General features: G+C 36.7%; 3 protein-coding genes, 1 long non-coding RNA gene and 1 pseudogene across 8 annotated transcripts; 1 reads left to right on the top strand and 4 right to left on the bottom strand.

Annotated features, from left to right (window-relative positions):
- Positions 1-1,377: 1,377 nt before the first annotated feature.
- On the bottom strand, positions 1,378-2,295 carry LOC147475571 (putative LRR receptor-like serine/threonine-protein kinase At3g47570 pseudogene; annotated as a pseudogene).
- Positions 2,296-22,831: 20,536 nt separating this feature from the next.
- Positions 22,832-32,576, bottom strand: LOC147475569 (putative galacturonosyltransferase 10). The gene is given in 4 exon segments (XM_086584822.1): positions 22,832-23,296; positions 23,299-24,556; positions 29,410-29,563; positions 30,786-32,576. Coding segments are annotated over 3 exon segments (1,446 nt in total). The 5' UTR covers positions 29,422-29,563; positions 30,786-32,576; the 3' UTR covers positions 22,832-23,120.
- LOC147475570 (uncharacterized) lies at positions 25,310-26,357 on the bottom strand. Its single transcript, XR_015209385.1, has 3 exons — positions 25,890-26,357; positions 25,724-25,791; positions 25,310-25,569 (listed from the first exon to the last, which is right to left on the bottom strand). It is a non-coding gene; the product is annotated as an uncharacterized LOC147475570 (long non-coding RNA).
- A 2,001-nt stretch (positions 32,577-34,577) lies between the features above and the next one.
- On the top strand, positions 34,578-60,179 carry LOC147475567 (uncharacterized). Its single transcript, XM_086584823.1, has 9 exons — positions 34,578-35,317; positions 35,479-35,550; positions 35,640-35,729; positions 36,168-36,210; positions 38,343-38,449; positions 42,935-43,030; positions 57,739-57,929; positions 58,026-58,095; positions 58,681-60,179. Exons 1-9 carry the CDS (start codon positions 35,183-35,185, stop codon positions 58,804-58,806), a joined length of 930 nt encoding a protein of 309 aa, XP_086440949.1. The 5' UTR covers positions 34,578-35,182; the 3' UTR covers positions 58,807-60,179.
- Positions 51,731-55,653, bottom strand: LOC147475568 (uncharacterized). Of its 5 annotated transcripts, none has more exons than XM_086584826.1 (4): positions 55,424-55,653; positions 52,665-52,874; positions 52,378-52,581; positions 51,731-52,229 (listed from the first exon to the last, which is right to left on the bottom strand). In XM_086584826.1, exons 1-4 carry the CDS (start codon positions 55,436-55,438, stop codon positions 51,918-51,920), a joined length of 741 nt encoding a protein of 246 aa, XP_086440952.1. In that variant the 5' UTR covers positions 55,439-55,653; the 3' UTR covers positions 51,731-51,917. The 5 variants fall into 5 exon arrangements, with proteins under 5 accessions (XP_086440952.1, XP_086440954.1, XP_086440951.1 ...); XM_086584828.1 differs by having other exon boundaries at positions 52,665-55,087; positions 55,424-55,632; XM_086584825.1 differs by having other exon boundaries at positions 52,333-52,581; positions 55,424-55,632.
- Positions 60,180-72,089: the final 11,910 nt, after the last annotated feature.

Genomic DNA, 72,089 nt, shown 5'->3' with positions numbered 1-72,089 from the left:
TGATTAGATTATACAGATAGTTTTTTTGTATGAAAAAGCCAAAAAAAAAAAAAAAAAAAAAATGTACACTTGAACGAGTGTTTGGAGTATGTGAGAGTTTAGGACTACTAATGAGATAATTTAGTTATGTAAATGTATTGCTCTCTATGTGGAATGTGAAAGAGAACTATAAAGTTGAACATGCGGAATTTTGTCATATTTTTGTGTCTATTGATATTTTTGTATATCTACTTATCTACTGATATGTTCAATGGCAATGACAGTTCATTTTTGTGTTTCTAATTATCATCTTCCCTTTACTTTTTCAAGCTTTTTAGTCTTCATTTAACTTTATGTTCTTTTCAAAGCAAGTTAGAAGTTTGCAACTACTCTTCAACATCTAATATCTCCTCTTTCACCAAATTGCAAGCATCACAGCCCTTACCTTATCTTTTGTTTTATGGCTGGGATTGCATCACACAATCATTAGGTGAGGTTCTTTGGTTAGCTATGAATAAATAATAGGAAAATAAAAGACCATTGATCGATGTAAGACCATGTTAAGTTCTTAGTGATGTCCACGTTTTAAAAGTTATAACTCATGTAATTTCCGTTCACTGAGAAACTTTGAATACAATGGTTTGCTAACATTGTTAAATAACAAGTGAAAACTTTCTTACTCTTAAAATTGTTCTTCAATTACATTCATTTTTCTCCATTGTTATGTTAACAAGTTTGGGATTAATTTGAAAGGAATCGAACTTATAATCTTCAGTTAATTATATTTGTAACTTCATAATGTTACTGTTTCGGCAAAAACTAACACTAGGAACTATATACTGTTAATTTTCAGGGAACTAAAACTAACCCATTATATATACTAGCCAATTAGCCCGCCTGCGGCCGGGCCTGCTACATCGATAGTTCAGTTTTTATTTTTATCAAACTATTAACAACTGCAATATAGGCATACAGGCAGTACCCAACATTACCTGCCATTAGCTGCATTACCTACCATTGGTAGAGTATTGACTGACCTTCCTCCATTGAAATATAATTAACGCATGAGTTGTATAAAAAATTAATAGCGGGCTGCCATATGAAATTAATTTTCCTTTGTACTAATTCTTTTGAGGAGTAAGTATAATGATTCTTTCAAGGAATAATAAGTATAAACAAATTGATCAGTATATGTATATTCTTATTTGCTATAAATTTCTGATGTATATATGAATTTCTAAGGATTCATCGTGATTTTGTTAAGTGTGAGGTTGTGGGGCAGAGTTTTATGCTTCATCAGATTAGGAAGTTGGTCGGGCTTGCAGTTGCTATCATGAGGGATTGCGCACCGGAGTCTTTGATTGAAACAGCTCTGCAGAAGTAAGTACTTTTCGGTTTCTATATTTCTCCGTGATCTTGAATTCCAACAATAACTTCTTTATGCATATGCAATTTCTTGAGAACCTCACTGATGCTCATTCTGTTGACAGCTGAATGTGATGAGCATGCAACACCAATTTCTAGTACGGAAGTCAGGCACTCTCTCATTCCATCTGTCATGCATATCTGCTCTTCAACACCATTATCACCATTTGGAATCTCTTGAAGAACAAAACATGTATCTAAAATGTCCATCAATCCCACACTTAAGTTTACTTTACAAAAGTTGTGAAGGTTTAGGCTATCGTCAAACATTGCATCAGTTGGTCTCTTTCCTGTAAACGTCTCCAACAACATTACTCCATAGCTGTACACATCTCTTTGTGTAGAGACCTCTGCACCCATTACATACTTTACACAACATTCATTGCTTTCTTAAGTACGATCATAGATTTCAAAAAATTCACAACAACTAATTAAAATAGTTAAACCCATACCTAGAGGGATATACCCAAGAGTTCCTCTTACGCCCATTGAACTTGTTTCGCTTTCAACAAAAATGCTAGTGTTCCCGTGAAAAAACTTTGCTAGTTCAAAGTCAGCAACATAGGCGACTATGTCATCATTGAGAAGGACGTTGCTTGGTTTCAGATCACAGTGAACAATTGGCGTTGGACAATAACTATGAAGATAATCCAATGTAGAAGCAACATCAACCGCTATATTTAACCTTTGGATAAGGTTCAAGTTTCTCGAAGGCCTTCGTGATCTATCTGATGAGCTTCGATGCAACCAACTTTCTAAGCTTCCATTTGTTATGAATTCAAAAACTAAAGCCTTAAAGTCATTACCTTCGAAATCAATACTGGCGCAAACAGTCTTGATTTTCAATAAATTCTGATGTCGAACCTTTCTCAAGACTTCACACTCGGCCATGAAACTCTTGGATGCACCTCTTTCCATGAGGTTGAGCACCTTCAATGCTATAATACTTTCATCTCTATTAAGAACACCTTTATATACATATCCAAAATTTCCCGTACCAATCAAGTTTTGTGGAGAAAAACCATTTTCGTTGGAGACTACTTTTCCAAAAGAGTTTTGAAGAAAGATTTACTCGACGCTTTTGCTTCAAGCAAAATGCAAGAAACAGGAATGATATACTTAACAGAGGGAGAAGAACACCAAGTATCACCTTTAAAGCAAGAGACATTTCCTTTTTCTTTGACATTTGGATAGGGCATTTCGGCAAATGAAGTTCGGTAACACCCCCGCATAAGTTACTGTTTCCACCAATTGAATATGCACTCACATTTTCAAAGATTCCTCTTATTGGTACGTCACCCTCAAAGTTATTGAATGATAGATTTAAACTTTCCAGAGCACCAAGGTTTTCAAGAAGTTTAGGAATTTTTCCTGACAGGTTATTTCGTGAAAGATCGATATCTTCAATATCTTTCAAACCGCCAAAAGAAGAGGGGACGACTCCTTGAATGAAATTACCTTGTAAATAAATATCGAAAAACAAAATGAAATTCAGTAACTCAACTATGCCTTTGGCTCATTATTATCAGAACTCACGAAAAGCATCGCTAATGGGCATTTTACAATACAGATTAGGCAACATTACCCCTATGGTCTTTCCAATGAAACAGCCTTTTAAGATGACAACTTGAACAACCCATACATTCCTATCAAGGGTAAAAAATCTGTCTTCAATCCACATAGAGTGTAAAAGATTGGCATGAGCAACACCGAAATAAAGCAAATTAACTTCTCTTCTAATGCGGATCCTAAAGGTGGTCCATATGGTATAGCCAAACCGAATATAAATGGTGCCATTACATAACCTTGCCCAAAGGATCCGACTAACAAATGTAAACGCTTAGCAACAAAGATAATAAAACTACATAGGTAAATTTCCTTGACCGGTTTTCCTTCCGAGTCTTTTTGATGACCCATAATCTTTCTTTGGTCGGACCAAAACACAAAGAATGGCTAGCAAGAAAGCACCTGATGTTATGGATCCTAAGGTATTTGCAAATGCTTTTTCTCCTTTGAACATGAAACTAATCTTAAAAATTACAATAGAAACCACTAAACAGATATCAGATATTAAAGATGAAGAGGAGGCTAGATGACCAAGCTCCGAATTGAGAATCTTGAGGTCACTGAGGAAGCAAGTAATAACAGGAAGGCAGACATAGACTCTGTACCAACTACAATGCTAAGCACTCTTGATATGTTAGTGTCAACATTCACACAGATTCTTAGGACAATAGTCGCTAAAACACCAAATGTAAAAGGAATTATGTATCCTAAGATACCTATTGCTATGGCTCTCCTTCCATTGCAAAATAATGTTATGATCCATTTTACTCCAATAAGAAATTGGAAAATTGTGAAGCCAAACAATCCAAAAGTTTCAAGTACAACTTTTCCTCCTGTCTGGGAATACTATTCTCGTGAACTCCTTACTCCGACCGAGGAATGAAGGACCGAAAGATCGACCACCCCGAAAACATCGACGAAATAATAATGTCAAGAGCACGTTATATCGTAGACTTAAGTATACTTTTCCTTTTGTTTTCATAGTGACGCAAGAGTATGTGCATGTGTTTTTACTATTTGGCCTCTATATGCCTTTTGACTCGATTGATTTGTTTATTTCTAGTACACGGACTCCGCAGGGTGAGATTGTTAAAGATCTCTACCATCGGAGCTAATTAACATTGATATTTACTATCATCCATGTTTTAGTTTCCCAAAATGATCATATATATTCTCTCCTTTTTGTAATTCAAAACTATCCTTTTAACTATTTTATCAGGACAGGATAGAACTGCAATACTCAAATATGTTAATCAAGCCATTTTAAGGGCCTCCACATCGTGATCCTAGATTACTCTGAATTATAATATTAGCAGCTTTGATGAACCTAAGGTTAAGGTATCAAAAGAATGTGTTCCTTATCTTGCAAACAATATGAGTCGGCCATGTCTATGTCCAGGCCAGGCAGTTGAAAATAATATAGTTTAAAGTGGACAAACATAAATAGTTGAACTGGTTTCCTTATAGTCCATGATTCTACCTTTAGAATGTTTACCCAGTTATGGCAATCAGCGTTATGGAGAATCCAAAAATTATAATACAAATCCAATGTTTATCGATCGGGAACAAATCCTTATACCTGCAGCTATTCACGGTGGATCGATCCACATTTTAATGAGACTACGACCAATTCAACAACGAAGAGGCTTAAATATATGCAGGAAAATAAGAACTAATTAAGAAGACTCAAAGAAACTGTTTAGCATTTTGTCCTACCTCTCGCTTCTAAGATCGCTTCGATATCCGATCCTTTTGCATCATCTATCAAGAATAAAGATAAAAGAACTAACAAAGACAAAACATATGTCATTCAATTAATATTTAATTAAACAATGATTATAAAAATTAGACAACATAAGAAGCAAATCTGAAATATACCCCGATGAATAAGCAAAGGAACATACCCCTCATATCGCTCAACGAAGAAATGTCATATAGCGGAGGCCAATCCTCCTTCTCGGCAACAAATGAGCAAAGATCTTTAAAATGTTTCAAGGCATGACTCACATCAAACATCCATGGGAATATCATCTGTAGTAGTAAACCAAGATGTCAATAAGATGAATCCAAGAAATACAAGAAACACCTAATAGTATGTCTTTGAGGCGCAGAAATTATACAAAAAGAAAATAAAAAAGAGAACATGATTCCTTTGGGTAAACAGAAAAACTACTTTTTATGTGAAGATTATGATTTCTACCTAATAGTATGTCCAGCTGCTTCTATTAGCTCCCATGTAAAATGCATATAATAGTTTTATTAATGGAGATAATCTAATGTGACAGAGCCTCTTAAAAGTATCACCAAATGACCACATGCTTCTATTCTAGGGGAATACTCATGAGACACAATCGCCCTGGAATACTCATTATTTTCAGAGAGATTTTGAGAGATGGTTTGGAATTTGGAAGTGAGAAAGGGTGAGCGGTTTGTTTAATAAGTTGGGTGAAATGTTTTTGGATTTTGAGTAGCCCAAACAAATGCAGCACTGGTTGGGGAGAAACAGTGCTAGTTCCATTAATGAGCTTTTGCTTAATATTTCATGGTAATGGCGGTGAATAAGAAGAAGTGGTAGGTGTTTTTTTTTTTTTTTTTTTTTTTTTTTGTCTAGTGAAGAGTTTTGTTTGGGTTACGAACAATTGAAATCTGCAAAAGGTTGAGGCTGGGGCTGACACGATTAACAACATTTACAACTGTGCGCCACCATCGAAAGTACACAAACTCCCCTACCTCTTTGCCTTGCGTGAGTTTGACACACACCATCCATTATATCAAAGACTGAGGATACCTCCGGAACATGAGATCTCGGTTTGGATTTGGGTATCCCGAGTAACAATTATTAATTGCATAGATGCTTTTAGCTTTAAAGAAATTGTTTTGATATGAAAATGCTTTTGATGAGGCAGACCTTACCCAAGGAACTGACTTCGCGATTCAACCCTCGTGATAAAACATAAAATTGATAGTTTACCTACGAAATGAATGATGAACTCAAAACGTAAGTAAACTAAAACTATCTTACGTGCCTATATTTATCAAAGTTTCTACTCTCAATCCTATAAGATATAGTGGAGTAGGAAATTCGTTCCACTCTTAGTCCTTCCAAGATGTCGTGTTCTCTACGATAAGTAAACTTAACTCTAAAGTCTAATGAGAGATTTACGAAATGGCAACTAGACTACGATGCAACTACCCACAAGATGCAATTAGTCGACTATTTAAACACTATGGGAATGCTACGTTGATTCTATGATAATGAGTTAGAGGGGGATTGATTCCACCTTAACTCGACTTAATCCTACTAACGACGAATCGTCGTTATCCGAATTGAACTGCTTCGCAGAACAATCTGGTTACTCCTAATCCCTAATTACACATAACATTTCTACCAATTCATAACTAGCATGTGAACAATTACACCCATTCTCATGGTGAACTAATCGTTTCTAGAGTGGAAAGGAAATTACGACGACTCTCTACGATAATCGAATCAAGCCTTCATCAAGGCTTCAGCCCCTCTAATGGAGGTTTAGCCGAGAATCATTACGCAATCATTTCCGATTAAATTAAAACTAAACATACTATAAAGAATTGAATTTTACTAATCTAAATTAAACAATACTTAAATTCTAATTAATAACTAAGAATTGAATAGCAAGTAATAAATAAAATTGGATCTAACAATTGTAAATGACAAGAATCGAAATTGACAAATAGCTATTTTATTTATCAAACTAATTAAGAACAATGATTCTAAGAGTTTAATCTAAAACAAGAATTGAATATAAACTAAACTTAATTTAATTAAATAAAAACTAGATCTATAATTATCTATTGTTTTAGGTCTAACTAGCTACCATTAACAAAGAGTCAAGCTCTTGTTTTTATACTTTCAGATCCAAAAATCGTGCATGGGCTTGGAGCCATGTTTTGGGCCAGAGAATCAGGCCCAAAACCCAATTTTTTCAGTCCAAAAAGGCCTCTTCAGCTGCAGTTGACTTCAACAGACTTTTCGTCCACTTCTGCTACTCTGATTGGGTCAAGGATTAGACCATTGGAAAGCTCTTTCCGAGCCGGTCGTTTTGACATAAGGTAGGCCCAATTCCGAGGTCTGAGTCCAAAGATACGGCCTTTAGAAATTCTGCTGATTTTGTGTGCTATTTCTGCCCGCGTTGACTTTTCAGCTTTTGACCAGGCTTTAGAAAGGCTTTGTCTTCTTGAATCTTAGCCTTTAATCACAGAACTCCTTAGCAACCGACCTTTGCTCCTTTATCTCGCTAAAGTGACACATTTATGCACATAATGGATTTTGAAGCCTGAAATGCATAAAAACACGTAATCAGTACTAACTCTTAATTATTACTCACATAATTGGTCTAAAAGTATGATGATTAAGGGGTTAAAACTACAGTTTTGGGCTCTTATCAAACCACCCCTAAACAGTATTTTGCTTGTCCTCAAGCAAAGATGAGAAATTAGAATAAGTGACCAAAAATGGAGTTCTATCTACTCTCGTTTCGCTGAGTGCGATTGCGTTGACCATATGCAACAAGGCCTTAAATCACTAGGAATTCCCTAGTGGACGAGTTATAGCCTCGTGAGAGTTTTCTAGTGAAGGTACTCACAAACTTCATCTATACTACAATGACTAAGAAATAAAACTATTGTTTCCTTATTCATGCTTTAAATTAACTATACCTCTCACTAGCAATGCATATAGAGTAATCAAGTCGAATCCTAAGCTAATATATGCATAATAATCAATCATCTACAATAAACATATATACAATGAGCAATACTATGAAATGTCTAGCAGGTTCGTTTCTGAAACTCGGAATAACGTCCTTAAGTAGGTTCTCACAATAATAGTCAAGATACAACACTCTGATTTTTCAACTCAAGTTTCGTTACTCCAGTGTGCAGTGGGCACACTTTATCTTACAATCTAAATGACAACAAGGAAGCCGGAGTCGATCAAACACATCTGCCACTTACTATCACATTAGCCTATTCCTAATTGAGCTAGATGTCTTTATTAGGTGTTGCGGGGATTAGGAGATGGTTTAAGAAGGAAGGAAATGGATATTCAAAAAGGACAAGTCTGAGATAATAGAGTCTTCCTATTATGTAACTAGAGAAAACCTTGTTATTTACTTTTGCTTCTACACTTTGTTTCCATCCTTAGCCATATTTTTCTTTTTCTTTTCTTTGGCTTTTGACTCCCTTTTATTCTATTTTTGGAGTTTATATTTATTTCTATTTTTTTTTCTTTTCTTTGGATGTAAACTTCTTTCCTTTATTTTCTGAAGCAATTAACTAACTTTTGTTTACACAGGTTTTTCTCTTCTTCTTTCTTCCTCATTCTATTCTCAGACTTATCTAAATTGGGTAGGTTGATTTTTATTTTTTTTATTTTGTTTTGTTTTGTAACAGGGTAAAGGATTTGTGGTTTATGAAAGGCTAAAGAAAGGCTCAGAGGGGCGACTAGCGGAAAATAATTCATAGGTTTGAGTTTCTGGCTATATCGATTCAAAGAGGGCCTAAATTCTCGTTTAGGATATGGCATAGTGATCAAGCAAGTGGACGTGTGATTTCTCTATCCGGATTTTACTTCTCCCTTGTGTCATTTCTCAAATGTTTCGCTCATATAAGGCTTTAGGCTATATTCTCACAGGGATTTGTAGAATAAGTACTCTAGCCTAGATTTCGTAAACTTCATGCTAACAATCATAGATACTCATGTAATATATTTATAGATAGATGCACGATTATTACCTACATATTAACCTAAGTTTCTAAAAATTATTCTGAATGCAAAAGCTACGTGAGACTTCTAGATTATTAGGAGCATAGAGAAGGAAAACAATACCACTATTCCTAAGTGTATAGTATGAACTTATTTATTTATATTTTTGAATTTTTTTGAAATTTTAACTAAAAAACAAGTGCATATTATACCTATCTATATCCTTACAGATGCCTTAATTACACGTGTTTCTATGCCCCCCCAAACAAGAAGCATGCTTTGTCCTCAAAGCATTTAAATAAAGAGGGTAGGAAAAATACCATTGAAGCGCATGAAATTCAGAAACATCTGCAAAACAAGGTTAGAACGTACTAATATAGGAAATAAAAAGCGACGAACTCTATACGAAGTTTTACCCATTATGGGGTTAACAAGAATGAAATTGCTTGGGACATAAGCGGACACTAACTAGAATTAAAACTTACCTTATCTCCCCGCTTTTACTCATCATCTTCCTCATCCTCTTCTTCTATAAAGAAGTGAGGTTCCTTCAGCCTCTGCCATGCCATGATAATTTGCCGGGCTTCCCGCCATTTATCATCTATTATTGCTAACCTATTAAAGCCACTTGGTCTGACGGGGTGTAGGGTGCAACCCGATGAGGTTGTATCCTCCACCATTGCCAAGTCATTACGCGGAAAAGATCGAATAATACTATTGGTGGGTCGCATGCGATTAATCGACCGTAATCCAATCCGTGAAACGTGTACAAAAAATAGGAAAGAAACACAGCATAATACGAGAAATTAGAACAGGCATAAGAAGGTACTTATGCCACATGCTATGGGAACGAGCTAAACTAGATGATAACTATAAAATGAATAGTCTACCTACGAAATGAACGATGAATTCAATCCGTAAGTAAACTAAAACTGGACTTTTGAACCTTATTTTTATCAAAGCTTCTACTCTCGATGCGAATTGCACTAAGTGGAGTAGGAAGTTCGTTCCACTCCTAGTTCCCTAGCATGGATTGTTTTCTAAGTCTAAGAAATCAGTCTTAAGTCTACTGAGAGCTTTACGAAATAAGTAACTAGACTACGCTGGAACTTACCCACAAGATACAACTAGTCAATTAAATAAACGACTATGAAATTACTATGTGATTCTATGATAAGGAGTTAGAGGGGGAATTGATTCCACCTTAACTCAACTTAATCCACTACCGAATAATCGTCAGTAATCCGAATTGAATCGCTACGCTTGAACAATTGGTTATTCCTAATCCCTAATTACACATGGCATTTCTACCAATTCATAACTAGCATGTGAACAATTAAACCCATTCTCATGGTGAACTAATTATTTCGGTGTAGAATAGAAATTACGGCGACTTCTACGATAAACGGATTCAAGCTTTCATCAAGGCTTCTCAACCCCTCAAATGGAGGTTTAGCCTTGAATCATTACGCAATCATTTCCATTTAGATTAAAACTAAACATAATATAAAGCATTGAAATTTACTTAATTTAAACAATAATGAAATCTAATTTAATGACTAAAATGAAATAAGGACAGGAATTGAAATTATATCTAGAATTGGAAATGACAAAATCGAAATTGATAAAGAATACTACTTTATTGATCTAATCAAATTGAAGAGGAAGATTCAAAGGTTTAATCTAATACAATAATTTAAATGGAACTAAACTTAATTAAAACAATTAAATCTAGATCTAGAAGCTATTCTAATGGCTACTTTCTATATAAGCTATCTACCCTAATTATCTACTAAATAATCTACCATTAACAATGAGCTTCCTAACCTAATTGCCATTAACAAAGAGTCAAGCTTTTGTTTTTATACATCCAGATCCAAAAATCGTGCATGGGCTTGGAGCCATGTTTTGGGCCAGAGAATCAGGCCCAAACCCAGTCTTCGATCCAAAAGGCCTCTTCACTTTGGGATACGGCTTCAACAGACTTTTCGTCCACTTTTGCTCCTCTGATTGGGTCAAGGCTTGGACCATTGCAAAGCTCTTTTCGAGCCGGTCGTTTTGACATAAGGTAGGCCCAATTCGAGGTCTGAGTCCAAAGATATGGCATTCGAAGTTCTCACGACTTTTGCTCCTTTATCTCGCTAAAAGTGGCACATTTACGCACATAATGGACTTTGAAGCCCGAAATGCATAAAACACGTAATCAGTATTAACTCTTACTTATTATTCACATAATTGGTCTAATAGTATGATTATTAAGGGGTTAAAACTACAGTTTTGGGCTCTTATCAAACCACCCCCAAACAAAGATTTTGCTTGTCCTCAAGCAAAGATGAGAAATTAGAATAAGTGACCAAAAATGGAGTTCTAACTACTCGTTTTATTTTGGCTGAGTGTGATTGCATTGACCATATGCAACAAGGCCTTAAACCACTAGGAATTCCCTAGTGGACGAAGTTATAACCTCGTGAGAGTTTTCCGATGAAGGTACTCACAAACTTCATCTATACTACAACGACTAAGAAAATAAAACTATTGTTTCCTTATTCATGCTCAACTATCTATACATCTCTCTAGCAATTGAATAAGAATAACCAAGTCAGAAACCTAAGTTAATATATGCATAATAATCTATCATCTACAATAAACATATACACTGATGAGTAGTACTATAAAATGTTTAGCGGGGTTTGTTTTCGAGAACTTCGGAATAGTGTCCTTAAGTAGGTTCTCACAATAATAGTCAAGAAACAACACTCTGATTTTTCCACTCAAGTTTAAGCTACTCCGATTAATGCAAGTGGGCACACTTTACCTTACAATCTCAATGACAACAAGGAAGCGGGATCGATCAAACACATCTGCCACTTACTATCACACTAACCTATTCCTAATTGAGCTAGAGGTCTTTATTAGGTGTTACGGGGATTAGGAGATGGTTTAAGAAGGAAGGAAATGGATATTCAAAGGGACAAGTCTGAGATAATAGAGTCTTCATATTACGTAACTAGAGAAACCTTGTTATTTACTTTTGCTTCTACACTTTGTTTCCATCCTTAGCCATATTTTTCTTTTTCTTTTCTTTGGCTTTTGACTCCCTTTTATTCTATTTTTGGAGTTTTTATTTTATTTCTATTTTTTTTATTTTTCTTTTCTTTGGATGGAAACTTCTTTTCTTTATTTTCTGAAGCAACTAACTAATTTTTGTTTACACAGGTTTTTCTCTTCTTCTTTCTTCACTCATTCTATTCTCAGACTTATTCTAAATTGGGTGGGTTGATTTATTTATTTTTTATTTTGTTTTGTTTTTGTAACAGGGTAAAGGAATTGTGGTTTATGGAAGGGCTAATGAAAGGCTCAGAGGGGCGACTAGCGGAACATAATTCATAGGTTTGAATTTCTGGCTATATCGATCCAAAGAGGGCCTAAATTCTCGCTTAGGATATGGTTTAGTGATCAAGCAAGTGGACGTGTGATATCTCTATCCGGATTTTACTTCTCCCTTGTGTCATTTCTCAAATGTTTAAACTCATATAAGGCTTTAGGCTATATTCTCACAGATTTGTAGAATAAGTACTCTAGCCTAGATTTCAAAACTTATCGCTAACAATCATAGATACTCATGTAATATATTTATAGATAGATGTAAAGATTATTACCTATATATTAACCTAAGTTTCTAACAATTATTCTGACGCCAAATGACTACGTTGAGACTTCTAGATTGTTAAGAGCATGGAGAAAGAAACAATACCAATATTCCTAAGTGTATAGCATAACTTATTTATTTATATTTTTGAATTTTTGAAATTTTAACTAGAAAACAAATGCATATTATACATATTTATATCCTAACAGATGTCTTAATTACACGTGTTTCTATGCCCCCCCCCCCAAACAAGAAGCATGCTTTGTCCTCAAAGCATTTAAATAAAGAGGGTAGGAAAAATACCATTGAAACGCGTGAAATTCAGAAACATCTGCAAAACAAGGTTAGAATGTACTAATATAGGAAATAAAAACTGACGCAACTCTATAAGAGTTCCACCCATTATGGGGTTAACAGAATTAAATTGCTTGGGACATAAGCAGACACTAACAGAAACTAAAACTTACCTCCACTCCGTTTATTCGTCATCTTAGGTCATCCTCTACTTCTATAAAAGAAGTGAGGCTCCTTTTAAGGCCTGCCATGCTATGATAATTTGCCGGGCTTCACGCCATTTATCATCTATGGTTGCTAACCTATTAAGTGCCACTTGGTCCGATGGGGTGTAGGGTGCAACCTGGTGAGGTTGTATCCGCCACCCTTGCCAAGTCATTGCGGAAAGATCGAATAATACTATTGGTGGGTCGCACCGTGTCTACCCTAATCCAATCCGTGAAACGTGTACAAAAACAGGAAAGAAACATAGCATAATACGTGAAATTAGAACAGGGCATAAGAAGGTACTTATGCCTCATGGTATGGGCTCGTGCTAAACTAGACATCAAAGTTCCGGAAGGTCATAGAACCGGGCGTCCCGTGGCTAAAAAAAGGAAAACGCGCAAGTGGCGCCATTCACGTAAGAAAAAACGCCATTCCCCTAAAATGTTTAGCATAATCCAAAACATAACAGTTCCTATGTTCATGGACGGGGCTACCAAGGGCAACGTTATAGTCCCCTTGGTCCTCAATCTGAAAAATGCCTGCCCCATAAGCTTCGCGGCAAAAACTCATAAGTGTAGACATGCATATTATCGACCCAATAGCACCATGGGTCTTGTATCTCAGCGGGCATAGCAAGTCCAAGAACAAATGCTAGCAAGAACCCGGGTAATTTCCATTGGTTCATCGTCAATGTTGATGGAGAACACTTGTTCTCCATCCGGTCTCTCAAAGAAAATGCGCTATTATAAAAATAAGATGCAAGTCTTTGGAGAATAAAGTTCACCCGGTCTTACCATAAGAGGTTCCCGGCCAACGTATGTGATCACCTCGTGAAACCAAGCACCGTAAGTAGTGCTTTGGAACAAATCTTCGAAAAGACTGTTCGGTATTATTATAGGAGATGTCATCTCAAAACTACGCCTGGAACAGCTGCAAAACAACCGGGCATAACTTCGCGGAAAACTGGAATTTTTCCGGTCCACGGAAGTCGTATGCCGAAGGCCAAACTAGGCGCGAGTCGCTCTTTGTATTTTGGAATTCAGTGTTTGAGCCGAAGTCTCGCTTGACTTGAAGCGGCGCGGCCTCGAGCAAAATTTTCTCGTCGTGTAGAAGTGTAGAGCGGCTCCTCCTCACAGAAGCGCCGCCCGAAAGGTGCAGATTTGTGAAAATGGAGACGAAACGTGGGAATCGAGGGTGTGAAGGGTGCGTGATGGAAGTTAGATGTAGTGTGAGTTGTGAGTGTAGAATGTATGAAGTTTATATAGGTTTTAAGTTGCTAAAACGGTTCGAAGTTGCCAAAAGTATTTACGCGGTTTCGAAATCCTAAAATTTCCAAACCCGAAAACGGAAACAACTCATTTTCTTGATTCTAATTCAAACCCAGTATCTTGTAGGTTGATTTTATGATTGAATGTACCTATTTAATCTAGATTTCATCCTACAATGATTCTCAATCATAGATATGCCTAAACGGCCATAATTTCACCTTACTCCGCAATAAATTCTAACACTTTAGGGTTATATAAAAATAAAGCTTGAATTGATAAAACCACCCCCAAACAAGTTGGGAAGGTGGGATCAATATGAAACAACCACACATACCGAAAATAACCCCTTATATTAAAATTTTCATTCGAGTACTTTCACTACAAAATTCAAATTACGAAAATAAAAGTTACATTACAATAAAACAACAAAAATAAATAAAACAACAACCACTATCAATCCTCGGACTCTAAAACACCTCGCCATCGGTGGCGGGGGCACACTCTCTAGTGGTGGCTCCGGGCTCCCCGGCGGTCCAGCAGCGTCGTCCCGTCGGACGGCGCTCATGCCCTAAATGCCGAGTCCTCGAGCGAGAATCCGATGAGGTGGGAAGCGTGCAAGCATATCCACTCTAAACCGGGGGCTTCCATCTCCGACCTGCGCTTTCATCTCTCATCCTCTCTCTCGGTGCGGATCTCGAAGTTGTGATGAATAGTCGCCGTCGAGTCCGGAGGTCTGCACAGATAGTGTTTAGTGAACGATGCCCCTATGAAGCACGGCCATGCGTTACGCGATCGGACCAACACCTCTCGGAAGGCATCCGTATCAAAGCAAGTCACGTCCTCCTCATCCTCCTCCGAATCATCCTCATCCTCCTCCTCTACTTCATCCTGTTTCCTATCCGGCGGGCAATATCCAAATATTGTTGGACACACTCCCTATAGATCACGCGGTTACGGTGCGGGGTAATGTAAATCCTATCGACGCGGAGTCGCTTTCATCTTGACATGATCTTGGTAATTAACACGGGAAGAGGTGCCAAAGACTTTCCGACCCCCTAATCATGCTTTCGGCAAAACTCCAAGATACAAAAATCGTACTTCTCTCTGGAGTACCCATAAGATGTGGAGGCAGGGCGCACCGATGTCACCGACCTTGTCCTTCCCTAGGACATTCCGACCAATCGAAATTAGTAGCCACCGGTGGTTGGTCCCGAGGATGCTGGCGAACACAATGGGAGTTTGTATTGTAGCTCCCATTGATGACGATCCACGCCCATCAAAGGCTCTACCCTGTCAAACCGGGCTCTGTAAAGTGGCATCCGGATGGATTCTAGGCGGAATGCCTAGAATCTCGACCAACATCCAATGAGTCAACTCCTTCCTCTTCTTCCTTACCAACACAAAAATCCTACTCCCCTCCAACTCTCCGGTGTTGTAGAACCGTCGGACCAAGTCTTCGTGGGTAGAAGGCTTGAAAATACCATAAACTACTCCGCCTCTACTAGCCATTTCGTCACCGTAAAAACGGTAGCGAAGTGGTCGGCGATGAAAACTTGCTCCCATTAAAATTCGGCGTTGTTGAGCCATTTGAAGTTTGAATACGGTTTGGGGTTTGTAGAAGGTGTAGGAGTAATGAGGAAAGACCTTACTGATAAAAAACGATGGTGGTGGCGATGTAGTGGCGGCGCAGCACCAAATTTTTATTTTTTCGGTGGTTTTTTGTTGGGTTAAATTGGTGGAGGTGGTGTGGTTTTGTTTTAGAGGAGATTTGGGTTGGGATTTGATTTTGGGTGTGAGTTATTTTGGTTTTCTTTTTAATTTTGATTTTTTTTTTAGGTTTTGGAGCTTTGTTAATGGCGGAATGGAGGAAGAAACGATGAACTGTAGGTGAGGGTAAGGGCGCGGTCGCGCTGTCGGTGGGCGCGGGTGGTGGGCGCGGGTTGGGCCCAAGCCCAAAATCGAAATTTTTGATTTTTTTTCGATTTTTTCGCGAACTTCAAATCAAAATTGCCGCTTCGTTACCGGTCCGATTTTTGCGAATGAGATATGGAAATGACCAGGAGAGAATTTCCTATCCAATGATCCATAAAACACTCTATTCCGACTTCAGATGACATACGAGATAGTGGAAAACGCCTCGAAGTGCGTGCATGACGTAAGTTATGCGAACGAATGAACTCTAAATTAATAGATTATGTCAATCCGAATCGTAATACAATAAAACGGCCTAAGCAACTCTAATGGGACATAAAACATTTTAGTATGGAAATTTAACACCCCCCAAACAAATTTTTTTACAACGAAGCTTAGAAAATTTGTTTTTAGCAGTGGGTCTTTTAAAGTCAGATTCCCGAGACTTCCTAGATTACTATGTTTATTTTTATTTTTTTTTTTTTTTATTTTTATTTTTTATTTTTATTTTTTATTTTTTTTAGAAGAAAAACAATAAGCAATAAAGACATAATTCACACCATAGAGAAGCATGACTCAAAAAAATCCGAGAAAAACATGCAAGAGTGGAAAACGTGAACTATGTGAACCGTGGACTTAGGATCCGGTACTTACAGCCACACACTCCATAGGGAGGGCCGGTTACCTTAATGGTGCACTCACCAATATATTAAAGTGAAAGGAAGTGCACCAAACACGTAAATTGAGTCGTTTATAGTCGATACTTTCGAGACTTCATCTAAAACATATGTATGAATATGCAGTTGATCATATATCAACAACCTAAAACAGTTGTGGATCATTCCATAAATAAATATCACAGAAAACATATCCAAACACAATCAAGCACCAAGATTTCCTACGACTCACGCGACCTAGTGGAATCCAAACGAAGTCGGATAACCCTATTATGTAACCTATCATGCACCTTCTTTTTCATTTTTGAATGAGTGGGTGTTCTATTAAATAAGTGTGGAAAAGTGAATGGTTGTGGAGAATATGGTGGATATGGATAAGTTGTAGAAAGATGCGCGCATTACCTGATGAGGATGTGGTTTTAGCACCTAACTCATTCATTGTGTGTGTAGGGACTGCCTCAATTCTGAAAATGAAGGTGTCAAATAGTTTGTCCTTCCGGAAGTATCTCGTTTGCTAGGAGGATTTAAAAAATTATGAAGCCGGGGAGAAACAAAAGGATCGAGTGCAAACTCAAGATTCCTTTGAAAGGGTGGAAGGAGGGAGTCGAGGTGGATGTTGTGCAAGTTAGTTCTTGATAGGGTGAATTGTCACCTACTCGAAGAAACTCATCAATTCCTCATCTAGATTGGTCATATCCACATTACTATGGTAGTCCTCTACATCTTTGAGAAAGTCATCTATCCCGGCCCCCATCAATAATATGTGTATCGACTAGTGTAGGAATGAAAATGTTGGAGTCCGACTTTTCAAAAGAAAAAATTTTTGGGAATATGATTATCGGGGAAAGTGTTGTTGAAATAATCTCGGCCGAAGCTCTCGATCATGCTAACCTCTCCATCCATAGACGAATCGGGTAATTGTGTCCTTGTTTTAAAAACATTGACTTCAAATGACAAGATGGCCAAAAGACATGGACATTGAACCATCACAAAGAATTAATGGCGCATTGGCGGTTGCGGAAAAGGGCCCTAAAATGATCGGACACGAGTCGTTAGCGACTTTCGTATCGAGGACTACAAAATCAGCCGGATAGTAGAAATCCACGAACTTTTACCAAAGACATTTTTCACTACACCCTTAGGATACTTAATAGACCCGTCGACTAATTGCAACGCCATTTTAGTGGGTTGCATCTTGTCTAGACCTATTTGTCTATACAAATAAAATGGGAGTAAGTTAACACTAGCCCCCGTGTCTAATAACGCGTCGTCGTATAGGAATCTCCTAAGGTGCATTATCTGATAGGGATCGACCCGGGGGTCCTTGTACTTAACAATTCCATTATGTTCGATAAGGTTGGGAATTGTTATGTTAAAAAGGCGCCTTTTGGTATATTTGTCTTTACGCCTAGTAGTACACAATTCCTTAAGAAACTTAGCATGATGTGGTAGCTTTTAATAGCTTCGAGGAAGGGTAGTTTTATAGTTAGATTCTTGAAAACGTCCCTAATCTCCTCGTAATTTGTATCCCTAGTTAACATGGCTAATTTTTGTGGAAACGGTGGTTTCTACTCTATATTTAGCAATGGTATCACCGGATGTTTAACCGTGGCTTTCTTTTCTTAGGTTGTGTTGTAATCGGTACCTCTACAAAGTGGTAGGCTCTTGAGTTTCTATTTCGGTATCTAGTAAAATAGTAGGTGTAGGGACTCTTGGTGGGGGTAACCATAGGCATAGTTACCTTGTTATCAACCACTCTGCCAGAACGGAGAGTGGTGATGGCATTTATCTCACCTACATTTTCATATTCATTACTAGTATTATCGGTTACCTCAAAGGCTGTGTTTGTTGTTTTAGGATTAGGTATTGCGTGACTTGGCAACACACCTTTGGTTTGGGCTTTATCTTGAGCCAACTGTTGGGTTAAATTATTAACGGATTGTAGAAGCTGTTGGTTAGATTGAGCCATGGTTTGGAAAAGTTTTTGGCTCACTTGTATGAAGGTGTCAAGGCGATCCGGTTGTGTGGGTGTAGTAGTCACGGGTGGTGTGATTTGGAACTATTTCACGTGAATTATTTATGGGTGGATTTTGATAATTATTATTGACCGAACGATACCTCTATTAGCATTATAATTATTATAATTACCTTGACCTTGTGCTTGACCTTGTCGAGGTTGCACTTGGTTGTTATAATTATTAAAATTACCCCGACCACCCTTGTCGTGGTGGAGCTTGGTTAAAGCCGCGTTAGCCTAACAAATTGATTATTGTACCCTTGAGGTGTGACTTGTTGGTTATTTCTCCAACCGAGTTGGGATTTTGTCTCCGCGGCGTTAGGTTCACTATTAATGGAACAAGCCCTGTTCATAGGCTATAGACGATGAGCTCGGGATGCTCGGGACTCCAACGTAAACTACATGGGTTTGAATTTACATTCATGACGGGGATAGGCTTTTGTTGTACGAAATGGCCTCTACCTTTTTTTTAGTGAGTGATTCGATTAGAGTTTTAAGCTCGAAATCGTGTTTAATTTCAAACATACCGGCGGCCTTAACTTAATTAGTAGAACTAGCGAGAGCGGGAGTAATCGTCGATTACCCCCCCAATTATTTCTCTTAGTTTGGTCCTCTAAAATTTATAAGCCTCCGGGGCTCCTTTACTTAAGAAACTACCCCATTCATTATATCAAGGACTTCTTTATGGTGATGTTGAAGTCCTTTGAAAAGGCACTTTGTCTTTTGCTAGGTTATGGTGTGGACACTCTATAAAAGCGGATCGGTGAAACGATTCCAAGCCTCTAAAATGATTCATGAGGATTTTGTCGAAAGAAATGAATCTTGGAAAGCATCTCATCCGTCTTTAGGGGTGGGTAAAATGTTCCATAAACAATTTGAACAAGTTTAGCCCACGAGTCCACGTAATTAGGCGGTTGGCTTAACCAAGACACCGCCTTTATCGGCTAAGGTGAAAGGGAATACCCTTAATTTAATTTGTTCCGCACCAACCGTAGGATGGTGGAATGTTGTTAGGACTTGTTCAATCCTACGCGATGTCCGATAAGGTTTTTCATGGTCTAAACCATGAAAAGCGGGTAACAAAATTAAAAATATTTGGAGGGATTCGAAATCCCACTGGTCCGCTAGAAACGATGCAAGATTTGGGGCTATCGCCAAGGCTTCAGAGAAGTCCGAGAGAGGAGTCTCTTTTCTTCCCCATTATGTCGGTGGTGTGTGTGAAATAGTAGCTAGAGGTGTAGTGTGCGGTATACTAGATAGACTTGTTTGTTGCCGTGTAATTACGTTTGTTGTTTTTGTTCGACCAGACCTTAATCTCATGCAAGACTAAGTTGAGCTTAACTAAACATGCAACACTCCAAACAATTATGATATACTAGTAGAAAACCTCTAACTGGAAATGCGAGGTATGGAAGAAAGGAATACCTGATAGCGTCCTTGCTTCGCTTATGAATAGCGTCTTGTTTACGCTTGTTCGGTGTATAGAGCGAGTTAGAACACCGAAAAATATGAATGATCAAAGTTTGAATCAAAACCGCCGAAATCGAAAAATTTAACCGCAGTATTTCGGCAGATATAGAAGCGCTGATTTAGCTCCGAAAATAATTTTCAAATTACGGATTTTTTTTAAGCGGTCGTCGCTCCACATGGGGGCGGTGGTCGCTCGGTGTAAATTCAATTACGATGTTTGGCCGGGTCGCTATATGTAGCGTGGTAGCGTTCGATGGTAAACGAAATTCCGAATAACTTAGCGGTCGCTCTCTCCTTGAAGCGGTATTCCAGGTATATTTTCTCGAATTTGTCAAAGCTGAAATGGGCAACCACAATATGAAACAACCAAGGGTGGGTGGGTTTAATGGGACTTAAAATGACTACTTCTACTATGAAAACAATGCTAAAGTGCAACTAAGATGGCGGTGGCATTTTGATAACTATAAAATGAATAGTCTACCTACTTAAATGAGCGATGAATTCAATCCGTAAGTAAACTAAAACCGGACTTTTGAACCTTATTTTTATCAAAGCTTCTACTCTCGATCACGAAGAATTGCACTAAGTGGAGTAGGAAGTTCGTTCCACTCCTAGTTCCCTAGCATGGATTGTTTTCTAAGTCTAAGAAATCGATCTTAAGTCTACCGAGAGCTTTTACGAAATAAGTAACTAGACTACTGCAACTTACCCACAAGATACAACTAGTCAATTAAATAAACGACTATGAAATTACTATGTGATTCTATGATAAGGGGTTAGAGGGGGGAATTGATTCCACCTTAACTCAACTTAATCCACTACCGATAATCGTCGTAATCCGAATTGAATCGCTACGCGAGAACAATTGGTTATTCCTAATCCCTAATTACACATGGCATTTCTACCAATTCATAACTAGCATGTGAACAATTAAACCCATTCTCATGGTGAACTAATTATTTACGTAGAATAGAAATTACGGCGACTTCTACGATAAACGGATTCAAGCTTTCATCAAGGCTTCTCAACCCCTCAAATGGAGGTTTAGCCTTGAATCATTACTGTAATCATTTCCATTTAGATTAAAACTAAACATAATATAAAGCATTGAAATTTACTTAATTTAAACAATAATGAAATCTAATTTAATGACTAAAATGAAATAAGGACAGGAATTGAAATTAGATCTAGAATTGGAAATGACAAAATCGAAATTGATAAAGAATACTACTTTATTGATCTAATCAAATTGAAGAGGAAGATTCAAAGGTTTAATCTAATACAATAATTTAAATGGAACTAAACTTAATTAAAATAATTAAATCTAGATCTAGAAGCTATTCTAATGGCTACTTTCTATATAAGCTATCTACCCTAATTCTCTACTAAATAATCTACCATTAACAATGAGCTTCCTAACCTAACTGCCATTAACAAAGAGTCAAGCTTTTGTTTTATACATCCGGATCCAAAATCGTGCATGGGCTTGGAGCCATGTTTTGGGCGGAGAGTCGGGCCCAAAACCCAATTCTTCGATCAAAAAAGGCCTCTTCACCAGATTCGGCTTCAATAGACTTTTTGTCCAATTCTGCTCCTCTGATTGGGTCAAGGCTTGGACCATTGCAAAGCTCTTTTCGAGCGGTCGTTTTGACATAAGGTAGGCCCAATTCGGTGTCCGTGTCCAAAGATATGGCATTCGAAGTTCTGGCGACTTTTGCTCCTTTATCTCGCTAAAGTGGCACATTTCTCGCACATAATGGACTTTGAAGCCCGAAAATGCATAAAACACGTAATCGATATTAACTCTTACTTATTATTCACATAATTGGTCTAACAATATGATTATTAAGGGGTTAAAACTACAGTTTTGGGCTCTTATCACTAGACATCAAGGTTCGGGAAGGTCATGACACATATCGTCCCGTGGCTAAAGCAAGGAAGACGCCGCAAGTGACATCATTCACGAAGAAAACGCCATTCCCCTAAAATGTTTAGCATGATCCAAAACATAACAGTTCCTATGTTCATGGACCGAGGCTACCAAAGGCGACGTTATATTCCCTTGGTCCTCGATCACGGAAAATGCCCGTGCCATACGACTCATGCAAAACTTCGTAAGTGTAGACATACATATTATCTACCCAATAGCACCATGGGTCTTGTATTTCAAATTGGCATAGCAAGTCCAAGGACAAATGCTTTAGCAAGAACACGGTAATTTCCATTGGTTCATTATCAATGTTGATGGAGAACACTTGTTCTCCATCTGGTCTCTCAAAGAAAATGCAGTTATCGTAAAAATAAGATGCTAGTGTTGGAGAATACAATGCATCAGGTCTTACCATGAGCGGCTATCTATTTCTAAAGTCAACATTTGACAATTTTAAACTCGGACGACACTTGAAGTGACGTCCCTGTCTGTTTCTTTTTTCTGCCGAACTTTTGTAAAAGCTTAGGTGTCCAACTTAGAGAAAAAAATGGGTTGAGGTGGCTTCCTAAGAGCATTCTCGACTACTCAGTATTAATGGTCTTTGATATGGGATAGGACACTATATATATAAAGAGCAATCTTATATAATAGGAAAATAAAATAATAATAAAACATAGGAAAGGGTACCTAGAGAATATGCGTGCTAAAATACGCTACAATTGAATAATTACATTATGAGAACAAACAACAGTCTATGCTATAGAATGTAAATACTGCACATTCCAAGTGCACTCGGAATCTCCCAAGACCAATTTTAATTTCTTGGAACACCTACCACGTATCATATACAAACTATCATTTCAGGACATGGCAAATGTTCTCAAGAGCAAGGCAATGATACCATCCAAGGTACATTGTTTCCAAGAACAATGACCCTGTCCAATGGTAAGCTTCCAAAGAAAATACTTTATACCTTCAATGTTAATGGACATTGCAAATTTGCAACATAGGATTAGAATAATCAACATATTTGTCCCACAGTAGCTTATACCTTTCCATCCCAATCTTCAACCACGGCTTTGAGTTCCCATTGAAATGCAAAACAGCTCCCTTTTCTATCATTTGGGGGTCGACATTAGTGTATCCCAGCCCCAAATGTGCCACTTAGGATCCAATGGTTCAGTCAGCCCATAGAAAGTCAAGAGTCCCGGTGGCAGTGTACCAAGCTTCCACAAAGTCCTATCAACATTCCTTTCTTGCCAATAGTGATAGATGCCAGTAACATTCCTTTTCCTCCATTGAACCAAATCAAATATATTCATTCCAAAAGCCCAACCACATGCATCAGGATCAAAATGCGAGCGTATGAGGGGGTGTGAGTAGTTCAAGTATTTGTGGTATCTGTGAAATGTCTCCATACATGTCTCAACAGCTCCATTTATATTGCCATTCAGATCAATTGAAAATAGAGGCGCGAGATCCTTCTGAACCACAACATCATCATCAAGAAATACCACCTTCTTCAGGGTGGGGAAAACTTCTGGAATATAAAACCTCAAGTGGTTAAGCATAGACAGGTACTTTGGGTTACGGAACTTAATTGGAGTTCGACCACCATCACTACTTCCAGAGAAGTAGTAATTCTTAGTGTCAGAATCTTGGAGTTGCTTCAGGACAGGAACATATGAAGCATTGAGCCAGCTAAAATTTTCAAACATCTGAACCTCAATCGACACTCCTCGGAAACTGTTCATGGCGAACCAGGCCCTCATTGGAGCATAGTTGACTTCATCAGTCACCAGGTGGAACTCAATCCTATCCGGATGATTGGAATTTAACGCAGTTGAGTTGACAATTACTGAAGTAGCAAGAATGTTGTCAGAGAAAACACAGAAATGGTAGCGAGTGTTATCTCTCAGTTTCTCTACAACACGATTGTCTTCAGTGAGTTTCCTCTAAATATTTGAGTTTTTGAACCATTCTACTGTCAGCCTGACACCAAGGCAGTATAGGCTTTTCGGGACTTCTTCAGCTACTATTTGTCCATACTTTGAGCTCTTCTCACTTACAGAGTTGGCCTGCTCTTCGGGAGACTGAATCTTTGCTTTCAGCTTCATGATCATGGTTGTACTGTCATAATGGAGCTGTTGAGCTTGGTAGAGCAAAAGTGCCATATCACGTATAGCGGTTTCTGATTCTGTGGCTGTTAGCGGTGCTCGCTTGATAGCAACATTGGACAGAAGGATCTGTGAGTTGCAGATCTGGGCACTCAATTCCCATGCAAATTGGAGATTATTGCTTTCTTTTGCAATTACAACAAAAGATTTTGCTAGAGCGATCTGATCACTCAAATGTGGGCTCAACATTTCTTCAGTAACATTAAGGCCATCCATTATTCGGCTATGCCTGTAAGATCTCTGCATCATATCATGAATAATTCAGATTGATCAATTAAGCAGAAATTGTCAACATAATCAGGAGAAAATAAAAACAGAAATGATATATATCTTTTCGACCAATAAAACTTAATAAATTGATAATATCCAATTTTTTCTAATCTATTGATATGATGCAAATAGTTACATCAATTAGCTAGAAGCTAATAGTCTAAAGACCAGACTCCAGTACACCCCACTCCCATCTAAGAGAACCTCAAACAGAAAATACAGAGCAAACCAAGAAACAGATAGCTACGAAGGCAACAAAACCAAAACAGAAGAACAAATAGCAACACAGAAAGCGCCACTCAAAAAGCACCACCATCTACCACGGCAACATTCTCCGCCCTATGATGTTCCAACCACCTTCTTCTCCTACCAGCTTCTTACCTAGGGCTGCAGACGGATAGTTTCGGATTCGGATATGCCTACATCCGAATCCGAATCCGAAATTTATTACTAACATCCGAATCCGAATCCGAATCCGACCGGATGTGTAAAATAATATCCGAATCCGATATCCGATATCCGAATCGGATATCGGATAATATCCGATCCGATCACTAAACATGGGCTTTTGGGCTTTTCATGATTTCGTGATGGGCTTATCACCGTGCAATCGAATCATGTTCTAAATTAACCTATTAAAAACTGCAGCAGTACCTTATTCATCAAAATCAACCTATTAAACACTAAATTAACATTAGGGTTCCTGTTAAACAAACTTCTAACTTAAACAAACTTCTAACTGCAGCAGTACCCTTAACATTAACATAGCAGTTCCTGTTAAACAAACTTCAAGTCTTCAACAATTCAACCTCTTAATTAAGAAAATACTTCTAACTTAAGAAAATACCCTCATAACCTATTACAAACATAAAAATCTATTACAAACTAGAGATCATCTCTATTACATAACATAGAAATCTGGTCCCTGCCCATACAACACTTTTCGCATCCAAAACGGTTCCAATCAATTAACACATTAACACCTGCATAGAGGTAAAATCACAACCAACTCATTTAGAGATTATATTTGAAAATAAATAATTAAATACTTCACGAAAACATAAAGAAACATATGTATCACTAATTACTTAAAAAAGTAGACAAGATATAAATTAACCTTACTAGTCTTATTCTTACCTTGTTTCATAGTGTCGAGACTAAAAGTTGTTCTATCACAAGTCAAGCATCCAAGCCAACAATCGGTACTAATGCATAAATGAATTAAGATATAAATAAAGTTAGACATGATGTAATTCTTGAATATATATATATTCTTAAACAAAGTTCAAGAGAAGGAAATTACCATTAAGTTTAGGCAACCAATCCTTCAAACATACCAACGCCTCCCGGAATCAACACCCAATGATGAACGAGAGTCGGTAATTATTCTACCACCTAACTAAATGCGGATTCGAAGCAACACTTTCGACACGAACCTGCTAGAAGATCACGTGCCATCCTTGCTAATATAGGAAACTTCGACCATTGTTTTTCCACCAAATCAATTGTCACAACCTTTCCATTAGCATCAAATGGGAATAAATCTTCTTCTAGATACTTCTCCAACTCTGTTTTGGAACTTTTGAACTTTCGAACGTTGTTTTAAGTGAAATTTTGGAAACCTTCATCCATCTTAGAACTCCCTTGGTCACGAGAAAATGAATTCAACAAACTAGAAGATGATCCGACATCAACCATAGAAGAATCGGACATTGCATACATGGTGTACAACTTCATTCAAAGAATTTTTCACATCTTCTTCTTGTGTAGACTCCTTACCATAAATCATAGTAAAGGCATACTCAATAAACTCCATCTTATAACAAGGATCAAGTATAACACGTAAACTCATCAATAAATTACATTCACTCCAATATTTATCAAATTTTTCTTTCATAGCCTTTGCCATATCACCGGATATAATAAAAATCGAGTCTAACCACTCAAGAATATCATGATGAATATCACAAACATATTTAAAATGCAAATTTGCAAATGGGTATTGGGCCGGGAGAAATGAAGTGTAGCATCATTGAAAACTTTCAAACACTCACAAATTTTTAGTTCCCATTTCCCACTCTTCAGAGAAGGTAAATGCTTATAGTCGGAAGCTAACTCGCTCAACGCCAAAGGCTCTACGACTCGGATGGCACTACTGAGCATGTCATAAGTAGAGTTCCATCTTGTAGGAACATCCATAGAAACCCCTTCCCCGCTTAACCTTATGCGAGCTAATGCATTCAAAAACTTTTCATGCCTACTCGAGAATTCTTGCCATACCTAGCACTCTCTAATCTTAACAATAAAAGGAGCAATCACATTCAATCCATCTTGCACAATAAGATTTAAAATATGGGCACTACATCTTATATGAAACAAACTACCATCAAGACATAAAACCCCTTTCCTCTTAAGCCAATCCTTGAGCTCCACTACCATAGTATTATTGTTAGAAGCATTATCAACGGTTATAGCAAATAACTTTCTATCAACATTCCATGCCAACGCTTGAGCCTTAATAACCTCACTAAGAACAACACCACTATGTGGCGTAGGAACAGTAAGATAAGCAATGATTTTTTTTCGCAACACCCACTCATCATCAATATAATGACAAGTAACACAACAATAACCAATATTTTGATAGTCAGGGGTCCACATATCAGTTGTAAAACTAACTTTTGATGGCAACTTATCAAAAAATCTTGTAACTTCGGTTCTTGACTCATTGTAAAGTTGCATGACATCCTCCTCGAGCGTGGTTCTTGAGACCCATTTGAACATAGGACAAATACCATTTATGAAAACTCTAAAGTATTCATGCTCAAAAGGGTAATCATGCTTAGCAACCATGCGTGCAAAGTCAAGTCTACTTGTATGCGTTGGGTCATATTTCCAACTTGCTAATTTTGGAGCTTCATTTTGCTTAAATGAATTACACAAAAAGCTTTTGACCAAGTAGAACGTTTCTTTATCTTGCAAACTTTCAAATGATTTCTCAAATCGTGGTACCCAACTTACTACTAGGATCAAAACTCTTTTGCAATGTTTACAATAAGCTTTAGAGGTTCCATCTCCTAATTTTTTAATTTCAAACTCTAGCCACACTTTTGAACGCTTTACCTTTCAATGGATCGGCACTTTCGCCAGAGTCGTTTCTTCATCCGACGATATACTAGCGGCAGCCATGATCGGCATCAATAAATAGTAGGCTCGTTGATAGGCGATGCCTCACACTACCACTAGGTGAAGGAGGATGGACTTTGCAAAGATCGTTGGGGTAGCCATTTCCACCTAGATAATACAATAAATAGAGTCAATATCAAATGGTTTAAGCTGTTTGACGCTTTTGTTATTACACATTTGCCACATTCTTACAACTATATCGAGAGTAATTGGGTTGACTTTCACAATAACAAACACTTGTTTAAATCATTAAGGGCATACCAATATGTTAAATGCATTAATAACAACACAAGACAAGAATGGCAAATATTAAAAGGTATAGTTTATAAGATTCTGGCCGTCCCCAACGCCCGAAAGCAACCGGACTTGTAGATGGTTCTCAAAATGTGCATAGAATAGATATCACGGGCATTGAGAGCTGATGTAATTTAATCAGTCTCTACTATTAGTCATCTAAAAGTGTAAAATGTAGAGTAGTATATAAACAAAGACGAGGTGTATCTTGACAAAGAAAGGCAACAATGGCGGATGAGAGAGAGCAAGAAATGAAGAAAGCCATATTTAGCCATGCCTTCGGAGAGACCAACGAAAGTATTAGCAATGCCAAACATTAATCTCCGCAGAAGCATGCATTCCTCTTCCGAATCGTCCAATTTGCAGACCTGTCTCGATACCGCGAGAAGGCGGATCGAACGGCAGATAATGGCTTGTCAACGACGGTCCTAGTCAAATTGATTCAAATTGAAACGAGGACGAGGGAAAGTATTGAGCGGCTTTAAGAGAAAAGACAAATTTGCAAGATTTGAATGGCGTGTATGTGTTTAATGTTGCAAAACGAGAGGATCTTCACAAGTGACAAAAAGCGAAAGGAAGAGATTTAAAATCGTTTAACAAACCGGTGGTTCTCGATTTAAAATCGTTTAACAAACTGGTGGTTCTCGATTTAAAATCGTTTATACAAGTAGCATTTTAAAATCGTTCTTGATGGTTCTAGAAGATGTGTTTGGGGACGAGTGTAGTAAAGACATACCTTTGCGTGTTGAAGAGTGGTGGTGCTTTGAGGAAGAAGAAGAGGAGGTGGGTGGTGGGGTGGTGCGTTGAGACTTTGAGGGATTTTGAGATTTGAGAATTTGAGTGGTGGTTTGCGGGTTCGCGCCCGAGATTCCGAGAATTGAGAATTGAGAGAAAGAAAAAACCCTAAACTAAATTAAATTTGTATTTATATTTTATAGTTTTAATATAATAATATATTTATATTAATTAAATCGGATTCGGATATTATCCGACGGATAGTACCAGCATCCGTATCCGTATCCGAAATCTGTTCGGATGTGAAAATTTATCCGAATCCGAATCCGATATCCGAAAATTTCGGATAATATCCTATTTTTCGAATACGAATACGAATCGGATTCGGATATTCGGCTATCCATCTGCACCCCTATTCTTACCCATGAACGGTCATAACCCCCTCCCTCCCTTTACTCACCTCCTCTGTCTCTAACTTTTTTTTTTTTTATTTATTTATTCTGATTGGTAAACAACATTTGTTACTAATAAATAACCAATCAAAAGAAAGTAGGATGAGGAGGAACCTTGATGCCAGAAATTGGGAGAGAGAGTTGTTTCGAATGTACCTGTTTCTCCATACTTCAAATCTTTCAAACGGTTCACCTACTTGAGTTTCACCAAAATCTTCAATCACAGGGTCAATGTCAGCAGTAATGATGCCTTCCACTCCCGTTTTTGTGGCAGAAATTTGAGAAGTAATCAGGCTAAAGATATTACTCTCTGCAGGAAAAGACAATCTCAAATGAGATTCTAGCGGCTCAAATTTGCAAATGAGTGCCAAACCAAGTCTTACTCTGTTTTCATATTCTTCAATGGGGCACTCAAGAATATGATTGAATATGGCTTCTGGGAGTCGAGTGAGGAATACATGCAACATGTCAACAAATAACTGCTCTATGTGATCATACATCTCTTTACTTGATGCATATGATCGGCCAACCTTGACTATCACAAAGGATGTTGTATATGTACGTTCCACTTAGACATAACTTCTTGCCTCCTCATACTCCTTCAGGACAGTTTGGACTTGAGGCAAGTCACACCTCTATTCCATGTCACACAATTTCACAAAATGAGGCACGTAACACATCAGGTCCAGTTCTGGAGGGCCCAATGCAGCCAGGAAGATGGAGGGCTCAGAATCAAGGTCCAGGCCGGTAGGACATGAGGCAAGTAGTCTAGAGGAGGGCCCACTACAAAAGTTTGGTCCCGGAAAAAAGCTGCTGGAGGAGGATCTTGGACCAAATTGTTTAAAAGTTGAGTTTCTTTCTCACGCTAGGACGGAGGAGGAGCTTGGATGCAGGTCAACCTGTAAGCAGATTCTGGGGAGTGATCAGTGCTAGCTATCCTGATCCTCTCATATCTGGCAGCTGGGCTATTCAAAGGCGGGAATTCTCTAAAGGGATTAGCCAGCCAAATCTAGTTGTGCTACAGATCCTATAAGAGAGAGATGCCCCACTCTCAGTACTACATCTAGAGCCTTGATACCTGATCTGTTTATCAGGGTAATTAAACAGGCATTACTACTGCTCCAGTCTCACTCCGTCTCTTCCATCATCCAAATAGTTTTCCACCTTTAAAACTATTTCGCCCTCTTCCCCCACATCTATTTGTCATTGTGTAATATTTGCAATGACAACCATCTTAAACTTTGCACCACATGAAAAGCTAACTAAACATGATAAAGCCTTTCTCTCATTACAAAGATAATGTAGCATCCATGTCAATATGAGAGTTTGTACTTGCATATAAGTATCGACAAAATATTCATTATGGAATGAGTGAAACATACAAATATAAATATGCTCGTCCCTTAACCATAAACAGTCGTGCCATTGTGTGGCTAACAACGGCAACCATAACACTACCTCTAGCCCTCTACATATAAAACATTATATCAGTTTGATACCATAACCATGCAACTGATCAAATAAATTCTTACAGATTCGGAGAGAGAACAGGAACCAAGAACCAGCTCTCAGCCTCGTGCGATGAAGCATTTTCTAGTTCAGGCATCACCGAAGAGCCCTCGACCATCTTATTTGACCAAATAGTTATCAGATCAAATCCTGAATAAACCCTCTCACAACAATGATTATTAAAATGATTATAAACCAAAAAGAAGAAATACACTTGCTATGATGATAATAACAATGATTATTAAAATTTAAAAGGAAGTGCTGATGGATATACATCTTGTTTATATGGAAAGGTACGGATGCATCTGTCCCTTTAATGAAAAAACTGTACTGACACTATACTACAAAACAAAGAAAAAAATAAATTATACCCCGAGTAATTCTTATCCGTCACCATGTTTAATTTGCAACCAAGTGAAAATATATATATATTTTTTCTCACTTACTCACCCCACCCATAGTGGAAATGAGAGCAGGTTTTTTCTTGGCGTTGGTAACGTTGGATGTGACCTGGTACCACTTTTATTTTTTGTTTTTTGATAGTCTCCTTTCTAACTTCTAAGGTGCTTTTAAGAAAGAGATAGAAAAAAAAAATGGGCGCATTTTAAGCAAAGGTAGGGAAGAAAGAAGATTTAATGTCTTACTTTTTTGGGCTTGACTTTCAAGAATAATTCCCCTAGTTTCTCAAGTTGAAACACTGTCTGAATTCTGACACTTGCCTGCCGAATATATCTCTCTCACCGTTATTAGGCAAGGCTGGTACAGTAACCTATCACTAACAGTCCGTCTGTTGCTTTCATACCTAACGGGAATCATGGGTATTCCCCAAGTCCATAGATACGTGTCATACACGCTCTTTATCCTCTCTAGTTTCATGTTAGTATGTTACCGATTTACTCCGACCTAGAGGCGCATGAATAACCTTTCCTGTGAGCTATGTGTCTCTAACATATTTTGGACATTGACGATAACACATCATCGTTTAAACAGTCAAGATGGTGTGTTTGTAACTTGTAAGACTGATCATTAGTTTTTCTTACCCACAAATTATCCTTAGAGGCCGATAATTTTCGTGTCGGAATGACATCCAAGTATTGTCCATATCCAATATATGTATCTCAGTATTGTCCATATCCAATATATGTATCTCCAATGATATCAACAGTTTTTACAATTGCCTATGTAGTTTTCAGCTGATTTGTTATATAAATTCAAATCCCTATACTGGACATGCCAACAGCACCAACAGAGCAGGATACATTATTTTATTCATTTTCGAATGATTTGAAAACAGAGTAGTTTTCTAGATTCAAATGGTCTTCCATAGATCATGCATTCATGCATAGTAAAAGTATTCTTTTTTTAGGGGTCACGCTTTGTTGATTCACTTTTCAGACAATGCGCTCCCAATAGCTGATATAAGCATATAACTCATTTTTTCCATCATTTTATTAATCATTCAATAGATCACCATTAAACTATTTTATAATTGAGAATTTTACCAAACACGTCAATATAATTCATCTCTTCTAAATATAGGGGTGTGCCTTAGTTGACTGAAAATTTAAACAATTACCTGATATAAATATTGACAAAATATGTTAAATACATATAAACTTCTTACCTTGTATCCCGAATATGACCAGTAAAACAGGCACACAGCTGAACCAAGTGAGTCACTATATGCACCTATGTACTGCAATGCGAACTGCATTACCTTCTTTGATGTCTTCAGGAGCGACTTCGAGTATAAAGGGTCAACTTTACGGAACACCATGGACGCAGCAGCCCTGTCTTCCCTGCTACATCAGAGGCTGGATTACCTACAGAAACAGAGTAGACACTTCGAACTGTGTCCATGTCCTCTGACCGCTCCCAACACTTGTGATCAGCATTAGGATCACCAACTCCTACATAAAGCTTGCCTGGAGTAGCTGTAGCACACTTCAGAAGGTAGTCTGTTGCCCACCAAATGGCACCTCCAGCACTTCCTAACTGGCTCCCCATGTGCCCACCATATTCCAATGTACTCCATGACAACATAGTAGTTGTGAATGCCATTGGGAAGTTGAACTTAATATTGTCTCCAGCATCATAGTAACCGCCTCTTAGATCAACCTAAATATCCAGTAGAGAAGATGTTAGAGATACAATGTCTAGCAACAACACTCTGCATAAACTGATGAAGCATAAAACTCTGCCCCAAAACCTCACACTTAACAAAATCACGATGAATCCTTAGAAATTCATATATACATCAGAAATTTATAGCAAATAAGAAATTGAAAAATATTGCTTACTTCTATCTTTCCTCTTCCCATGGTAGCAACGGCAGCAGAAGCAGCAACGACATCTTTAACTGCTGATAGAGCAGCTGCATCTCCTCCCCAGATTAAGGGGTATGATGTTCCATTGAGCACAAAATTGTTGATGGCAGTTCCCTTCATGTTTACAAAAGCAAAGCGTTATAGAAGGGGAATCAAATGGTAACTAATGAATAGCAAAGGATGTTGTGGGGACTTACAGTAAAGATTTGTCCATTGCCAAGCACAACTTGGGACACAAATTTCCAGTCGATGGTGCTGGCAGCCACTGTTAAAGACCAAGGTGAGAAGTTGGAGACTGTCCTCAGAAATGGTCCGGCGTTTCCTGCTGAATTTGAGGTCAATATTCCTTTCCTCATTGCATGGAAAGAGCCAATTGCTATTGGGTCCTTGAAGTATTCTCGTGGCTCCTCAGACCCAAGAGAAACTGATATGATGTTGACTCCATCTGCTATTGCATCGTCGAAAGCAGCTAAGATATCTGCAAGATTACATCTACTACCATACCAGCACACGTTGTACACGGCGATCCTTGCAATTGGAAGTCCACCTCTTACTTCACCTGCAGCGAGTCCATAATAGCTAGCACCTTTTACAACATTTCCTCTAGCTGTTGAAGTAGTATGGGATCCGTGCCCCTCAGAATCTCTTGGAGATTTGAAGTCAAAGCTATCATATTCACCCCTGCTATTGTAGAATCGAGCTCCAATGACCTTGTTGTCAAAATGAAGCTTTATCAGTTTCTAATGAAATTTGATTTGGAGTAATCATACAAACATTGAATAATATTGCTACAGAAACAGATTTACTTATTGCAGGTAAAGTTATCAGCACTCTGACAAGTTTCCTTCCATTTTGCAGGAGGAGGACCAAATCCTTCATCGTCAAAACTCTTTGCCTCTGGCCAGATTCCTATGGAAGTTTTAGTAGCCGTAAGGATGTCATTCAAGATGATCTAAACATTGCATTGTAAATGATGTTTATAACTTTGTATACGCACGCACCTGAGTCTAGCATTCCAATAATGACGTCTCCTCCCTTAGCCCCACCAAAAGAGGGTGTTGGAAGTCCCGTGAAGTCCCATGATCTTGTGGTATGAAGTTTCAGTTCGGTATTGGGAATTACTGATGCAACTCCTTCCATCTCTATACCCATTTTGAGCAATTTAAGAGTGAAGTAGATGAAAAAATATGGAACTTTCTATCTGCGTTCTTTGGTATAAGCACACATGCTAATCTCACCTTCAACTCTTGCAGCTTCTTCATCTGATAGTTTATCCACAAATCAATTGAAACTCATTTTCTTTGTGGAACTTCTGATCCTTCCGAATGGGAAAGAAGACAGAGTCAGACTCGTAGCAGGTATAGACTCTACTTCTGATCCTTCCGAATGGCATCAGGACTTCTACTTCATTTTCTTCACTGCAAAAAAAAAAAAATATTAACAGATAAAGTTTGAAGTTTTATTTTAAGAAGAAGAAAGATTATTACCATCGGGTGAAAGCACTTCCATCTTTGGCACGTTTGAGAGAGTTACTGGTACTGTTGGTATCGGTTTCAGCTTCAACCCTGTTTCTTGTTATTGGAGGATTCGTCGATATTGCTCGAGCCATTATTTTCAGAGAGATTTTGAGAGATGGTTTGGAATTTGGAAGTGAGAAAGGGTGAGCGGTTTGTTTAATAAGTTGGGTGAAATGTTTTTGGATTTTGAGTGATGTGTTATTCTCAGAGAAAAAAAGAGGGAGACTGACGTGGATCACTGGGAACATTCTCAACTACTCAGTATTAATGGTCTTTGATATGGGTTTAAACACATCAACCAAAATTAAAAGCGAAAATTAACAGCATATACATAATGGGTTTACAAATAGCAGGCCCGACCACAGGTCGGGGTGCATTGCTAGTGCCATATATATAATCCATTCATTTCACTGATTCCCATAATTAAAATCTTTCCTAGAAGTTAAACAGTTCCAAATTTCTACAACACTTCTTCCAGCTTCCCTCTTTCTATATATATATATTAAACTTACATATAAAAACACAAAGAGAGCAGCTTTCAGAAAAAAAAGAAAAAAAAAAAATTTAGTTGCGAAGATGACGTCCAATAATCTTCTTCCAATGCATACGATAATAGCAAATAGAGAACGAAAAATATCTTGGGCTGAACGGTTAATACTTCAACTAACTAATCCTCATCTCCGTGAAAACGCTCTTACCATTCTCGCCAAGGTATACATACAGAAAAAAAAAGTTAGTCCGTCTTTTGTAATGTTGTGAATATAATATTATAATAATAATAATAATATAAGAGGTATAAAGTGTGGCGTCATTAGTTGGTGGTCATGTGAATAAAGTAATGACGTCATGTTTGTTTGTTTGTTTGTTATTAGAAGAGGGAAATATGTCATGATCTTGCTCCGTTGTTGTGGGATTCTTTTGGCACTATTGCTGCTCTTTTACAGGTACCATTCATTTATTTATAAAATGTATAATACAATTTTTAATCGTGCCAAGTGGCATGACTCGAAAAGTTGTAATTTTTTTTTACCAGGAGATAACTTCTATATATAAGGACCTGTCAACTACAAATCTCAATCCAGCAGCAGTGAACCGCGTCTGCAATGCGCTTGCTCTACTTCAGGTTTGTATTACGTAACTAAAGAAATAGTGTTAAATGTCTATTTTATTAGCTGTAGGGGCTGTTGAACATAGTTTGCCATGAGTTAGGAGTAAGTGTACATTCTACATGTATAGTAGAATGGAAGTTCATGTATCGGACTTCTGGAGTTGATTGATATTATTAGTCATTTCAGCTCCAGAATAACTCGACTAGACCTTTCTGTTGGTACGTACATGTACTTTAGTGTGAAACCATGGATCTTGGCTTTAGTTCTCTCTTGCGTTATACTTATTTTATTGACAAGTGAAGGTGTTTGTAATGTTAATAACCGTATTGTGACTGACTACATAGTCCTCTTATTCATCTCAATCACAATTTCTGATCCTATCATGGATGTTGTACTTACATCTTAGGTTTTCAGAAGTAACACTTATCTCCTGTTCTTTTCCATTTGTGCAGTGTATTGCTTCTCACCCAGATACAAGGATGTTGTTTCTTGATGGTATTATCTTTAATCCAATGTGTGTGCGTGTGTGTTTTGTGTGTGTGTGTGTGTGTGTGTATTGGAATATTGTAGTGGTTTAAGGTCTGCATCCATAGGAAAATGATTACTTTTCCGTGCAAAATTTTCATGAATTTTTTTGCTAAAGGAAATTATGATTTTTGGCATTTGATTGCATGTTGGAGAATCCACGTTTTTTTTACTATTCGCTGTTTTATTGATTACTAGCATGTTGAGTAAGTTTACATATACTTTTCAATTGTTACCAAGAAATTGAAAACTAATGCATCGTGAAGAAATGCATGTGCAATAGATTCACATGTCTTTTGTTTTCTAAATGCATTATTTCACGGGATACCGAGCAGGGTTTAAACGCAAAACGAAATGGGATTAATGTCATGGTGAATAGATAATAGTGTTTCTTTCTCGTCTCGTCCCTTGATCTCCTTCCCCTTGGAAAGCTAGATATGCTAGTCTGCTAGACACTAGGATGGCTAGCTGGTTGGCTTGCTAAATGGTGGGTTTTTTTTCCTAGTAAAAGTGGACGTGTAAATTTTGTGAGGATGGCGCTTCATCATCGTTCCCAGTGACAACACTTAAAATATCGGCAACCTTAAATCCTCCAATCTCACAACGGATCATCTATGGAAGTGTGGTCTTGATCACTATTCAGCTTCTTTTAAGGCCCATGAGGACATCCTTATACGGTTATACCTCTGCAGAAATCGTGAATGGATACCTTTTGAGCATTTTGTGTGGTGTTTAGATACTTTAGTGTTTTGAGTGTTACTGTTTGATCTATTGAGCATTTATGCTCTTTAGCTTCTTGTCTTTCTCTTCCTTTTTTCGTTGGGATCATTGGAATATAGGTTATCTCATCTACTTTCTTTTTATTTTGGATTTTAGTTTAATCTATCGTACTGATCAAAGGAAAATGAAATAAAACACCTGATTGGACAAACATTATGAGTGAAGGAGTACCAGCTTACCAGCTCTTCCAAAATATACCCTTTTAATCCATGATTTGTGCTCCAGTTCCTTCAACCCGAGGAACTAGTTAACGATTTAGAAAGTATAACTTTTTGAAGGAGAAAAAGATATAAAGACTGATAAAACTATTTGTAACAAATACCCAAGTACCAAACAAACAAAATATAATTAGTACTTTTATTTAAAAATTGAGTTAATAGTTTAGTATCATTGCTAACTTGGGAGTTTACCATACTTTGACTACCAAGCAATAGCATCCATAGTTGAACATCATCTGTTTGGAAACCAACATAGGGTACATACCCTTTCATGACTGAAAACTGCATACAGTTCTTGTGGAAGTTGTCCTCCTCTTCCATATTATCCTATCTTTTCAAAAGCTTACATAACACCCATTATTACTTCTTTGCCTCGATTTGGGCTTTTCCTAGGCGCACCTCCATAATTCACCAATTCTTTCCATGCTCGAGAATTAAATGTAGTTGCAAGAGCCTATCTACAATTAAGAAGTCTCTTGAAGCCTTTAACCAAGTATAATGTGATGTGAATCTAGTCTTCGCCACTTTTAGAGCTCCAATAGTTATTGAGCTCTAAACCTGGCCAAAGCATGAGTGCGGGTCATAAAACATATTACATTATTTATCCCCATCTGTAAGTGTTTGTAAACCAATCTGATTGTTTTTTACTTATTTTTTCAAATCATTCAAAATAAGATTTAAATGTGATCAACGTAGGGGAACTCATTGATCTGTTTGTGTACATTTTTAACCTCCTTTCCTAGAAGCTTGTAGAACAGTGCATGTCTGTTGTAACTTGTAAAACAACTTTTTAATTTCCTTTAGCGATAATTGAGCAATAGCTAAACTTTTTCTTGTCTATCCCCAAATCTTGGATCTACAGAAACATAGCTCCATGACTATATTACTGCACTGATAATGATTAGTGGACATCTTTCATGAATTACTGTAATTCTGTCTTTCTTCATTTGAATGTTGAAAAGTCAATTGTAACGAGCTTTTATTTGAGGACCCTATTTATTTTAGATATATTAGTAATATCTTCTTGCGTTAGTATGCTTCTAGTTAACGTGTTTGATTAAAGAAAGGAAGTTAAATATTGTGAAATTGTATTATTTTTTGCAGCTCATATACCTGTGTATCTGTACCCATTTCTTAATACAACAAGCATGGAAAAATCCTTCGAATTTTTGAGGCTTACCAGCTTAGGTGTTATTGGTGCACTCGTCAAGGTACTGGTGCTTTTATAGAATGTGCTTATGTGTTTCCAAGATAGCTGAGTGTTGCTTAAAAACCGTCTGATTTGCTGATTTGCTGATTTGAGATTTGATCTGGTAGTTTCAATTTCAAGAGAATCCATCTCGTTTGAAAATAAGTTACATTGACATGGATACAACACGGATACAAAGTGTCTGACACGAAGAAATATCAAAATTTGAGGTATATCACATACAATCTGTGACCGTGACGTGTCCGTGTCGGACACTTGGATATGTATCTGACACAGATTATTTTTAAATTATAGCGTGTCCATGTAACATAGGTTTGAAAAGGCTTTGAAGAGAATATATGATTGTTACACTTGACAAGGAAAAGTGGTGCATGCTTTTAATGTTTTCTGTCTTGTACAATTTGTAAGAGTACTGAACCTGATCCTATGATGCTTAAATAGGTAAATACTATCTGATTTTAGCCATACGGTTGATTGGGTAATTCCACATATACATCAAATGTGGATCAGATGAGGATGTTTTTACTTCTCAATTGAGAAAGATAGCTTTTGTTAAGAACTAGAAACATTGGACGATATGGCATGAAGGAAGAATTGTTTCTCTCCTTTAGTTCAGTATGACCCTCTCTGACACTCGATGAACCATGAAATATCTTGTAGCTGCAAAACCTATAATAATAATAATAAGGTTTTGAAGCTACAAGATATTTCATGGTTCATAATAATAATAATAATAATTATTATTATTATTATGAACCATGAAATATCTTGTAGCTTTATTAATAATAATAATAATAATAATAATAATAATAATAATAATAATAATTATTATTATTATTATTATTATTATAATTATTATTATTATGAACCATGAAATATCTTGTAGCTTTATTATTAAAAATAATTTTTTTTGACAAAATAACATCTCCATTTATGATCATGAAATTACGAAATGTTCATACATACTCTCCTTGCCTCTATTAAACAGACGGCATACTGAAAGAGGAACAACAGTTCCATTACAACCCAAGTCTATTTGACTTTTACCAGCCTCATCTAAAATATGAGCATGCTGAATAACCTTTCTTGGACATAATGCAATTCTACAAAAAACAAAAGACTTCTTGATATTTTGGATCATTACTCGAAGATCTTCCAACTCTCAAGACGAATCCTCACTTGACTATTAAGTGCATCCACCATGCTTTTACAGTCTGAAACAACTATCACCTTTTTAATAGCAAGTTGCAAAACTCTTCCTAATCCCCACAAAAGAGCTCGAAACTCTGCTTCCTATGCTCCAGAGACTGCACAGTCCTTGCTTCTTGCAACCATGATATCAAGACCATTTACAAATGGTGAAATTAATACCACCTTTTTTGGATATTGCTTCAAATCCTCCGTCAATAGTCATTAGATGTAAATTGGTATTAAGCTCTTTGGAATGTAGCATGTATCTGGAAGTTAAATGAGGTTTTGTAGGTAGATATAGCTTGTGCTAACAGTTGAGTTGTAGATAAAGGTTTGTACTGTTGGGTTTAGCTAATTGGTTTCCATCAAGCCAAATGAAATAGGACAGATTTGCTAAGTGTGTTAAATTTTGTAATGTACTGTCTTTGTTCTGAGGTTCCATTAGGATTTGAATTTTAGGATGTCCCTAAAGGTTGTTGTATGTTGGATTCGAAGAGAAAAAGGGCTATTGAACCAGGTGGTGGCTATTTAAGGAGAAGTTATCAAAGCATGAACGATGGATTCTGAATCTTGTTTGCATCTTGGACAAATATCATCAGTACCCATATGTCTATTAGATAGAAGTTTCTTACTCGGTAGAATCGAGTTTAGGACTTGCCAAACAAACTGTTGGATTATTAACTGTGATTTAATCTTCCAAATGGTATTCCAAATTGTTGTAGAACATTAGTCGAGTCTGTCAGTGTCATAGGTGTGTGCTTATGTTCCCTCTACATGTTATGGGCGTGAGCCCCTTAGTTGAGTCCAAGCCCATGGTTCGAGTCCATTAGTTAGTTGGACACATGTCATGTTCCTATAGGTTTATGCTTTCTAGGTTTACTTTAAATAACGGGCTTGTAGTTAAGGTTTCAGTAGTTGTATTTATGTGTGTGATTTGTGATTGAGAGATTCAATAAAAGAGTGATTTTAGGTCTTTTTTTAATTGTGTTTCAATTAAAGTGTAGATTCAATTAAACTGAAACTTCTGCCAGTAAGATCTACATTATTTGGTATCGGAGCAGATTAATTTCAGGGGTTATTATTCACGGTACTGTTCACCGAAAACAATGTTCGCGAAACACTGTTCATTGGGCACTATTCACCGCGGCACTATTTGCCCAGGTTACTGTTCACGGTGATTTTTTTTTTCGAAAAGTCAATTTTTTTTGTATTGTTATGATGAATCACAAAGCAACTCGAGGTCATCCTCCATCCATGGATACTCGCATGTCTCGTTTAGAAGAAAGCATGAAGAACATGACATAGATGTTCCAGAACCTGATGGAAGCAAAGTTTCCAGTTCAAAGAGAGGTGTGACAACCACCTCTACCACCACAGAATAATGGTTCAGTGGCTAGTACTGATAATGCATCTCAGGTTGATGGTTCAATCCCTCTTCTGAACCCTTTTGCGCCTACAGATCCAGAAAACAACGGAGAGAACAGAGTTGGCATGAAAGATAACACCAACAGGGAACCTCCTCTCAATGAGGAACGTGAGGGCGTACCCTCCAATGATGATGGCCGGCTGTCGGCTGCGGTGTTGTTAAAGCCCCTATTGGCTTCCACCAATCTTTGATAAGTATGAAGATAAGTCTCTTTTTGATAAGTACGAAGATCTGATTTGGGAAAATTTTGTGACTCACTTTGACAAATGAAGTGATTTGTTTTTCAAAAAAGCACGATTGCAGATTTGGATTTCCTTAAAGAAAGTCACATATGTTGGTGAAGTTACAAGCTTTCAAGACGACCCATTAGTACCGAAATTTTTTGGTGCATCTTCTGGTTATTGTTTTCATAATCTGTGTGCAAGAGCATGTTGTGGGTTACTGATTTTAAGCCAGGGAAGCTGCTACAAAGGAAAAATTCATGGTCGGATTCCTTTCAACTGGGGTATTGGCCAATTTCCTAAAGCTTGTGGGCGTGGTTCTCTTTTTATTTACAGAAGTTTTGTTGATTAGAAATTCGATGGCTAATTTTTTTTCGGTTAAGGGGAAAGTGATGTAGAACATTAATGAAGTCAAACCGCGGTTAATCATAGGTGTGCGCTATATTCCCTCTACATGTTATGGGCGTGAGCCCCTTAGTTGAGTCCAAGCCCATGGTTCGAATCCATTGGTTAGTTGGACACATGTCGTGTTCCTATTGGTTTATGCTTTCTAGGTTTACTTTAAATAACGGGCTTGTAGTTAGGTTTCAGTAGTTGTGTTTATGTGTGTGATTTGTGATTGAGAGATTCAATAAAAAAGTGATTTTAGGTCTTCTTTTAATTGTGTTTCAATTAAAGTATAGATTCAATTAAACTGAAGCTTCTGCTAGTAAGATCTACATTACAAATTCTAGTATTTAAAGTGCTAAAGTTTATCTCATTATTATTTAATGTACCAGTTATAAGTTGATTTAAGTGAGAACTACCAATTTTTTTCAGCAGTCCAAATCCATGGTTCGTGATTCATATTATTGTTTAGGATAAGCAATCTCGTTAGTGAATAAGTTATTGATTATAAGAGAGCTCCAAGAATTATTAAGAATCAGATCAGATAAATACATAGTACTATTATTTGGGGCTGGTCACATAATGTATATACACAACTTCAAGTGAATTCTTTAGAGAAAAGCGTCTGTATGATGTAAATAAGATCATTGAAAATGCCATAGCTAGTTTAACTTTTTCCATAAATGGATTGTCTGTCTCTACATTCCCTCGCTATAGGACAACTAGGAGTATAGGTTTGGCAACAAAAATATATGTAGTCCAATTTTGAGGATATCTTCGCCTTGTATGTTAATATACATGCTCACGTCTTGCAATGGTTGATCCTATATAAAGTACCAGGGTTTGTGTTAGGGGTGGTAAAAGACGTTTTGTAATTCATTGACTAAGAATAAAGTTCAGCTCCCATTGTATTTAGTTAATGTTCCTTGTTAAATATATTGTAATTGCGATGGTCATATTCTACTACACGGAAGATTCATTCATTGTTGTTTGTCGGTCCTTGTAATATTTCAGATTTCACGGGTTAACCTTTGGTTTTCACTAAAGAATCTTGTGCATTCAATTGTCGTGCTATCTACTTCTTCAGTTCTTCAGTAGTTTTGTTTTTGTCAGCATGTCTTCTGAACATTCTATATTTAAACCAAGTAAAAATTGTATTGTGGTAGTGTTTTTATCTGAGTGAAGAAGTTAATGTGATCAACGGAAAATTCATTTATATGATATTCCAAGACCCATATTAAAGCCAGACACTCTTGTGCAGGTTGATGATACAGAAGTCATTACTTTCCTCCTCTCAACGGAAATTATACCCATATGTCTTCGCGCAATGGAGATCGGTAGTCAGCTGTCCAAAATAGTGAGTGACAATTCATTCTATGTGTTAGTTATCAACTTATCATATGCATTGCTAATCAGCTATACTTCCCCATATGAGAAGAAAACAGTTGATTGAGATTTGTTTGCTCACAATCCGTGGTAGTTTTTCATATATCTCAAGTTAACTGCTATAGTATATTTAGGATGTTTCTTTTTACTTTTTTGGTTATAATGTTTAGCCTGTACAGAAATTGTTGACCTTTCAACTTCTGTACTGATGCTTAAAAGGTATTTTCTCTTCCCTTTGAAAATTTTGTGACATTCCTCACTCATTGTAGTGAACTTTCTGTCAACCGAATACTTGAATTAGCAATTGCTAATTTGAAGTTAGGTTGATTGGGTTGTAATTACACTATTGAACACATAATAGATGTTTCTATCTTCATTCACTTTGATAGGGTAGGATTTTCTTTCCTGCAAAATTTCTTGGAGGCGACATTGGTCTTAAGCTATGTTACACGGACACGCCTTATTTTTAAAATAATTTGTGTAGGATAAGTATCCATGTGTCCGTGTCCGACACATCACAGGCACATATTGTATTTGATACATATACCTCATTTTTTGATAGTTTTGCTGTGTCTGAGACTTCGTATCCGTGTCGAATACGGACACACGTGTCCGTGTCATTGTAACTTAGGTCTTAAGTGCTGATGAACCATCATTTACTTCCCGTGGATTTTATTGTTAGATCAAAGTGAAACAGAGGGTCTCCGAACACAATGAAAAAGGGGCATCCATTGGTAAAGAAGCTCCAAGAGTGTCCTTTTGATTGGCACGTGCTAGTCAATTGTTTAGGGTTGTAAGTTTGCGGATTTTATGTGCAATTGGGATTAGCGTGTAAGATGAGAAATCTATTGTAACTTCTGGCCTTGGGAGCTTTAGTGTGGTCGAGTAGTTAAGGTTTGAAAAGTGCATTGAGGCTTAAGCCTAAGGCGCGCTTTAGCCTTTTAGGGATTTAGCACCTTGAGGATTAAGCTTCAAATATTTTTTTTTCTTAAGATTTCGCCCCGTCGTAACTCCTTTAAAGATAAACAATCCTTATTAGGTTAGGTTTTTGAGCATTAAAATACCTCATTCTATTAGAAATCTCAAACTTTCATGTTCCATCACCAAACTGCCTTTTGTTTTCCTTATCCTCCTTTATTATTTTTGAAATGTCCGTGCTTTGGAGTTTGTACCTCTATCATAATCTTAGCAACCAAAGCATAGAGAGTGATCGAAAACAAAAGTAGAAGCGCGGGTGCTAGAGTGTCTAAGTCTAAAATTCTCAATATTCAAAGCGCCCTACAATTTGTGCTTATAATATAACATGTCATAATATGATTTTTATAATTACCAACAGATCACGAAAATATTTTTTTGTAATATTAAAATTTTGGAGGGAGAAGCTAATTCTGAAAATAAAAAACAATTATCGACTTGATATACTGTTTGTACTAAAACTCTGGGGCACGAGTGACGCATGCAGTAGACCATAGTAAGTTGTCCTGGGTTTATTTTATTCTTTCTTGTTATTAAGTCTTGTCAACTCTAAAAGAGCCAGCACATGTTCCACAAGGAAAGCTCCTTATAGTAACTTATATCCAGATTCTCGTGCATGTCAGCCCTCGAATACATAACACAAATATCCAAAGGAGTATAATGCACTTTCCTTTAGATATGGCTGCAGCTTTAGCATGCTTTCAATCAAAATGCATCAGTGCTTGATTTTAGTGCGGGACGTCATAGTAGTATCGCACTTTGGGTTGCCATGGCCATAACGAAGTGACATGACAATGTTCGAATAACATGGAGATAAAAACATACTTTTTCAAGAGTTGGTCGTATGACTATTTATCAACCGCGGAAGTAATAAAACCTTTGGAGGACGAAGACTCATATGTCGTTCTAAACAAGAGAGAAAAGATGATTTTGATGACCAAAGTATATATATATATATATATAGGCCGGATCTTAGAAGTACATACTTATTTTAAGTTAAAATAAGTACGTAAGTAAAACTTCACCTAGAAAATGAATTCAAACCTAATTTTTTTGTGGATATCATCTGCTCACTATAAACATCATCTCTACAAAATTTCAACTTATTTGGAAATCTCTAACTTACGCAAAAGATGATTGCAAAAATACTATTTTCTGAACCGTTAGATTTTTTTTTAAAGATGACAACAATTTTTAGCTAAGTTAGAGGTTTCCAAATGAGCTCAAATTTTGTGGAGATGATCTTTATGGTATGTAGGTAATACCTACAAAAAATTAGAGTTGAATTCATTTTCTAGGTGATGTTTTATTTACGTATTTATTTTAACTTTAAAATAAGTATGTACTTCTAAGATCGGGCCTGTATATATATAGTTAGAGAATTGAGAGCATCAATTAGAGAGAGGAGAGAAAGAGAGTCATAGTGAGAGAGCAGAAAAGAGAGAGTCCACTTAGCTTCAAGCTGGCCTCCTCATATATTATTTATATAAACCCTAAAATAGGTGCAAAGACTAAACTGCCCTTTAAGACATAATACTAATACCGCTAACACTCCCCCTCAAGCTGGAGCATACAAGTCAAACATGCCCAGCTTGGAACACATAGTTGAAAAACTAGGTCGAGCCAAAGGTTTGGTAAGAATATCACCCAGCTGATCACTAGACTTCACATAAGGAGTAACAATCTGCTTGGACATCATTAAATCACGAACGAAGTGACAATCAACCTCGATATGTTTGGTACGCTCATGGAACACTGGGTTACTAGCTATATAGATCGCAGCTTGATTGTCACAGAACATAGACATAGGAGAAGGAGCATGAACATCCATTTCTAACAGTAGAGACCGAACCCAAATCATCTCGGAAGGCATGTGAGCCATAGCATGATACTCGCCTCGGTGACGGAGCTACAACACTTTGTTTCTTACTGCGCCAAGTGACTAAATTTCCTCCAACAAATGTACAATACCCAGAAGTAGACCGACGATCTGTAGGATCACCTGCCCAATCGGCATCGAAAACCCACAAATATCTAATTAATGCGTGAAGGGCGATAAAGAAGTCCATTACCGGAGAAGAACCGCCCTTTAAGATATCTTAGAATCTGAATAACAACATTTCAATGAGAAATATGTGGAAGCGTGCATGAACTTACTAACTACTCCAACCGCGTAAGTAATATCCGGGCCGAGTCCGCGAAGATAGATAAGACGACCAACAAGGCGACGATACCGACCACAATTAGAAAACACCTCCCCCTGTTCAGCATGAAGCTTCACAGTAGGATCCATGGGGGTATCAACAGGCTTCGATCCAAGAAGTCCCGTCTCACTAAGAAGATCCAACACATACTTACGTTGCGACAAACTAATGCCTTCATTGGAATGAGCAACCTCAATCCCAAGAAAGTACCGAAGGAGACCTAAATCCTTCGTATGAAAATGCTGCCCCAAATACCGTTTCAAATGAGAAATACCTGCTGCATCACTACCAGAAATAATGATATCATCAACATATACAATCAGAACAATAGTGCCAGACGCCGAATGTCGAACAAACCGCGTAATGATCGAGAGACGGTCGATGAAAACCAAACTGGATAACCACAGAACTAAACCTATCAAACCAAGCACGAGGTGACTGCTTCAATCCATAAATAGCCTTTTTCAACTTGCACACCATATTCTCTTGTCCAGGGACAACAAACCCGGGTGGCTGATCCATATACACCTCTTCTTGTAACACACCATGCAAGAAGGCATTTTTAATGTCAAGCTGATAAAGAGGCCAACCCTTGCATACAGCAACAGAAAGTAAAATCCTAACAGAGTTAAGCCGAGCAACAGGAGAAAATGTCTCCATATAATCAACCCTATATGTCTGAGTGTACCCTTTAGCAACCCAACGTGCCTTCAGACGCTCAACAGAACCATCCGGGAGGTACTTCATTGTGAAAACCCACCTACATCCAACTGTGTTCTTCCCTGGTGGAAGAGGCATAAGGTCCCAAGTCTTATTCTCATGAAGAGCTGAGATTTCCTCTTTCATGGCTAATGTCCAGCCAGAAGAAGCTAGTGCTTGGGTAAGGGACGAGGAACTCAAACGAAAGACCGGCATAAAGCAAAAATCACGAAAACCGGGAGCAACATGATGTAATGAAACAAACCGAGAGATAGGATAAGGAGACTTAGACTGGTCCGTTTAGCAATGGGTTCAACTGAAATGTAGTGATGCGTAATGTATAACACGAACCGAAGGAGCCTCTAAAGAAGATGACGACTGTTTTAGTGCTGGTTCAACAGTAGTAACAGGGGTAGATTCAACATTAGTAACTTTCTTTCGAGGAAAAATACGATGATATTGAGCATAAATAGGCATGGACCCCCGAACGGTTGTAATAGGAACACGACTAGGCCCCTCCGCACAAGGCATAATAGGTGCGGGAGGCACCTCCTCAGAAGGTACAACTGGAATGGGAACAACTGGTTGGGGTAGCAGATTAAGTAACTCCCCCTCACGACAAGACACTAAATTTGGATCAAACAACTGCCCCTCTGTAGAGAAATAGGAAATAGACTCAAAGAAAGTAACATCAACACTGACATAATAGCGACGAGTAACAGGACTATAACAGCGATACCCTTTTTGAGTACGTGAGTAACCCACAAAAACACACTTTATAGACCGAGGATCTAATTTGTCATGACCATGACCTAAAACATGAACAAACGCAACACAACCAAACACTCGAGGTGGCAAACCGTAAGATGACTGAGTAGGATACATCAATGCAAAAGGAGACTGACCATCAAGAACAGACGATGGCATACGATTAATGAGATAATTAGCAGTGAGAATAGAATCACTCCAATATGGCTTAGAAACCCCCATGGCAAACATCATGGTGCGAGTAACATCGAGTAAATGACGAAGTTTGCGTTTAGCAACTCCATTCTGTTGAGAGGTGTGGGGACAAGTGGTTTGATGAATAACACCTCGATCTTCACAAAAATGTCGCACACAAGACTGAGTATACTCTAAGGCATTGTCAGAACGAATAATTTTAATTTTTTTATCAAACTGAGTCGCAACTTCATTGTAAAAATTGAACAAAGCACGAGGTAGCTCAGTACGATCCTTTAACAAATATAGCCATGTCATTCTAGAAAAATCATCAACAAACACTACAAAATAAAAGAAACCAGACAAGCTTTTATTTCGTGAAGGACCACAAATGTCCGTATGGACTACATCAAAAGGACCCAAAGACCTCTTATCAACCCTACTGGGAAACGTACTACGATGGTGTTTTCCCAACTGACATGCTTCACAATCTAAGATAGATACTGGACTTAACTTAGGAAGTAATTGACGCAACTTAACCAATGAGGGATGACCGAGACGACGATGCCACTGAAGTGGAGACACAGACGCACTCAAAGCCGAAACAGAACTTGATTTCGCAACATCCAATACATATAACCCATCATGCTCATACCCCGAACCAATCGTCATCTTCGTCTTGAGGTCCTGAAACACACAACCAGTAGGAGTAAAAGTTACAGAATAGTGTAGAGATTTAGTAAGTTCACTAACAGAGACTAGATTAAATGAAAGATGAGGAACATAAAGACTCGATTGCAAATTTAAGAACTTTGTAGGACGAAGAACACCGGTACCAAGAACAGGACGGGAGGACCCATCAACTAAAGTCATGCTAGTCTTAGTTGGCACAAAATTAGAAAGAAAAGAGGGATTACCGGTCATATGAGCACTAGCTCCTGAATCAATAATCCAAGAGGAAGAAGGTACCGCCAAACTAGCAGACTTACCAGAACTTGCCATAGTAGCCGTGTGGGTTGCAGAAGGAACAGAAATACAGTTAAGACGATTCAAAATTTGACCCAAAACTTCAGCAGTAGAAGGAGGAGAAGCACTAGAAGGTCCAGCAGCGGAAGACCCAAAAGTCTGATCATAAGCATTATGGGCATAGGCAGGCTTCCCATGTTTGTCCCAACAAAATGGCTCAGTGTGACTATCCTTACCACAATATGTGCACTTCCTCTCGTCAGTACCATCATACCTATCCCCACGACCACGACGTCCTCCAAAACCACCACGGTTACCTCGCCAAAACCCAGAATTACCACGAGCTCCACGGCCATTAAAGCCTCGACCACCACCAAAACCTCCTCGTCCACCACCACGTTGTTAAAGGCGTTTGACTTCTCCAAATTAACTCACCATAAATGGTTGATAAAAGCAAAAGCTCTTCCCTAAATAGATCCTTTCATAGTGCTATAGTACTCATCAATAGGTTGATCACCCTGTTTTGTCTTGAACAAAGACTCAAATTAATCAGAATCATAAAAGCTCTTCCCATAGATTATTTTCTTGGGAATACATCTCCTTCAATTGATTGAACCATAACAGATCATTTTGCCGATAGATTATTTTCTTGGGAATACATCTCCGTGGGTAAGAACTGCACATTAGTAAGAACTTTTGGCTCCATACTATTCCACAACCAAGTCAAAACCATAGAGTTAGAAGCCATCTAGTCTTCATAAGTAGAATCATTGGAATTCGGAGGATCATCAGTAAGAATTTTAGATTTTTTTCGCGATCGAATAAAGTGTTCAACAGCATAACTCCATGAAAGATAATTGTTCCCATTTAAACGAAAATTAGTAATGGGCTTACCGAGATCATCGTTGACATAATATAAAGACTGTTTAGAGTCAGGTTTAGGATTCACTGCGTCATCCATTGTTCACACCAGAAAATACCAGAAACAACCACACAGAAAACAACAAAAAATCAGTAAAAAAAAAAAACCACACCGATTACAACCCTAGATACTAACGATTTCAACTCATCTAGGGTGCACAAACACACAAGGAAACAACAAACCACATAGGAAGTGAAGAGTCTCTCTAAACTTCCACCAAACCAGCAGAGTTATTGCAACCCACAAAAAAAAAAGGAAGAAGAAAGAGAAGAAGAAGAAAGAGGAATAACAAAAAAGTTGCTCTGATACCAACTTAGAGAATTGAGAGCATCAATTAGAGAGAGGAGAGAAAGAGAGTCATAGTGAGAGAGCAGAAAAGAGAGAGTCCACTTAGCTTCAAGATGGCCTCCTCATATATTATTTATATAAACCCTAAAATAGGTGCAAAGACTAAACTGCCCTTTAAGACATAATACTAATACCGCTAACATATATATTATATATTTTATCAAAGCTTGTTACATTCTCAAGTACATTTTGCCATTAGCATCATCATATAAAGTTTTCCTAACATCCTCAGAAAATGAACTAGGTACAGTAGAAGCTAAGGAAAACATATTTGTTGATGACATAGATGAATATCTTTTATCTGTAAAGAAGAAAAGGAAAAAAATCAGTGGGAATGATACTATTGGGGATATTCTTAGTCTCTTTCTTAATGTTGGCATTGTGGACTTTAATAACAATTGATCGTCCAACTTCTATCTCTAGTGACTGGCCGGTTGGGAAACGTGTGGCTGCAAGGAATTTGGAGCTGTGGTGGATTAGTTGGGTTGTTATATGGGGTAGGGGTTTCTCGTTTTTCTTCTTTTTCAGCTGAATTAACTCTAGCGATTAGCTGGGTTGTTAGGTGAATTAACTCTAGAGACAAAGTATCGGTGTGTGACATGTATCCGACACCTACACACCCCGACATGTGTTCGGCACGTGTTTGACATGCGATTTGGATGCTCTCTCATACTGTGAAGTACTGACACTCCTCTACAGGCAAAGTATCGGTGTTCGACACGTTTCCGACCAGCACACCCCAACACCAAACATGTCTGGTATGCAATTGGAGTGTCGAATTTAGTAATTAAAATTTTAGAATTTCCAACACGGTGGTGACGCGCAAGAGACACTTTTATATTTTATTTTTATTTTCGAATGAAAAAATAGCCAAAAGGATACATGAACTTACCCTGAAATTTCAATTGAGGTAACATACTTTTTTTTTCGTCGATTAGGGTAACGTACTTAAGTAATTCGTCAATAAGGGTAACCCGTTATCTTTCCGTCCAAATTTACCGTTATCTTTTATTAATAAATATTTTTTAAATCTTTTAATTGTTTAATTATTTACAACTCAGCAAATGTCAGAAATAGTCAACTAACAGTGGCCGTCATTTGACTTACGAGCTGATGATATATTATATGCATCATCCTGACATACACGCTATTATATTGTATGTATCATCCTGACCAGAAATTCCAGTAACAATGGTGCGAACCAAGACATAACGGTGCCCAACAGGATGATACTTTGTGTGTATCATCCTGAAGATGGGATGATACTTTGTATGTATCATCCTGACCAGAAATTCCAGTAACAATGGTGCGAACCAAGACATAACGGTGCCGAACAGGATGATACTTTGTGTGTATCATCCTGAAGATGGGATGATACTTTGTATGTATCATCCTGACCAGGTGCGAACCAAGACATAACGGTGCCGAACAGGATGATACTTTGTGTGTATCATCCTGAAGATGGGATGATATCAGGATGATACATATAATATATCATCATTGACAGAAAACGTTTTTGAAATTTGGACAATTCATGATACTTAAATAGTCAAATGACGGCCTCTGTTTGGGGTATGTCAGTATAAGCCAAAGCCTTAAAAGTAAACTCACAAAGTAATATTAAAAACAAATTGCATCCATTAACATCAAATTAACCATGGTCTTCAAATACAACTAACATAAACCAAAACACTTGTCCTCAATACCTCCAGACATTGTTCTTAAACATAACACAACCAACCAAAAGACATGTAACACATAACCAAAAGACACATGACACATAGCACCGTCTTCATCTTTTTCTACTTCCATGGTTTTCTTTGGCCACCATCTTTAGTCTTGCCTTCTCTAGTCTTGACTCCCAATGTCTTCATTGACCTTGTATGTGGTGCAAGTGCAGGAGGTGCTTTTGAAGTTGTAACTATAGGTGTTGCAACATCAGTTGAGTTCAATGGACAATTGGATTCGTGAGTCCCATATTGCACTGCACCGCTTGAGCTTGCCCAACTTGGAGGTGGTGCACTTGAACTTCCAGCAGTTGATGATCTAGGAGTTGCATCAGGTACTCCACATACGTAGTTTGGAGCCCATATTCCTCTTTTTTGCCCTGACAACTGAATAAACAATATATAAACACAATTCATAACTATTTGCAAACCATTTCATAAGAGTTGAAACCATTTCATAAAAAATATACAGACAATCATAACTATTTACCTTTATAAAATTATCTCTAGTGTTCCTACATGTAAACACACCTACCCATCCTTTAGGTGGTTTTTCCCTCTTTATGTTAGGCTGAGGTGAGTGACTTGCTACTGGCTGTTGCCTTAGAGGTGAGTGACTTGCTACTGGCTGCCTTAGTCTTGCCTTCCTTACTCTTGGCTGCCTTGGAGGTGAGTGACTTGCTATTGGTTCTGTGTTCATTGGTGCTCCTGCTTCACTTGACTCCACATTGACATTAACCTGTGACAAAACCATTAGAATCAATTTTCAATGTATAGTTTTAAAATAGGCAAAGAAAAATAGAATAAAGATATAACACTCACTAGTGATGGACATTTTGTCCTGTTGTGGCCAACAATTTTGCAGTTTGAGCACCTCATTTGCTTTCCCATCCTAGTCACTTTGGTTCTCTTACTTTCTTCATTTTGATCCTTTCTTCTGCATCTCTTTGGTCTACCAAACATCCTTCTATGTATAGGAGGTAATAAAATCTGCAAATTTGGCCTTGGCCATAGTTTCTCCCCATTGATAGGCTGCAGGAAATGGTCATAAGCCTATCTCATTTTTACAACCTTATACTACCCAACAACATACTTATCTGGGTCATCTTTCAAGTGATAGATAGCAGAAACTGCATGTGCACAAGGTATTCCATTAAGTTCCCACATCCTACATGCACAAGTTTGAGCCTTCAAATCCACTGCATATGCACTTTTTTCACTATGTCTCACTTCATACTTGTGATTACCATGGTGATATGAGTGCCAAAATCTGTGATATTCTTTGCTTTTCTCTAACTTAACCCTAGCACTAGGAGTTATTAGGTCATTCCATTTGCTAATGATGTCTCTTTGCTTTTGCAACCTGTTCACTATATATAATCTGATATGCTCTAGCATGGAGATGATTGGTTTAGGCCTTGCTTCCAAAATACAGCCATTAAAGCATTCACACATGTTATTCTCAACTAACTCACAACATGAATACATATAAAAAAGCCCTGGACCATTGAACTGCATTTTGAGCCATCAAGTAATCATACGCATCAATATCAATCTCCTTCACATCATCCATAACAAGAACAAGTTCCTGTGGTGTTCCAGACTTTGCAGCTTGCCAAAACAATTGTTTAAGCTGACTACTCTTGTGATTTTTCCTAAAATTTTGATAAATATGTCTGGCACACAACCTATGCTCTGCCAAGGGCATCCACTCTACAACTGCATGAATGAGACCTTTTTGTTGATTTGAGATCACAGTCAGCCCATTACCTTGAGTTATAACCAAGTCATTTGTTAAAAGTTTCAAAAACCAGGACCAAGAATCAGTATTCTCACCCTCCACCACAGCCCATGCTAAAGGAAACATCCTATTATTCCCATCCCTTCCAATTGCAGTCAACAATATACCCTTGCAGAAACCTTTCAAGAAGCATCCATCAAGACCTAGTACCCTTCTACACCCATGCAGCCATCCCTGTTTTATACCTTCAAAACAAATATACATCCTCATAAACCTTCCATTCTCTGATTCTATTTTTATGGTGCTTCCTGGATTTGATCTCAATAATTCATGTGCATAGTTTTGTAACTTGCTATAATGTTCCCTTAGAGAAGCATCAACATCACCTAACGCCTTCTTCTTTGCCTTATAGACTTGAGTAAGAGTCACCTCCACATTGTAAGCTTGTTTTATATCTTTCATAAACTCTTAGTTTCCACATCTTTTCCTTGTATATCTTGCTCCAAAATGAGTTAGTAGCAACTTTGATTTCATAAGCTCTAACACATGTGTGCTCACTTTTCAAAGTTTTTATTTGCAAACTATTTTCACCTTGCATATGAGTTACCCATAGTCTCCAAGGGCAACCTTCTGCACATATAGCAAGAAACCTCTTCCTAGTGTTCTTCTTAAACTGAATAGCATACCCCCCATTCACAGCATAGCACCTTAGCAAATGTTGAAGTTGTTCAAGATTTGTAAATCTCAACCCCAACACAGGAAGTACTTTGAAATTGTTTGAGTTAGGGTTAAACATAGGAAACTTTGGTTTCTTCCTTAACTAATAACCCCTCCTCATCACTTGACTCATATGGACTGTCATACTCAGAAGAGTTTGCATACTCACTATCATAATCTACATTAACTTCATTGACTTGAGGTTCAGGTTCAGTGACTTGAGGTTTAGTCTCACATTGAGGTTCAATCTCATGTACAATAAACTTCTTCATACTCTTCAACTTCTTCACTCTGACTTCTATGAGTTCTTCATCATCATCACTCAAGTGCTGAAGAGAAGCAACATCACTTTCACTACCACTCTCAGCTTCCTCCATTTGAGACTGCATAATAGCTGCAGCCTTATCATCCGACTCATTGTCATCAGTGGAACCATCACCATTGTGATTCGCAACATTTGCTTCACTCATCATCTCACTACTGTGTTCAGTGTAAAGTTCAACCACCTTATGTCCTTCAATATCTTTTAACATTTGGTTAGTACTTATATCACTATGAATAAACCTCAAACCAGATTCAAGTGCTTTTCCAGGAACTAAATAATATATCTTAGTCAAATCTCTATATCCCAAATCTTACTCCACCAAGCCCTTTAACTCGTAATAAGATACTTTATCTACATCATAATCATAAGAATACCAAACTCTCCCCCTCCCTTGTGTATAAAACAAACCACCATCATTTACAAACTCCCCGCCATGATGCAGTTTAATACCAATAGTATCCACTGCATTTAAGATAGGGACAAATTATAAAAGATACACTAATACCACCAATTTGTTATATGTATCATATTATATAAACAAAGAATATATACACAATCAGACTATATAGTATTGTTCTTCCCAACAACATTATATTATATTGGAAACACTTCATGCCACTTTCTATAATATTAAGCATGAAAAGTTATGAATTAGAAAATCAGCATGAACCAAACAAACCATATTCTATTCAAATAGTTGAATCATAAATTAATCAAAGTAGGCTACCATTTCAAGCAAAAGTACAAAAACCCTAATTTCAATTATTTTAATAAACGAATCAGTGGAAAATCACTTACTTGGATGCACCACATGAACTAAGTACTGCAATTCTAGAAAATACGCCAAAACCCAAACAGTTGGGGAGAGAGAAACCAAGAAAAAAAATAGAGTAGAAAAAATGTTGCTTTGTTAGAGTAGAAAAGTGTTGCTTAATTTGTTAGAGAAAATAGATCGAGGTCGAGGAAAGTGATGCTTTGTTGTGTTGACTTTTTTTTATTTTTTTTGTGATAAACACATGTTAAATTTATCTTATGTGTAATTGTTTTTTTTACTTATTATTTGTGTATATTTGAAATAAAAATGAATGACACATGTGAAAATCATCGCCACGTATGCTGAATTTGGACGGAATGGTAACAGGTTACCCTTATTGTCTAATTACTTAAGTACATTACCCTAATCGACGAAAAAAAAAGTATGTTACCTCAATTGAAATTTTGGGATAAGTTCATGTATCTTTTTGGCTATTTTTTCTTTTTGAATTGTTGAAAATACTTAAGAAGACACAACCTGGTAGGGGTTTTATTTCACTTGTGAATAAAGAAAAAGAAGGCACAACGACACGAGTGCTTGATAATTAACAAGTCCTTTTCATGGAATGGATATTTTGTGATTGTTATTGCTATGATCGTCTATTTTGTTGGCATTTGCTTGGACTTTTTGACATTTTTGTTGCTGCGTAATCTATTTTAGTTAGACATCTAGAGTTAGTTTTTTTATTTGCATTTGGTGGAGGATGTTCAATTTTAACTATATATATATATATCAGCCCAGCTCTTAAAAGGACTAGTCCGTTTATGTGTCTTGAACAGCTTATATAGTGTCTTGAACAACTTTTTTAATTTACGCTTATTAACTTTTTAATATATACTTATATATGACACTATATAAGCTGTGCAAGACATTATATAAACTGTGCAAGACATTCACTATATATCATGTCCTTGAACGGACGTCCATTTAAGAGTCGGGCTGTATATATTTGGGCTCGGCTCCTAAAAGGACTTTAAATAAGTACCAAACTAAGTACCAAATCTAAAACAACCCACAACTTCATCTACAAAATGATTTAAAACCTAATTTTTTTGTAGATATGATCTACTAACCATAAAGATCATCTTTACAAAAATTCAATTTGTTTGACAATTTTTAACATTGGCAAAAGATGATTGCAAAAACTCGACATTTCTGAACCGTTAGATATTTTTTTTCAAAAGTGGGTAACAATTTTTATCTAAGTTAGAGGATATCAAACGAGTTAAATTTTTATAGAGATGTTCTTTATGGTTAGTAGATCATATCTACAAAAAATTAGGTTTTAAATCATTTTGTAGGTGAAGTTGTGGGTTGTTTTAGATTTGGTATTTAGTTTGGTACTTAATTTAAGGCCCTTTTAGGAGCCGGGCTATATATATATATATATATATATATATATATATATATTCTTTTGTTAAACATGTCGTATCTGTGTCGTGTGTTCCTGTATGTGCTTCATAGCTCTCACATGTGCCTTTTATCCCTCTAAATAATTTTTTACCTAGATAAAGTATTAATTAAGTTGATCAAGTGCTTTCGTTTCCTTTATTAAGTTTATGGGTTGCCTTAGACTTCTGTCACCTTAGTTGTTCAGATGTTTCTCTTGTAACAGAAAAGTTCGCTAATGTTGCATTGATATTTGATACCATGGAAACCCATGTCTGTTGAGTGTTGAGGTGTGTGATGGATCTCTATACTTTGACAACTTGATTTAGAGTAACTTACTGACAAATAAAACTTGAACTTGTCTGATCTATATTTCAACTCCGTTTGCCAATTTGAGATTGGTTTTATACTCTGCTCTTGGGTAGTTCAAAGCGGTATGGGAAGGATACTCTAACAAAATTTTCTCATACTTATTGTTTATTTGTTTCTTGGTAACTAGCAAGGAGTATAGATGGTACGTTTTAAACTTTTAATTAACAATTGATAAGTGATACATACTAATTTATGTGGTAATAGGGTAGAAAATAAACAGGGTTCGGACATGAGAAAAACAGGGTGGGAGGGGGGAGGGGCCGAAATCTGTCTACAAGGTGGGGAGGTCAAGTAAGCAGCTTGGTGAAGGTGAACCCTGTCGCCTAGGCTCATGTAGCTCCTTTAACTCCACAACATCAATTCTATATCGTTAGAAAACTGATGGAGTCTATGTGCATCATTGCCTTTTAGATGAAATTGTTTGTGTACTGCATCCTTGTGACCTTGTATACTCGTTGTAGAAGCTTATTAATTTGTGGTTCATTCTCTGAGACGTTACATACTGTGTAGATCATGCTGAATCATGTTGACTGCGTAGGTGGCTACCTTTATTGTTCAAAAAATTCTGCTGGATGACATTGGGCTGCAGTATATATGCTCTACAGCACAGCGATTTTTTGCTGTGGGACGTGTCCTAGAAACGGTGCTTATAACTCTTGCTGAACAACCTTCCCCACATCTTTTCAAGTATATCATTCACTGCTATCTTAGACTTTCGGTTAATCCAAGGTTGGTAAACAAAGTACTTTTCAAGTTGGGTCCTGAATTACTTGTATTCCGAAATACTACTTATGAGCACATGGATTTGAAATTTCCAAAATGCAGGGGTTGTGAAGCTTTAAGAATTGGCCTACCTAAAATGATAAGAGATGGAACTTTAAGCAGTATCATCCATGTAAGTTATTTCAAATTTGTCAGTTACTATGTTAAACTTTTTGCAATCTTATGTTTACATCCGCAGAAGAAAGAATGCCTGTTATGCACTTATGTGCTGTAGATAAACTCCCATCTCCCTCCAATCACTTCCTGGCCAAACTCGTAACACGAGTCCATACACATACAGATAGAAATACTTCTTAAGCTGACTTGCAAGCTGCTTTGGCCATTCCTCATTAATATGAATGCATGTCTTTGAAATCCATGAGAACAATATGTGGGCACGATTGTATCTATTGTGCGTATGTTGGAGCAGGTTAAATATAAAAGGACATGACAAAATTAGAGTGCCGTGGAGCATGCTAGAGAGAGCTCTTTCCAAAGACACCGATGTATAGAAGAGATTTTAGATATGATGAATGGGAAGATCTCTCTCTCTCTTAGTCAATTTTAGATATGTTTGTGTAATGGTTCTTCTGAAGGACCAGTGAAAAAGTGAAATAGAGGTTAAGTGGTTAACTGCCTCAAGGACCTCTTAGTCTTTTTGTACAGTTCGATTAAGTAGCCTCTTCTTCTGTTTACTGGTGTCTCTTATTTTTCCCAGAATGATCCAACAGCAAACCAGGGTTTGGAATTGCTGATTAAGAATGTGTCAGGAAGAAACCAAATGTCAGTACGTCAAGCTGGAGAACTTGATCACATGCTAGCTAACTGTGCAAGGGTGTTATAATATCCTCCGATTATTTATTTTTGGCTTTGCTGTGAGGGAGGTGCCCTGGACATGGGAAGAGATGTCCCAATTTTGTCGGTATATATCTCAGAAAATAGGTACTTGATCAATACGTCTTATATTATGCATCCACCGAACTTCAACCCCTTCTTTTAGTTTTTCCTTTTCCTGAACGCATCATCCGATACTTTTTGGTATCAGTGGTATAGGACAATCAGGGGCCGATATATCGGCACATATCTATAATTTGGGCCTTGCCCCTTGAGTCCTAGATGGACCCCTTTATTTCAGATTTTCTTCTCTTTTAAATCCTTTTGCCTCCAACCATCAAAAAAACAAATCCTTTTTCCTCCACGAGTTATCTTTATGCTTCATAATCTCGTGTATATATGATTAATTTTGATATTGTAAAGAGATGCTATCAAAGTGTCCGCTGTTCATTTGTAGTTAGAGATGGAATGGAGCTATATGATATAGCCATTGCTTATTCTTGTTCTTGTGTGCGCCATGTCTCTCCTAATAATAGCATCCACTTGAGCTTTTACTCTTTCCATTTGTGTTGGGCCACACTTTTTGAGCTGATTATAAAATAATCATCATCAGAAGGCTAATTTGAACTCTTTTAATCAGACATTCACTCAGAAGAACTGTAAACTATGAAGTATACAAGTCGATCGGGAAAATAACAGACTCTCAATCAGAAGTCCATAAACCAACCACAAGTCATAATTAAAAGTGTGAAGCGTGTAGGAAGAACTGTCATTGATAACTAGTAGCTTGCGTGTTTCATCCAGTATTACAGTAAAATTAGGTACGTACAAGTGGTAGAACGAAGCATACCAGTCTTTGTTTTTTATCTAACGCAGCCACAAGAAAAAAAAAACAGACGGTAAGATAAAGCAGTACTATTTACAGCAAACTCTTGAGGCTACATAGTGCTTCTTTGGAAGGTTGAAGCGCCTTAATTTCCTTCTTGGGCGAGGTGATGGATGTCGGTGGTCAAGAGGAGAGAAACAGATAATAATCACAGTAAGGTTGTCGAAGGTGCCAAGGCGAAGCGCTTTTGCCACAAGGTCCCGGGCAGCCTGTTCTGGGTCATCATGCCTTTGAAGGCCTCGACGGACTAAACTGACAGCTTGCTGGCTGGATAATACATCCCTATCCCGTCGCATCCCATGATAAGAAATTTGTCATCTTCTGTGAGAAGTATTTGCCTGATATCTGGTTCAGCAATGAGAGGTGAGGGAGAGCCCTTGGATAATTTCATGTCCCAATCTCCCAGCGCTCTGGTCACAGAGAGTACACTATTGAGATATCCATCGTCGATGTACCCACCGCACTTTTCCATCCTTGTGCGTTCTTGTGACCCCCATAGTACAAAATATTGTGATATCGCAATAAATATTGAGATTTCAGTAAAAGATATATAAATATCGCAATATATATATATATATATAATAGCAGTTTCTTTTGCTGAGCTATAAGGGTGTCCACGTCTACAAATTTTAAGTACCATGTTTACTCACGAGAAATTAGGAGAAACCCCGCGATTTAAACTCCGCAAAGTGAACAAACCTAAACCTAAAAAACCCCTTGATTTAAACTAAAAACCCCACGAACCTTTCTTCCCCGTCCATCACTTCTATAAAAAAAAAGGGGTTTGAATTATCTGTTCTTCCCAGCATATATTAGACAAAATCGAATTTAAATAATAAGCGAGCGACTCTCTTCAAATCAGTCTCTTAATAAGAAAATCACTTCGTTGAGCTTTTTCTATTTGAGACCCAGGTATTGGTTAATACTCCTCAAGGCATATTAGAGATATCTTCAGGATTGCTTGGGAGGCACAATATCTACAATATCGTTGTTGCTGTAGCAGTTGGAATTGTTGTGGGAGCACCATTGGAAGGCATTGTTGGAGGTATTGAGGAGGTCGATTCACTTCCAGGAAGGTGTGAATTGATAGATGAAGAATAGGCATTTGGAGTTATTGTAGACTATGCACATACTCCCGATACTTTGTCTAGACTACTTGACACAGTGAGGGAGTTGAGCCCATTAGTCTATTAATAAGAATATTTTTTCTGTTTGCAAATCAAAATTTTCAGAGTTGATTGGGACGGAAAGAGGAGCTAATCAGTGGCAGATCTGTGGTTTTGCCGATCTCTTGCAAATAGAATAAGGTAAGAAAGATATTGTCGTACAATGTGATTTTCTATGCTGTTGAAATCTTTCATGTGTATTTATATGATGTATTTGATATTTTATTATTTTGGAACATTGTTGCTGAGGTTCATCTATGCAATGGCTTATTATCTATGCTATTTAAGATTTGTGGTCTAAACCATTGAATGAAGTAGATTGGGAAGACAAGTAGTTTGGATTAATTTGTTAGATCTGTCACCAGTACATGTTCAACTATGACCAAATTTGTGGAACGTGCTTTTTTGTTAAGGTTAGAATTGATATGTGATATCTCAACATATTCGATCACTTGTATAGAAGTACCTGCAATACGGATACCCATTGAATGCACGCGTTGTTGTTATATTCTCTATTTGTTAATAACTATGTTACAAGGACTAGCCATATTTTAAAAATAAACTGTGACGGATCCATGTGTTCGCGTTGGACACTTCTCGGACACATTGTATGTGAGATTCCTCAGGTTTTTATATATCACCGTGTCGCATATGGACACACCTATCCGTGTCATTGTAACTTCGGTTAATAATAATCTTCAAATTATATCTTACCGTCAAAAGGGAATTCCAACTGCGTGTAAGAAGCAATGCTTTGACATTGAATTTTGATTGATATGTAGTGTCAGTTTCTTTGTTTGTATAATACACATGATAATGCATTGATTCCTTTTCATTGTAAAACTTGCTGCTGATGATTAAAAAACCAACATTGTTTCGTTCTCTTTTTTATGATGCACTTCCGCCATCATCTTACAAACATGCAGTTGTTGAGCTGTTTTTTGTATCCAAATGGATAGTAAGAAGTTCATGCAGTTGGTTGAAGAGAAAAAGAAGCTCACTTGAAATGGGAACAAAAGCTTGAAGCCACTATAAAGGGGCAAAAGCCGATCGTGAAGCAAAGGAAAGGAGGCAAAGGCGAGAGAATTAAACATAAGAAAAGAAGATCTATGTCCGATTCTCGATGATGATAGAAGTGACAGCAGGTAGGTAGGGAAAGAAGGTGAAGAAAAGGGCCCACAAGAAGTACCGAAAACATAGTCATTCAGACTCTTCATCCCACTGTGAGAAGGGAAAGGATAAGAAGTCAAGGCGAAAGCTTAAGAAATGCTCATCAAGTTCAGGTAATGACAACAGTAATGATGGTTATGAGAGTGACTCACAGGAAGGTCAGAGGAGAAAGAAGCGAGTCTGGAAGAAAAGTCACAAAGATTGGGTTTTGAGATCAAACTCTAACTCTTCGGACTTTCCAAGTGATCATGTTGAAGGCATGACCAAATATGGTTGCACCAGAAGAGGAAGCACAGACATCAGGTCTCAAGATCTGATTCTAGCCTTTCATATTATACCAGTAATCACGACGGCCGGGGATGGGAAAAGAAAGAGACATGGATCAAGAGATCAAGACAGCACAAAAGAAGACAGTCTACTGATTCAGACACATCAAGTGATGATGGTGAGGATGTGTCAAGGGATACTCATAAAAGAAGGCATCACAATAGGAGGTAGAAGCACCGGTTTTTCTCTTCTTTTCGAGACTTACACATTTGTCGATGGAAGATGGAAAAGGTGGTGGTATTTTGATGAAGGATTTTTTAGTTGTAATTCTTCCAATAATGACGGCTTATAGTTCTTGGCTTCTTAAAATGGGATTTCTCTCTCTTTGGTTTTTGAAGTTCTCTTTCTCTTGAACTATTAGTGAAGCGAGTGTTTGTTTGTAATGATGTGAAACAGAGAAGCATACATGTTAACACTGCTGCTTTAAGGTAATACAAAGCAAGAATTTGTTGAATGTAACATGGAATAGGTGCCAAAGGGAATTCTCTTCTGGGTCCATTATATGGAGACCCATCATATTATAGGTTTCCTTTTTTCTTTTCTCTTGCATTTTCCGTCTTAATTAGGACATTATTAACTAAAACTCAGCCAAATGTATTAGACAGAACATATAAATTTTCATCGTTTTTCTTAGAAGTAGTCAAGTAGATAAAGTAATTGGTTTATAATAGGGAATAAGTCAAAAGGAAGAGAATGACCTTTACCAAGGGAAAATAAAGAAAATGATCATCCAAAAATGGAGTGTATTAAGAAATGTTAACTGTGGCCGCAAGGCTAGCAGATCCCAGGTTACCATGTCTCTCCAAGCCATTTATGGTACAAGTCTCCTGTGGGCATGATCTTGATCCGTAGTATCTTGGAAAATGACAGCAATTCGACTTAGCACCCTTCTTTATGTACCATTTGTTTTCTCTATTTTGTAGGCAAATGCCATCCTAAGAAAACTATAACAACAACATTCCTTGATAGTAAAAGAAAACATGAGCTTTGTTGTAAAAATGAACACATCACAGTTGTTAAAACGCTAAAGAAAGTTGGGAATTACTGGAGGCCATATTTTACGACAACTTCGCATTGCCAAGGAATGCGCTTTTTCCAACTTTAACAGAGATTTTAAGGTGTTTCTCGATAAAGACAATGGACTTAAAAAAGTAAATTAAATAAATGAAAGGTGGATGAGAATCCATATCCAAGTTCTTGCATATTAGGAATTTCGCATAACAAGATAACAAGTCTAAACTCTTGAGGTTTTAATGGGTGAAATACTGAAATTAACGATGGGTTTATTTCTCTTCTTCACTTCTTCCCCAAAACGAATCTCCGCCACTCCAAACCTTTTTTTTTTATTATTTAGAGAAAAACAATCAAAAAATCCCAACAAACAAATAAAATAATTCTACAGGCAGCAAGTTTAACATAGCAAACCAAGGCGAACGAAAATGTAAGTTATTTCTATGCACATTTATCTTTTTCCCATATTCCTTCAAAACATTTTATCTTTGTATTTTCTCATTTGAATCTATTTTAATTTACTGAAATATAACTGAAAGTCAATAACTTTTATCTTTTATCTTTTTTCGGCACAAGAATTGAAAATTTTGTTTATATCTTTGCCAATTAAGAGATAGATTAGTGGAAGAAAATCAAACCATACATACTTTGCTTACTTAGCTCATCTGAGTCTGTTTTTGGGAACTATTTGTTTTCTTTTTGACTTGGTTCGCCTATTTTGGAACCAAATATTTACCTTTAATGATTGTCTTATACGTTGGAATCAAGAAAATGGGGGCAAATGCAAAGTGCGAGCTTAGCTTTGCTCATTCTACTAATTTTTGTAGGTTAATTAATTTGCACCTTGAAATCGTTTTTTAAATTGAACCCAATCTAAATGATAATTTTTTTCTATATCGATTTTTATTGAGCTTTGTGTGCTATTTTAAATTGTCAATTTGGCACCATAAGCGTCATCGAATCATTTATCTGTATCTCCAGGGGTTAATATAAATTACTTGCGGTTTTTCATTGTTTTAGCGCATTCCAGTTATCTTTTGATGAAATTGTACGTTGCTGCTTGCCATCAAAATCAAAATATTCTATTGCATACTTGCATTAAAGAGTGTAATGAAGTTGGATATTCTCATTGTATATTTGCGTTAAACAGTTGCATAATGTTTCTTACAGAAATATATACAGTAGCAGATGAAGTTGGATAGACTAAAGTTTTACGTATATCCAACCTTTTAGTGTTGCATGTGTTTGTTTTTATTGTATTGCACAAAATCATTTTTATAATATTCTTCTTGATGTGCCGAACGCATGACTGTTTCCTCAAAAGTGATGAGCTCTTATAGTTAATTTCCTTTAGTCAATGAAGTTTTCATTTGCTACTATGCTTCGATAAGCATTATATAATTGTATGATATTAAAGAAACCTAACAGGTCTTAATCATTTTTATTCTCATTTTCATTTGAATATAGTCTGGCATGAATGCAAGAGACGAAGGACAAGCAACTTGAAGTTATAAGGATCATATTCGAAATCTCATTATGTAAACTTATAGTCACATTTTGATGTAAGGTGTATCCATCCAATTTTATTTTAATCGTGTTTTTCGAGACTTTTTTCGGTTTTAGACAAGCTTAAAACTTAATGATTACTTTCACTGATTTTTGTATGCACAGACCATATAGTCAGTTGATTGCAATGGTGCAATTCTACAAGGAATTAATGAGTCACTTGTTAAGGTAACTACGTGAAATTTATTTTTTCAAACACCATGATTAGCGCATTAGCTAAAGTATATTAGATTATAAGGCTGCATTTGCATAGCATACTGACAATTTTTAATCTCCTTATACCACTACCAATGTTTTTACTAAAGTTGGTAGTTTGTTCATTAGTTATTTGGTACGGGTTTTCATATACATATCTTACATGGAATTGAGCACCTTACATCGTTGAATGTTTCACTTCCTCTCAAAATTTGTTTTCTCTAATTGTTTCATTTGATAATGTTATAAATTTTTTTCTTTTCACTTTTAACTTCATTCCCATCTTATGAAGTTGCAATAGATTAGTTTTAGGTGGCACTACCACATGATTACTATTGTTGCGTGCATCACGACTAAATGTGTTTGGTTAGGTTGCCAAATATTCTTGGAACTAGATATATATTAGCACATGAACTGACAACTTCAGGTGCTACGAGGTACTTATATTCCTTGATATAATCACTTTTGAGCTGGTAGTTTGTAGTATTCATATAAGCTATAATCATAGGTAATACTTTCCACAGAGTATAGATGAAATGGGCAATGTAGAAGTTGACGAGTATGGAGAATAAAAACAGATCAGCCTATCATCACTTGGCTCCATCAACAAGTCAAGTTGCAAGACAACAATCTCATTGATTAATGTTTATTAATTGGCATAATCTAAGGCAATACTTCTCTGATGTAACTGTAATTCGATTCATTGATTAAAATGAATATTTGGAAACTGAAGTTAAATTAGTAGGTTCGTATAGTCATAGTCCATGAACAGTTTGCAAATTGAGGTTTGATTGAGCGTAAAGTGTTCTAACCCTTGATGACTTTTTGTTCGATTGGTTTAGTTAATTAGTTTGAAGTGTTGAGTGCTTTTTTTTTAAAACATTTGGTTGTTATTGACATTGAATTCATTAAACATTAGGCTTGAAGAGCCAAAATGTTATTGCATTGCCTCTCTATATTACAAGTTAATGAACCTCAACTTCTACTATCTTTCTTTATTTACAAAAGTATTTGATATATTGCATGTATATAAAATTATGAGAAAAGAGCATGTTGATGGAAAACTAAGTGATTCCCGATTTAATAATCCTAAGGGTATTCAACATTGATGATAAAGAGAACGATAGAGTCGCAGACACAACGCTTGATTTAATATGTCATATACTGCACGAGCCAGGTTGTTGTTACCTTAGACAATTTGCAGGAATTGGGATTTTAGAATTTATAATTTTTGATATGTTGCTTGCAGGTGTGACAACAAAACTGGAGGGAAATCCTAAGGGTGTTACTAATATGTTGGGGTTTGTATGATTTCTAAAAGAATTCACTGGAAGGAGGGGCTCCAAGCATTCCATTAACTAGGTGATGAATGTAATAAATTATGTTTTTTTCAATCATGGTTTATGAACATATTTTCCTAAAGGTATTTTTAGTTTCCAAGAATTCTAACACTTTTCAATTGAGGTAATTTTTATTCTCCTTATTGAAGATTAGTAGTATTTATGTTGTTATGCCGATCGTCACGTAAATTCTAACTTTCCATGCCATTTCCATCATAAAGGTAAATGATTCCAATAATTTAGTTTATTCTCCAATTTTCTTTAACCTGCTAAATGCATTTTGTTTCTCGAAGTAATTGTTCAAAAATAAGCTACATATAGAATTTCATACATAGACAATGTACTAGACCATGCATAGCATGCCCTATGATGAAGGAAAGTTCGTAGTAATTAAGTTCACTAGCTACAAGACTACACTATTGAGATCTCCTTTGGGTGAAAACTTCAAAAGTGTTCCAGAAGTAAATTCCTAGGCAACCTAAGGATTCGGGGTTAAGACAACTTCAAGGGACATGGTAATTTATGTATAGTGAATCACTAGATATGAAAGATACAATAGTCGACTTTGGAAAGTAATAAGAAAACTTGGTCTAATTTCATTTCATTCCTTATCCTTAGCTCATTATACAAGTTTGGATTGTAAACGGGATTGAAACTCATAGGTCATGGGCGGACAGGCTTCCAAGATGAGGCTCTCAGTAATTAACTATTTGTCTTTATGAGTTTTTTGTTTCTTTGTTTGTTCTAAATATTCAATCACTTGATTTTGCTTTCATTCTCATTAGATTCCTCACTTCATAGGTTCTGTTGTATCTACTACATGCTTCCATTAGCCATGTACTCCTCTCTGGCCCTTCACTACTTGGTTATTTAACATTAATTTTAAGATGAAGGAGGCTTCACTTTACATATTTGAGGAGATTATTATAGTGCCAGCCCAAACGTCGTCTTGGCCGCGACACTTTCTACTAATTTATTGAGGTATTTTTTTTTTAATCTTTCATTAAACTTATTCTCTCTCTCTCTCTCTGCGTGCTTTTGTTTAGTAAGATGTGATAGTTAATGATTTGGACTAATGGTACCAGTTAATACTAACTCAAACTATAGTTTAAACTATTCCTCTTGCAACGTCAAACATGTGTGGTAAATATATCCAATTCAAGCGATTTCGAAATTTTTGGACAATTTTTGCTTTTGTTCTATTGGCCATGTCATACCCATATTACAAAATTTATATTCGTTCATTTGGGATCCTTTACTTTATTTATACTCTTCTTCTTTTGTTCATTTTTACCAATTTTAATAGTGTTATGAACTTTTATTCGTATGAATAATTTTAGAGTTTTGTTAAATTTTATAAAAGTGGATAGTGGATAGCTTTCACAGAAACTCTTTTGCTGAAACTTCCCAGTTTCAAGTTGATTACCATGGGGAGCACTATGGTTTTTTTAATGGGTTTTTTTCCTAATGACATTTTTGCCTGAAAACAGACTTCAATCCCACCTGTTGCTCTGCATCCATTCATTATGGCAATGATCATATGTGTTTTGAACTTTTGGTAAGCTTTTATGGTTTGTGCACTAATAATTTCGTGCTATTTGATTTTCTCCTAACAATCAAGTGCAATGTATTAAGCATTCTATAAAAATTGGGAAGTTTTTAGTTTAATTTTCAAGTGTTGATTAAGCTAATTGGAAATGAAACTATGTAGAATTGTGGGTATATTGATTTAACAGGTAAGTTCCCATTACGGAAAACTTGCAGTAGGTTACTTAGTGCTTAGTGTTCATTGCAATTTGATAATATGTTACTGTTATGAATATATGTAGTTGTATTGCTTATGTTAAGAAGACAACACATGTCAAGAAATTGAGTGAATGACTCAATCTATAAAATATGTGTGTTGTGTGATCCATATTACCGGGGAAGGTATTGAAAAGGGAGTTGGAAACCACCGCACCATGGAATGTGTACTAGAACCACAATGAGAGATGCTCAAAGAGATGGTTAGTTGAATTGGACATTGCTGATACTCAAGTGACATAAGGTAAGATCTATTCCAACTATGCTGATTTATTTATGTTTGGGAAACCTTGAGATGCTTCTTTTCAAACTTCATTTTATGACTCTGAATTGCATTGCGTCTCAAATATTAGACTCTCCAATTGTTCTTCTATCAAGAAATCTTAAATAGTTATTTATACAAATTAAAATATGACTCTAAAGGCAACCAGGTTTTGCATATATGTACCACATTCACATCCACTATTCTCTAAATTGCCAGCAGGAACCATACACCGAAAGAATAGAATCAGTACACCATAATACAATGTCGCCTCAAACCCAAAAGATGAGAGACTTACCTACCTAGACTTCTAGAATCCACTATTTTGCTTCTTACCTATGCGTTATGACTCTTAATTATTGTGTTGTCTGAATAATGTATCGCTCTAAAAGAATAACATACATACAATTTTTTATATGACTATACATTTGGACAAGATAAATGGTATTAGAGCATGGTGAACGGTACTTTAATTTATAGTTGATTAGTTTGAATGATGACTTTATTCATATACATTCCATGCAAATAATATAATGCGTGTCTTGGAAATTTTAGTACGCAAACTTGATTCTGGACTATATTCTTCAATCGTGTGTGTGCAAAATTAGGAAAGAGTTCAATTGGAAGTTGACGTCTTGGTATGCAAATATTGTTGCATTTCTTTTGCAGGTGTAGAAAATTATTATTGAGTAGTATAGTAACATTGTGAAAATATAAAGTGAAATAATCTGGCCTGGCAATTAGATGCATCATCCATGTGTGGAAGCTTTTGTTAATATTTCCCACCATTTCATAGGCACACCATGTTGTTACTTTCCAATCACCTCGCCTCAAATTTTATACAATCCAGTGTAGTGGGAAGAAGCAAACAAATAGTTCTAAACTTTTTGGAATCACAGTTTCTTTTTTCAGGTTCCCGCCTTAAATGTTGAAGCCTAGGATAGAGTACTTGAGCTGGATGGAGATAGATCTTATGTAGTTGATCGTGCCTAAGTCATGGAAAACAGGAAGGAGGACTTTGAAGTTTGAATGATCTTATTTCTTTACAGGTTTGATAGCTCTCAATTGTGTCCATAAGTTTGTCTTACAGTTTAGTCAGTTACATGTAGTATTAGTTTCACTACTGCACCTTAACATAAGTATGGAGTTGCCTCACCATGTTGGAATTTGGGAAGTTACTCATATGATTGAAACTCTTTTAATTTCCTCTCAAATCAATACTAGCAAACTGCTTTAAGAACACTTTTGAAATTTGTAAACATAATTTGACTTAATTTAATGAGCTTTTGGGAAGATGATCTCCAAAGTGTTGTTCAAATGGGTTTCTTTTTCTTTTTTTAAATAGAAATTTAGTGGTAGCAAACAATAATCGAGGCAGGTTTTATAATGAAGTTGCTTACCTACCAAATCATTGTGAAAACTACAGTGATTTAATTGGTAAGCAATGCTTCACATTTACCACATCGATAAATTGTAATTCTTAGCATTAACTAAGATCAATTACTGTAGTGTCAAAAGTTCAATCTTGAGTTCTTTGATATCAATTTCTATAGACAGGATACATTTTTTAGTGGGGCTACCATGGCATAAATGGAAAAATTCCTTAACATTCTGAAGCTATAGCTACACGCTTCAAAGACATAACCAATCTTACACATAGGTTTAATTTAATGTACATAACCATTGACAAATCGAAACGTCATTATATCCTCTTATGCCATGGCTGGCAAACCTTTCAAAGCATATTCTATTTTACCTTTTGTTTGAAGGAATTGCTCTTTTCTATTTTTTGAAGCATCATTTTTCCTGATAATCTTTTCAGCAAGTTTGAAAAAGACTCAAACAGTGATCAATCTGCTAACCAAAAGACTGAATAGAGGTTCAGAGGTTGTAATCAGATGGCTCTAACAAGTGTGATGACCAAATTCATACTTATCATTGTGTGACAGAAGCTCACTGGAAGTCACAACATAATTACGGATACTGACAAGTATCATTGGTCCTTCATAGTATAGGCATTATATTGGTCTCTTACAATTCTTTACAAGAATCCTTCATAATACTACAATACATCTCTGGTGTTGTACTTTTGGTTTTTGGTATTTGTTTGTTTCAATTACTAATTCCTACACTCTTAGAAGTAGGAGATCTACTAATATTCATTGGATATATATATATATATATATATATATATATATATATATATATATATATATATATATATTTTTTTTTTTTTTTTTTTTTTTTTTTTTTTTTTTTTTTTTTTTTTTTTTTTTTTTTTTTTTCGTGAAAATGTTTGTTGGATCCACCTGTATATTACCTATTGAAAATCCTTACAAACATTTCGTATGAGTATGATCATGAGGCAGGGGATACACACTAAGACCAGAAAATTAACAGCTTCATGTATAACCCAAAAACTATTTAGTTATAAAATTTTTAAAATCTTTTACTGCCTAATTTATTTTTCAATTTTCTAAACTGCATAAACATCACCTGTTCAGTGAACCAATTAAGATACTAAGGTATAAAGCTCATAGGAGGTTCAATATATGGAGCAGTAATGCTAAAAAGAATGTGCGAACCAATTAAGCTACTAAGGTATAATGCTCAGAGGAGGTTCAATATATAGAGCAGTAATGCTAAAAAGAATGTGCAACTCTGGATCGTAATGACCAAAAAGAAAACTATGCAAGGTGACTAGGTATATGTTTGTGTAACACTTTTCACTTGCAGTAAGCATGAAACCAAAACTGATGTTGATAGCAGCATGAAATCGAAACTGATGTTGGTAGCAATCGAGAGCAATATTTATTTAGTCATACTATAAGTTGTCATTGTTCATTTTTTGACTTTCAAGCAAATATCATAACAAATAGAAACAACACATGTTGTTGGTTAGCTTAGGCTTCTCAATTAGTGACCAAAAAGAAAACTATGCAAGGTGACTAGGTATATGTTTGTGTAACACTTTTCACTTGCAATAAGCATGAAACCAAAACTGATGTTGGTAGCAGCATGAAATCGAAACTGATGTTGGTAGAAAACAAGAGCAATATTTATTGAGTCATACTAGAAGTTGTCATTGTTCATTTTTTTTACTTTCAAGCAAATATCATAACAAATAGAAACAACACATGTTGTTGGTTAGCTTAGGCTTCTCAATTAGTCAGCGCATCAATGTTTTCATAACTAACTTAGCACTATCAAAAAAAGAAAAAGAAAAAAATGATTAGATGGTATTATTATTAAGCAAAAATTTAACATAAATCAAATATTTTATTAAGCCGAATAATGATCAAATGGGCTATCTTAGTTTATATATACACTTTTTAAAATTATTTACAGATTTTGATTTATATTTCGAATAACATATTGTTCATCCTAGAGAAGGTGATTTAACCACTTGGGTAATATTAAAAGGCGCCTATATAAATGTTAGCTATACACGAAATTTTGATTAGTTATTACTACCAATATTCACCCTTCCATGTATGAGGATAAATGTACATAATTCACAATACTATTCCGTTTTTTGCAGGTTACATGATAAATCCTCCTGGTTGT

The sequence above is a fragment of the Coptis chinensis genome, chromosome 9 (assembly GCF_015680905.1).
Source record: "Coptis chinensis isolate HL-2020 chromosome 9, ASM1568090v1, whole genome shotgun sequence".
In the NCBI taxonomy this organism is placed as follows: domain Eukaryota; kingdom Viridiplantae; phylum Streptophyta; class Magnoliopsida; order Ranunculales; family Ranunculaceae; genus Coptis; species Coptis chinensis.
This window is presented reverse-complemented; position numbering and strand designations above follow the sequence as displayed.

What these genes read in the sequence shown, in the direction of transcription:
- LOC147475567 (XM_086584823.1), top strand. Translation starts at nt 35,183, where the DNA reads ATGACGTCCAATAATCTTCTTCCAATGCATACGATAATAGCAAATAGA. An exon ending in CTATTGCTGCTCTTTTACAG is followed by an intron (nt 35,551 to 35,639) that starts GTACCATTCATT and finishes TTTTTTTACCAG; the next exon opens with GAGATAACTTCTATATATAA. An exon ending in AAGGATGTTGTTTCTTGATG is followed by an intron (nt 36,211 to 38,342) that starts GTATTATCTTTA and finishes TATTTTTTGCAG; the next exon opens with CTCATATACCTGTGTATCTG.
- LOC147475568 (XM_086584825.1), bottom strand. An exon ending in GGACAAAATGTCCATCACTA is followed by an intron (nt 52,582 to 52,664) that starts GTGAGTGTTATA and finishes GTTTTGTCACAG; the next exon opens with GTTAATGTCAATGTGGAGTC. An exon ending in CTAGAGATAATTTTATAAAG is followed by an intron (nt 52,230 to 52,332) that starts GTAAATAGTTAT and finishes TTGTTTATTCAG; the next exon opens with TTGTCAGGGCAAAAAAGAGG.